The sequence below is a fragment of the Cyclopterus lumpus genome, chromosome 3 (genome assembly GCF_009769545.1).
Source record: "Cyclopterus lumpus isolate fCycLum1 chromosome 3, fCycLum1.pri, whole genome shotgun sequence".
Taxonomy (NCBI): domain Eukaryota; kingdom Metazoa; phylum Chordata; class Actinopteri; order Perciformes; family Cyclopteridae; genus Cyclopterus; species Cyclopterus lumpus.
The window spans coordinates 25,476,331-25,548,419 of record NC_046968.1 but is presented as its reverse complement, the minus strand read 5'-3'; the positions used below and the strand labels follow the sequence as shown (position 1 = coordinate 25,548,419).

The 72,089-nt window shown below is 43.1% G+C and overlaps 3 protein-coding genes across 4 annotated transcripts; 2 read left to right on the top strand and 1 right to left on the bottom strand.

Annotated features, from left to right (window-relative positions):
- The first annotated feature begins 31,756 nt into the window (after nucleotides 1–31,756).
- e2f8 (E2F transcription factor 8) lies at nucleotides 31,757–39,716 on the top strand. Its single transcript, XM_034527443.1, has 13 exons — nucleotides 31,757–32,098; nucleotides 33,192–33,432; nucleotides 33,531–33,684; nucleotides 34,176–34,490; nucleotides 34,606–34,767; nucleotides 35,142–35,279; nucleotides 35,385–35,591; nucleotides 35,693–35,774; nucleotides 35,990–36,497; nucleotides 36,657–36,896; nucleotides 36,984–37,122; nucleotides 37,846–38,174; nucleotides 38,655–39,716. Exons 2-13 carry the CDS (start codon nucleotides 33,262–33,264, stop codon nucleotides 38,823–38,825), a joined length of 2,616 nt encoding a protein of 871 aa, XP_034383334.1. The 5' UTR covers nucleotides 31,757–32,098; nucleotides 33,192–33,261; the 3' UTR covers nucleotides 38,826–39,716.
- A 2,699-nt stretch (nucleotides 39,717–42,415) lies between these two features.
- csrp3 (cysteine and glycine-rich protein 3 (cardiac LIM protein)) lies at nucleotides 42,416–47,121 on the top strand. The gene is made up of 5 exons (XM_034561077.1): nucleotides 42,416–42,527; nucleotides 44,380–44,548; nucleotides 45,244–45,373; nucleotides 46,608–46,701; nucleotides 46,907–47,121. The coding sequence occupies exons 1-5, from the start codon at nucleotides 42,416–42,418 to the stop codon at nucleotides 46,969–46,971; spliced, it is 570 nt and encodes a 189-aa protein (XP_034416968.1). The 3' UTR covers nucleotides 46,972–47,121.
- Nucleotides 47,122–47,176: 55 nt separating this feature from the next.
- On the bottom strand, nucleotides 47,177–58,696 carry zdhhc13 (zinc finger DHHC-type palmitoyltransferase 13). Of its 2 annotated transcripts, none has more exons than XM_034561053.1 (17): nucleotides 58,617–58,696; nucleotides 57,168–57,343; nucleotides 55,242–55,364; nucleotides 54,605–54,682; nucleotides 53,914–54,058; nucleotides 53,734–53,798; nucleotides 53,209–53,371; nucleotides 52,229–52,354; nucleotides 51,993–52,126; nucleotides 51,806–51,906; nucleotides 51,379–51,503; nucleotides 51,224–51,286; nucleotides 51,041–51,134; nucleotides 50,463–50,546; nucleotides 50,227–50,384; nucleotides 49,615–49,712; nucleotides 47,177–48,712 (listed from the first exon to the last, which is right to left on the bottom strand). In XM_034561053.1, the coding sequence occupies exons 1-17, from the start codon at nucleotides 58,638–58,640 to the stop codon at nucleotides 48,574–48,576; spliced, it is 1,896 nt and encodes a 631-aa protein (XP_034416944.1). In that variant the 5' UTR covers nucleotides 58,641–58,696; the 3' UTR covers nucleotides 47,177–48,573. The 2 variants fall into 2 exon arrangements, with proteins under 2 accessions (XP_034416944.1, XP_034416954.1); XM_034561063.1 differs by lacking the exon at nucleotides 58,617–58,696 and adding an exon at nucleotides 58,361–58,610.
- Nucleotides 58,697–72,089: the final 13,393 nt, after the last annotated feature.

Sequence of the window (72,089 nt, the reverse complement as noted above, 5' to 3'; positions counted from 1 at the left end):
TCGTGAAACAAGCAGTTCTTAATACACTCAGAGGCCTCAGTGACTTCCACTGAGTTTGAGGGTTTTCCAAAAAGGTTTCTCTTCTTGTTTTGTTCATTGTGTTTTTCCACCGGGGTGAACAGTCAGGAAACCACCATCTTATACTAATTTCTCCGGTTGCAGAAAGAAGTCCTTGATTTATTCCCTCAATAAACAGAGTAAACATGAGTTTATGGTCTCAATCTCTTTAAATACAACATGTTAATTTAGTAATCATGGTCCCATTTAGAGTGAAAAATGAGGATGATAAAGGGGGGTGTGCTTTAGGGCGTGGCTACGACTAAAAAAAACCTTTCACGGTGCGTTCTTCGTTCGTGAAACTAAAGTAAAGCTGCAAATGCCTCGCTCAGCTTTTTATTGTGATTAGCTCCACCCCGTCGCGCCTCTTCTGGTGGCGACTTCCACAAACCAATGAGTGGCGTCACGGTGACGACGTCCACTTTAATAAACAGTCTGCGAGCAATATGAACCTTGCAAACAACATTTTGTGACGGTATTGATCATCAGGCGTGACATTATAATAGCAGTAGTATTCAGTTTTGTTGATACAGAGCTAAGATTTGCACAATATGTTGCATTTGCAAAAATACAAAAGACTCAAATGTGACCATTTACTTCTTACTCCCTTGGCTTTGACTGATGTTTAATTTGAGTATCTCTTAAGGAGGATAATATACTTCATAACCTGTGAATCCAAAGTGTCAATTAGAAGTAGCAGGAGGTGTTTTTCCCCTCACTCAGTAAGACAAGCCACCCAAAGCCAGTTAAGACACTCGGCTGCTTATTATTATGCATGTTGACGTGGAAACAAGGCAACAGTTGAAGGTGAAGAGCACACCTGCATTTTTTTATCAACTCATTACAATGATTCTAGAGAAGCTGTAAAACTGCACAGGGAAGAGCGCCGAAAGGAAACCGATATTCTGAATTGATCGATCTGTATGAATAAAAGGATTTATACAGTCTGGACAGAAACTGCGCAAGCAGCGGGGAAACTGCCACGTGCCTTACAGACAACAATAGAATGCAAAAATAAAAGATAAGGAATACAATTTCATTTCATTTGGAGATACGGTGGTCGAAATGCGGCGCGCGTAGAGTCTACGTGCGCTCATTCTTTTCTCCGACCGTCGCTATCGACATCTCGATCTTTCCTTCAGCCCCGCATTCTTCTTTTTTTTCCCCCCTCGCACCGCTCTCTTGAGAATGCGAGTGAGATGACATTAAGAGCGTGTTGATATTCTGCAGAGGTTGCATTGTCTGGGTCGCCACAATTACCCAGGAGGGGGCTACATAAAGAGATGAGGAGTAAAGAAAAGGTGCGGAGGAGAGGAGGGTTAGAAACGTGCGGCCGGGAGTTTACACAGCGAGTCCATTGTGTATTCAGGACCGTTTCATTCTCTGAGCTCTCTGGTGGATTTTTCGGACTCGGAACAAAGACGAGCTGCAGACCGGAGACGCAGGTCCTTCTAGTTCATCTAGTCAGTGATGGCTGAGGATGATTGAAGACCAAAGTTTAGGGGTTTGCGTGTTGCAGCGTCACTAAATACAGACAACAAATATATAAAAAGAAGTCTTCATTGCTGAGGGTAGAGATCAAACTGTGTTTATGGATTACTGTACAAAAGACTGTTCTGGACTACATGTTATGTGCAGCCCCTGATCAGCATTCATGTAATACTTCCTATTGTTGTCCAATTGACTCATACAAGAAAAACTTGCCAACTAGACACCAGTCAGTTCCTTCAAAGCTCCTTAAGCCAAGTTCACACTATAGTGTTTTGTATAAACTTGCCGTCTTGTAATCGGGAGTCTTCAAAGTTTCGGTGTTTTTTATTCTACGTTGACTCACTACACGAGCAGAAAGTCACGGCTTACGTTGTGTGGCATTAACGAGGCGTTAGTCTGCAGATCTGGAAGGTTCACGTAGTCTGAATGACGCTTGGTTTTAAATTAGGAGTCGTTATTTTAGTCTTTATGCTGTGAAGATAATGAATGTGCATTCGGACATATGGATGGATAAGAGGCCGGCTACGTCTTGCTAATTGGTAGCGGTCGAGCATATTCCTGCTGAGCTTGAGCTTGTTTATTTATTCACTACTGATTGGCGAGTTGTTGTTGCATTATCCGATTAAAAATCACACCAGGGCATCTCCATGAATGTTAACTTTTTCTCCACCGTAGTGCCACTTTGCACCTTGACCGCTGATGCTAAGAGCGTCCTTGTTTTTTTCCATTTAAAGTGACAAATATCCAGCTGCTTCTTTTCTATTTGTAGCTGCTTGTGTGAAAACACCTCAAATGTAACGGAGTACATGTAATCCTCTGAAATGTCCCCACAAACCTAGTAAAAAAAATAAAAAAAAAAAACAGGGGATCCGGAGCATGTTCATAACGGTGTTAATACCTCAGCCAGGTGTCCAGCTCCTCTCCTGCCAGCACGCTGCGAGGAGTCTGCACATGAGGCAAAATAGCTGGGAGGGCTGTGCGTGTGTGTGTGTGGGAGGGTGTGTGTGTGGAGTTGGGTGTGGGGGGGGGGTCTCAAAAACATTATGCTATTACAGCCAGAGTAAATCAGTGCGGTGGGGTGAGGGGCCTGGAGTGTCTCGCTCACAGCGAGGGGCTCGCAGGAAATCAATGGGAGAGGGAAACCCCTTCAGCAATCTGATTGGCCGCCGGCGAAAAGAGAGCCGACAGGGCGACAACAGCGGAGGGGAGGGGGTCGAGGGGTGAAGAGGAGAAATAAGCTAAATAAGGGAAGAGACTGGGAAGATGGTGGAGGAAGGTTAAGGGAGTTATCTTTCCCACAGGGAAGACAGTAGTGACATGATGGATGGGCTTGGATGAAGTAAGAAGTAACCATATGAATACACGCACGCACGCACACACACATAACATGAGCCAAAACCCTGCAGCTTGACCACGCCAGTGACCCAGATGATTTGTTTCCAGGTAAATTGCGTAAAGAATGCAAACATAAAGACAAGTAATCTCACAACTCCGTGGAAACACAGCTATGCTGCTACAACACTTTTAAAAGAGCAGTGAAAAGTTCAATAAACAGGACTTTTTTTGCCACTGTTTTGGCAAAAAAAACAACTAGTAACAACCTTCCTGATCTGCATTTTGAACACGGAGGATGCCCTTTTCCCCCCTCCAGTAGGTGTCAGCGTTATTACACTAGCTTAACTGTACTCTACTGTGAACACTAGCCATCCAGGTATCCGTTTCCTGACACTCATTTGGGTCTCGGTGGCGGCCGGCAAAGCAAAGCAGGCCTGACATGCTTCTCCCCAGCCACATCGTTGAGCTCCTCTTAAGGGATCCAGAGGTGTTCTCAGACCAGATGTGTGCTCCGGGTTTGCCCCGGGGTCTCCTCCCAGTTGGAAGTATGCAAACGAGGGAAGGGCCTCTGCAGATATCTGAGCCGCTCGTAAGTAATGCTCTTCATCAATGGGGAGATGAAACAAAAGTAGAGCGCCTGAGGCCGATAGAAGATGTGCATGTGTAAACAGGCTTCACGTCAAAGTGTACACACACACACGTAGACACTGATCAACAGTCCATGTTTGAGAGAAACTTAATCAGAGTCAGACATTATAATAATATATATAATTGAAAACACCTGTTCTGTGCCGCTTTATTAACAGCCATCACACACACACACTTCCATTCATTAGCATGCATTCACTCTGTCTCACAGCGAACAGCCAGAGAAGAAAAAGAAGAGAGAGACGGGGGGCGAGAGGAGAAAGCTAGAGACATCAATAGCACACACACCTCGTCAGTCGGCTGCACGGTGCTCTACCTCAACAACACCCGCTGCTGGATGCCACTTCTTTGCAACACACACACACACACACACACACACACACACACACACACACACACACACACACACACACACACACACACACACACACACACACACACACACACACACACACACACACACACACACACACACACACACACACACACACACACACACACACACACACACACACACACACACACACACACACACACACACACACACACACACACACACACACACACACACACACACACACACACACACACACACACACACACACACACACACACACACACACACACACACACACACACACACACACACACCCCTTAACCCCCAATTGTGGGAAGGCAACACAGTAAGCGGTCCGCCGTAACACGCCCACCTGCCCACAGTGGGGACGCACGGGAATGAAAGAAATGAGAGGATGAGGAAAAAACAAACGGATGTGACGATAGAAGAAGCTCGAGTGTCGAGTTTCTGTTAAACAAACGTTCATTTGATTCCGCGGCCGTGAAATATATACACACCCCTTGAGAAATATAAACGTTTTTCTTCCTCTTGCAACGTGATACTTCTGACAATATTATCTACCGGTGTGGATTACTGATAACCACCAACATTTAATCTGGTGTTCTTTGAGCCCGGATGTTTTGCCGTGAAGGTTTTTTTAGATATCTTGCCGAGTAGTTCATTAACAGGGATTCAAACAGCTCCTTCTCAGCAAAAGGTGGGGAAACCTCTCCCATTTATGGATATTTATTCACGTAATATCTTCCTCTTCAGCTTTTTCTCCCCTTGTACTAACTTACCAACATCTTTCCTCACTGGGAGGAAACCAGCGCCTCGTGTCTCTCTTCCTAAAAATAAATCGCAAGACAAGAAAAAAAGCTTTGTGGCGCACATCTGCATCAAGTATGCAAAAATGTCGAGACAATATCAGCGCCACACGAAACCTCCTGTGCATCTGGGATCGGTTGCGAGTTATGATTCTTTATCGATTTCATCTGCTGAGGTTTCTTCAATCATGAAACGAGATGGAAAATCAAAAGAGGGGATAGATGGATTTAGGAGATGGGACAAAAAGGGGTCGACGAATAATGGGAAATGGAGCTGGAGATGCCACGTAGAAAAAAGGTATCCCACAGTTAGCGGGGAGCGCAATGAAATACCACTCACCGACATTCTTTCATTCATCACCTACTCCACCAGAATAAAACTATTCTAGATTAAAAACGCACCGGTTGCCTTCAATGTTCAACACCCGACTGGCTTTTCAGCGATGCATTCAAAGTGATGCAAAGAAGGCAAAATTGATTGCTTGAAGGATGACACAATGGCTACAAACTGTGCAGATCATGTTGCCACAAGCGACACACAGCTGTTCAGCCGTATACGTGAAGAAAGAATTTTGAAATATGCCTCACAAATTATACAGGCCATTTCTTTTACAGTGCTGCAGGAGATGCATCGTCACGTTCGACTTCCTCCCAGAATGGAGACGCTTTGGGGGAATTAATAAACATTTTTACATATCGCTACCGTCTTTGGTGAAGCTCATCGCCGCAGTCCAGAAAGAAACAACAATAAGGAGGTATGAACTTTGCTTTCAGGAATTAATAAGCAGAATAGACCATGTGCTTTAATCTGTAATGTGCTCTTTCCTAGAGACCATTTTCCAGGACATTCTGCGTGATGATCGGGCCGTTATTAGAGGCGATACATTTGTACTATATATTCCTCTCTGTGGAAGTCTGATTTAAAAAAAGCTGAATGTTTGAATGTCACTATGATCCTGAACACTTTCAGAGAGCAAAGGAAAGCTCTGATAGGAAGCCTATAGCGGCTCATTCTCAGCAAAAAGGTCAAATAGGTGAATGTTTAAGTAATTTTCCAGCACAACACAAGATTTGAGGACATTTTACTTTTTATTTTCCATGTGTTTTCCAATGACTGGAAAATTCTTCAACTGATTTCGAGGTTTTCCAAAAGGAGTGAGAACCCGGTTTTGTAACCAAATTACAAAATGTTGCCTATAAAAGGTTTCCCATAATTTATAAATAACTGGTTCCCAGTGACCAACCTTAAATCACAAGACCTGGGCTTTCATGAAGACAGGATGCTGACGTGTGTATATGCACCAACCACACACACACACACACACACACACACACACACACACACACACACACACACACACACACACACACACACACACACACACACACACACACACACACACACACACACACACACACACACACACACACACACACACACACACACACACACACACACACACACACACACACACACACACACACACACACACACACACACACACACACACACACACACACACACACACACACACACACACACACACACACACACACACACACACACACACACACACACACACACACACACACACACACACACACACACACACACACACACACACACACACACACACACACACACACACACACACACACACACACACACACACACACACACACACACACACACACACACACACACACACACACACCTCTATGGGTTTATAAGGTATTCCCCGAGCTGGGTAAATGAGTTAAAGCAGGAAGCGGAAATCAATTTGGAACATGCACTATTCATGCCTCTTTCTTCCCGGACTCTGTTTACCTCACCTCCACTTATTTACATATCCATTTATTAATTTATCTTGGCGAGGGCTTGCAGGCGGCTGCAGTGGATATATGGAATGTCAAAATCTCCATTAATATTCAGAGATGCCGGTTTTACATGGTCAGATTTAGATGAAAGAAAAAAAAAAAAAAAGAATTACGATTACGGACCATGGATAAATAAAACTAATCTTTACACATATAAACACAATATTCCCATATAGAAGATATTGTGTTCGTATACGAGCTAAATTACTGCAGAAAGCCTCCCTGTGTATCCGGCTCTGGGAGACTAATTATATGGCAGAGAGGGCTGAGAGGTTTCCACTGCAGCCACAATCTATACCGGCTTGTTTCCCTGATTAGCTCCTTAAGGTGAAATCATCAGACTCTCAGTCCTCCAGCCCCGATACATCTCCACCCCGAGAACCTCGGAGCAATACAGAGGTTTGAATAGTCTGCAGGTTGGTTGTAGCCACGCCATGAACAGTAAGCTAGGCAGAAACAATATTTATTCATCTCATTGCAATGATGTTGGACCTTAAAATACATAAGATAGCTGGCAGTGTGACACAATAAAAAGGAGAGCAAGTTTAGCTAGATTTGCACACAAAAAAACAAAACGGTATGCAAACTGTAATAAAGGAGTGTATGTTGAAGCACGTGGGTTTTATTGTTTTTTTTTGTATGAAATTAAGTTACGAAAATGTTGGTTTAATGACAATCCCTGCACTAAAGCGTCAAAAGAAAATGCCGGTGACACAACAAACTGCAGGAGTACTCGTCTGCATGCAAGGAGAGCCGCTACTAGAAGTATTATGACCTCACGTCACTGCTCATAAAGCTCTTGTATGATCCATTTCCAGAGACACTCAAGAGAGAAGTCTCCTTTAAATGCAGTCCAGGCGTTTTTTGAAGTATTTAAATGCTGCAATTTCGTTTAATTTTTCTTATTAATTATGGACATTTATATAAAAAGGCCTTCTATAACTTAATTCGATGGAGGGCACAGTCAGTCAGAGTTGGAATCTGACAACACTTGCATTTCAAGGCCCATTTCACACATTTTTAACGCTTTACTTGTAATCTACTTCACATAGATTAACGTTACACTTGACAAAACTCTGTCTGCCTTTACCCTAACCCTACGTCTACAGTTTAAAAACAATTCTAACTTTTTCTTTACTGGTTTCAAAGTCTCACCGTGTTGTTTGACTGAGAGTAGGGCTCAAGGTCTTGGGGGTTGAAATGAGGTCTTCTTGCTCCTGCTCGGCCTGTGATTGCATCACCAAGTGGTTCAGGGGGTGAGCAAAGCCGCCCCGACGGCTATGATTACCACGATTAGTGACCGAGTTTAATTGGGCACGCTGCAGGCTTGTCGTGCTCAGAAAGATAAAAGGATATGCAGTTAAATATTGGTGAAGTAGACCTTTAAGGGGAGCGGAGGACCAACTGGTTTGTAGCCCAACACCTTTACGACATGCAAAAGAAAGACATTTTTATAAAATTAAATGAAAAGACATTTTGAATACCTTTTGAACCCGAGTTTAACGCTTTTTAAAGATCTGAAGATTTATGGGGAACCACATTCAAACGGGCCGATGTAAGATGTTAATGCTAATTAGCATAAACACACTCGCAATATCTTGATTGCGGTGAATTTACCATTATCGGGATAATAGTGAATATCGTCATGAGCAGCCAAGGTATGCCTGTCATGGTAAATAAGTAAAAAAATAGAGCCTGAGATTAAACAAACACAGGAATTATCATGTAAGAAAAAACTGAACTCATACAATACTGCTATTTAAAAAAAAAAATTGTAATACTGTATGAATGCAGGAAGACCTTCAATTTATGATTCACTTAAATATGTGTGTCCCATCGGTGAAAAATGTTTTGATTATAGGGATAATATCATGAATCACACATTTTTCTAGCCGACTGACACGACATCATCTTCGTCTAACTCTGTTTGTAACCTCGGGAATCTGTGATTTCGAGCTGGGTTCCTATTTACTGAAAAAGGGAACTTACAGTGGGCCAGTAGTCCCTGAACTCCTGATCAGGGAGGATGAAAGGAAAAAGAAGAGGATCAATAAACATCCAGAAAGAGAGCACATAGTGAAACATGTCAGAGGAGCCACTGTGATGTGTAGAGGAAGTGCATGGGGGTGGAGGGGCGAGTGATGGATCTCCACTTTGGGGGGGGGAGGAAGAGAGAGAGAGAGAGAGAGAGAGAGAGAGAGAGAGAGAGAGAGAGAGTTATCTTCCCACTCGTTGATGAACCCTTCTCCTCGCCTCATACATCATCAGCAGACGACAGCGCCTCTCCAGTCGATGTCGTCTGAGTTCCATGGCCGTTTTTCTCCCTTCAAGTATCTCTTGCATTCGAACCCAGTGAAATGTAACACAGGAAAACAACAACAACAATTTGTCTCTGATGCAAACCAACAGCAAACTCCGAGGTGACGGGATCAGACTCAGACTGCGGGGCAACAATATAGCAAATGAATACACAAGTAGCATCTTAGTTCACCGGCTTCTTTCCTATTACACAAATTACTACGGAGCATAAAACTAGCAAAAAATACAACAAATGGCCCAGAGAGAGATTGGACATCCATTTGTAACACCTGAAAAGCTCTTGTCGTGAAAGCTCTTGTAAAACGAGGCCAGGTTTCTGGGTGGAAACAGTTTACGACACACACACACACACATTTACTACGAGTCAACACACCGAAGTCCTTGAGAAGTTACTTCTGCGACCACCTTTTACGCAGCATCTCGGCAGGTTGATAAGATTAGGAGACGCGACGGCCTAATAATCCTCGGTCAAAGCCCACAAACCAAAACCGGTCGTTAATCGTGTCGAGGCACGCCTGAAAAGAAAACGCTCTAATGTGAAGGCGAGTCAAAACAAGTCGAGCACCGGTCATCGTAATTTAAGAAAAAGGTGGATTTATTTTTATTTTATTACGCTTTTAAGAGCGCGACGAACTCCTGGCTATCGGCTGTGGAGATCATCCTCCCCGTGCACGTGCATCTTTGTATTTTTTTTATGTTGTTCCAAGTCAAGTCTATCTGATGGGCTTCACTATCTGTGATGATAGGGTCCATCATTGGACCATAGAAGGGAAGAAAAAAAAAAAAACATAACAAAACTGGGAGAAATACGAGCCTCTTTTTGGTTGCATTTGAGACCTTTATTGAATGATATGAAAAAAAAAAAAAAAAAATAAATATATATATATATATATATATATCCTGCCAATCTTCCCACTGATCTGAAGATTGGCAGTTTGATCCCCAGCTCTTACTCCACATATTGAACTGTCCGTGGGACAGCGTCATGAAAGGCTTAAAGCTGTCACCCTGTGGTGAAGGAGGACTTGAAACTGGCGATTGAGACCATGAACTCATGTTTCCTGAGGAAATAAATTTTAAAATGGTGACACGGTGCATTGACTTCCATACAATCAGACTTCTTTTTGTAGATAATATTAGTAGAGAGTGCAAGTATAACGTACTTCCATACCAACCAAGAAGGACAAAGTACCGACAACACAAAGAAACCAAGACCAAATAGACATTACATTACACCACCAGCGTTTCCTCTAACTGGTCTCCGACGCAGCTTGTAAACTGCATCAAGGCTCCACTGGAGGAAGACTCAGTTAAACAGTCGCCGTGCCCTCAGAGTGAACTACGGCGCTAAACCGTAATCTGTATTCTGCTCACAGCCGCCGCCGCACTCCGCCTCCACAGCCATCATTTAACAAATCGTCTCGGCAGCTCACTCTTTGTCCAGTTAGAGAACAGCGGGGACTCCAAAAGGGGTAATATTGCAGATCAGTTGTATTCACACATCATCCCATTTCCTCTGGGAGGCGCTTTATTTCACGCCGCGTTTCAATGGGTCTATTTTCCACCCTCCACCGTTCGACTGTTATCGCCCATCGGTGAGATACGGTTCAGGCTTTATTGCATTTCCATGGAGCTGAGTGTTCCTCGGCTCCGGCGTGGTGTTGTTATCTCAGGCAGGCTTATGGTGATCCTTCACTGGGACTTACTCCTCTCATCAATTCTGCCCGTCGCTGCGCCCGAACGTCGCGTGTTTTGATTGGCTGGCTGTCGGGGGGGGGGGGGGGGGGGGGGACGAAACGCTCCGATTGGCTCGCCCGTGTTCTTCATTAGAGAAGACTTGGACAGCGGGCTGACCCCTGGAAGGTTCTCGAGCGCGTTGTGATAAATTAGCTTTTTCCTTTTCTTCTCCGTCACACCGCGCGTTCATGACACACATGCATGCACACAAACAAACACACACACACACACACACACAGGGGGAGCACACACTCCCACTGCGCTCTGCTGTGAATACTGCGTCATCCCAAAGCCGCCTGCAGGCTTGTCTTCCAAAATCGAAAGTTTGCCTTCAGTCAAAAGTGCTTACTGTAGTCTAAATTACGAGATGCGAACACCCAAGCAGCTTTATTTGCATTCTGGATGAGGCAGAGCCGTTCCATTTTTTTTGGCAGGTGCTGTGGAGCCCGAGCTGACCTTGATGAAGCGATCCAAAATGCACAGAAACTGAGTGGCTGCACCACGAACCTCTGCAGCATATAGATCCATCCAGTGTGCAGCTGGAAACAAATGAATGTCCCATATTGTGTTGGAACACCGCACACACGCTGTGTGGAAAATATACTGCGATGGATGATGAGAAATTGTGTTTTCCAGGCGGTGGCGATAGAAGATCACCCCCCCACCCCCCTCACTGAGAAAGTTATGTAACACAATAAAACCACATTGTCTGGGTTTGTAGCGTACTGAAACATAACTAATAAAAAGTACAATTACAGCACAATTTGTCATTTCTATAAAATAGAGCAAGACTTGTTTTGGTGTTGTTGTTGTTTTTCTTTTAGGGGGAAGGGGAGGGGGAAAGGGGGTGACACAATGACAAATGTAAGAATTCAAGAATATAGTTTGCAGTTACCAACACGGTTGAAAAAATACATATCACATTACTGTCTACCAAATATCTCAGTAACCATATTGCGACGATATCGTATGGTTGACCCTTAGCGCTTGTGCAAAATATTAACACAACAAGTGGGTAACGGCAAATAATACAACGGCTTCCTGGTGGTCGTACGATGGCCAAAATCTATGAGACAATATCTAGTCTCATAGCACGTTATTGATATATTGGCCATCAGAAAACAACCGACGAACCTCACTGTGATGGTTGAAACCCTCCACTTCAAACTGAGAGATTTCCACAGGGAGAGAGAGAGAGATTGGGAGAGAGAGAGAGAGAGAGAGAGATATTAGGAGAGAGAGAGGAGAGATTGGGGGTTTACAGGAGTTACCAGCAGCTCTGCAGTTAAAACCTCTGAGGCAAGGAGGACAATGCAGAGAAAAGAGCCGATAAAAGGAAGGCAGAAGAGTAAAGAGAGGCGTGTGTCAGACTGAATACTGAAACAGAAAGGAATCGTTCATCAACAACAACAACAACAACAACAACGGACCACAAAGAGACACACAAATTAATACAAAAAGCGTATTTTACCCGGTAGAGAAGAAACGGCCTCGGAACATCTCTAATAATCCAACATTGGCTGATCAAAAGATTTTATGAACAAGGTTTCTCAAAAGGTGGTTATTATTTGGTTAGGTAGAGGTAAACAACGAGGTCCTTTCCAAGATGACATGTGGCAGTAAACAAAAGAGCACATGTTGATACATGGAGTTCAGTAATGCTACAAAATGACACAATTTAAAACTTATAATAAAAATGAGAAAACGTCAACTTAATCAAATAATAGTCAAATATATACAAAAAAAGACAGCCTATAAAACATGTATGCATGCATGCATTTCCATATCGATATACCTTCTACGAGCCAACATCATTTAATACCAGCTCAGCAATTAACAGTTAAACTTATGCTCTAATGTATTTTTAATAGCAGCTTCATTACGATCGAGGCAACTCATTCGCTTTCCAGTAAGACAGATAAAGAAGAAGATAAAGAGGAACATTTGATTTTAAGTGGAGCTGTTGCACTTTGCTTTGTCTGTTCAATGCAACGCGGTCACAGCCAGCAGGTTTGAACACACACACACACACACACACACACACACAATAAACCGCCAGTCACGTTTGTACACAATCCAAGTCTGCATGTTCTGCACTTCATGTACACACACACAGCTTTTTTGTGTCAGTCTTATCAGCTGCTCAACACTGCATCAAGGTATTCGGCTCCTCTGCCTCCGAGTAACACACTATCATTCTGTTATCACTGCAGCTACAGGGAGGAGAGGTGGGGGGGGGGGGGGGGGGGGGGGGGTCTCTTTAGCGAAAGAAAAATAAATAACTCACTTTCTCGCCGCTTCAGCCAACTGGCACCACCTCTCGCTCTCCTGCAGCACCTCCTCCCCTCGCCGATCGCTTTCGCCAGCTCCACGGTTCAGCGAGCCGGGGAGGGCTGATGTAAGAGTGTCGAGAGCTGCCTGTCAAGAGCCGAAAAACAGCTGGAGGCAGAAGCTCGACGGGGGGTGTTTAACCACCTGAACTTGACGACTCAAACAGCATTAAGATCTGCTGGAAGAGTGGGCAGAACCCTCCTCCACCCCCCTACTGATAAGCTTTAACGTAAAATCAGGATAACTCGCCCAACATTCCCATCCGCAGATTTTGGAGAAATCCTTTTTTCCCCTTGCGAGGAAGACGAAAGAGAGAGGAAAAAAAAAAAAAAGGCTCCCAACAGCCAATAAATTAACATGTTTTTACACACGGTAATCATGTGTGTTTTGGATTGATCTTGTTTGAAGAGGAGCTGCTAACGTGTTTGTCTCCGCCTGACAAAGCAGCAACAAGGCAGTGAAGCTTTTACACGGGGAAATGTCGTCCGCCGCATCAAAGCCACGTTTTGTCCAGATGTCTGGTCGTCATAATGAAGAGATTATGAAGAGGAGGTTTGCTTATCACAAAAGGCAGCACAAAAGTTAATGCACGTAAGGTGAAACGATGACAACCACCAGAAAGTTTGCCACTTTAATATATAATATAATAAGTCAAAGAACGGAACGGCTTTACAGAACTATTGAATTTGCAGGATTCAATGAGGTAGGGTTTGTGAGATTAACTGAATTTCATTCAACACATTTTGCTCATATACCTCTCGTGTTGTCCACCTTTGCAGAAAGCTTTTAGCCCATCTGTTTCTGAGATTTTGTGAGATGCGGTTTGTGGTGGTCAAAGCTTAAGAAAACATTTCTTTCCAGAAACAATGCTCCTGTTATTCTGGAAAATCCACAAATATGAATATGAACTGGTGCTGCAAACAAAAAAGTCACCAAATACCATTTTATATTAAATGTCGTCCTGGCCTGCACGTCATATTCTGCAGTTCCACAAAAATCACATCTTTTATATGTAAATATAATATATTAATGATGTCGCAATTACAGTCAAAAATCGTTTAGCCCTCGTATGAACAGTTTCCCTTCAACAGCTTTTTATTTTTTTAGGAAATATAATAAATCCAATTGCACGTTTAAGTCAAAAAGGTGGAGAAAGAGTCTTAAAGAAGAAGAGAACGGAGAGAAAGAGACAGACGGCGGATCTCCTTCCAGGATTATTGGTCGCCTGCTGCGGTTTGGCCGGCGATCCAGGAACCGCCTCCTCAAAAGATGAACCGTTTCCAACTTGTGACCCAAAGACACAGCGCTGCCGCGCCTCAACACGACGACGCTCTCCGATCAAGATACGAGAGCGTCTCCGTGTCATCGGGCACTAAAGGTCGACTCCCGTTACAAAAGACAGAGAGGCCAGACGTGTGCAGACAGACCCGGACGAGAACACCAGAGACAGGCGGACAGACGGGGAGTCTATTCTCCTCTCCTCTCTTCCTGGATAAATATTTGATCAGCGGAACTCTGATGGGTATTGATTAGAGCCCTTATCCGCACTTCATCGATCCCTACTGACTGTGATCACTGTTTAGATGAACACACACACACACACACACACACACACACACACACACACACACACGTAACCTCAAGTCAGACACAAAGGTTAAAGGTTTCAGTCATTAGGCTTCACTTGAGTGTTTTCTAATGGGATGATGGTAAGGTTGTTTTAAGAACAGCACTGTAAACCACTGACAGCACAGATAAAGGAAAAGATGCGTTTCAGTGTGAGTGTGAGAGTGTGTGTGTGTGTGTGTGTGTGTGTGTGTGTGTGCCCTGTGGTGTTAATACGTAGCCACTATCAGGTTACAATGCTATCCCACTCTGAGGCCATCACACTCCCCCCTCGGAGTCCTATCAACAGCTAAGATTACTGCGACGTCCTTGAGCCCAATGTTGGGTGACCCCTTCGATTGTACTTCTGCCTTCGTTGAAGATGGGAACTACAACACAGACGTGTGTGTGTGTGTGTGTGTGTGTGTGTGTGTGTGTGTGTGTGTGTGTGTGTGTCTTAGAATGTAGAAGAGGGAGTGTTGTTTGCCACTTTAATCTCTTCATAGCACCATAATTACACTAATGTGAGGGATACTCTTGAGAATAAGGACATAAAATAGTTCAGCACAAAAAAAAGAAAGAAAAAGAAAACCCATGTGCCTTACACTCGTATTCTTGTTAATGGCCAGCAGGGGGAGACTCCTCTGGTTGTATAGAAGTGTATGAGAAAATTACCCAATTTATGACTCTACTTCTTTGTAAACATGAGTTAATTGTCTCAATAGAAAACCAGCATGTGACTGGTTTGCTGGGAGTTGTTACCATTGTATCCTTGATTGTACGCGGTACCCTTTCACTAAGGAATAATCTTTAATCTTAGGAAACTAATTGCCCATGAACTTGTTCTTTTTCCTCACGATTCATTTAAGACAGAAAGTGATAGTGAGAGAAGAAAGCCGGGGAACTAAAGGAGCAAAGTGCTGATGTAGATTGAACTCTGGTCTCGAAGGTTAAACGGTGTGGATGGGATGCCAGTGATGCATCTTTTCCCTGCAACACCTCAAACGTCTCTTTACAGCGTGAATCCAGTCACCATTAATCCCCACCCAAAAAAAAAACCCCAACAAGACCAAATCATTTCCGCTAATCCTGCCGTCATGTCTGATCTGTCAGACACACAAGGCTCCCTCAGTTCCTCATCAACTCCTCGGAGCAAACGAATGTCAATAACACACCTCAAATAGTTAAGAGTTTACAGCTCTTGCAGGTTATTGCACATATTTGATTATACTGATTGGCTCTGACAGAAGGTAATGTGTCCATGTGGGGAAGGTAAAATGAAAAGGTAATTGAATTCCCAGGATGCAGTAACGGTGCCTTCGGATGCTCCAGGCAACGTGCACTCCAACCACCGAGCTACACAAGAACCTTCCGGCAACCATCAGTCACAGAGTGAAAAGTCCTCCCGGCTACAGTTTGATTTCTTTAGACCCAACATGCATTTTCTATGCTCTCCTCGTGGGAGAATAACAGACCTGTGTTGAAATCGGCAAAAGGAGAGCTAGTTAACTTTAGCTGTTAGCATAACGGCGCTATCGTCTAACGTTAACGGTAAGCTGCAGTGCGTTGAGTTACATTACGGCGCTTTCAAGCTCTTTTCGGTAAAGATTAGTGTTGGGCGAAAGTAAATTATAACGTTATTTTGATGTGTACAAATATAATCTTGTTAAATTTAGTTTTTGGTGAGAAACTTGAGTAAATACAGTTGTTTGACAATGTTGTTTACAGCAAAAAAGCAGTTGATACATAATTAAAACTACTGATGCCAAGATATATATATATATATATATATATATATATATATATATATATTTTTTTTTTTTTAAATCAAAGATGCAATCTTATATTTTCTAATCATTTGAATTGTGTGTTTTATGCAAACAACCATTGTAGATGGCAATAACAAGGTAAAAGGATAAAAATTTGAAATTGTGACAGTGGTGAAAGAACTAACATTATTGAAATTTAAACTATGAATTAACCAATGTTTTGATCGCGTCAGATAAAGTAATGTTACAGTCTGCCTCTCATCAATGCAACAGGTAAATATAATAATAAATTGCCGTAAGTTGGCAATAAATCGTATATAATGCAACAAAAATAAAAGCGTGTGTGGCCTTTACGACACTTATCACCCATTTAAAACTAAAATCTTAAGTGGTTTATGCTCACCTGAAGAGTAGAAATTGAATCACTGCAAAAAATCAACACAACTCACACCTGAAATGTTGCATCACGCCTGATTCACAACAGCACACGGCCTCATAACTGCGTAACTGGCCGTCCTCTCTGCGTTTCCACTATCGAGCAAGAGAACCGCCGGCACGTAAACCAACCTTAACGTTTCGATAGCCAATCAAAAGGCCTTTGCAGTTATAATTCAAGAGCACACTTCACTGTATCGTCATTGACCTGCAACAAACAGATTTCACTGATTGAATGTCCTCGTAGAAATCAAAAAGCTTTTGATGTCTGTACCCTCCCTTGATGTCGACGTGCGCCACACATCTCGTAGATGGCTCGGGAGAACCAGGTGCGGCCGATCAAGTGTCCTATTCTAGGCCACAGTCTGGGCTCGGCAGCAGAGTATACACCACACCTGGATCAATAACAGCAGAGAGCCTGTATTGATTATGTGTGTAAGTGATACTAGAATGGGGGTTGTTTTTGGAAGAGGGCGGGGGAGGTGGGAAGGTTGGTAGCTTGCATCGGGGGGGAAAAAGCCTCGTAGTGACCCCTGGCGAGTTGGTGCGCAGAAGTCGTATTATTCAAGGGAGTTTGACCCCCTGAGTTCACCTCAAACAAAAGACCTTCGACTAATTAGCAACAACAGCTACGCTTTCAAAATCGAGACGGTTTTGACATTCTGGATTATCTGGAGTGAGTCTAGAGAGTTTTTATTGATCGTGAACTCAGCTGCATCCATCAAAATGAAGAAGTGTCCTGGTCCTCCAAGCTGTTGATCAATGCCAAGAGGATCTATGAATAGTCCGCGTCAAGCATCATCTGACAGAATATTAACCTCTGCGTTCACAATCTATGAACAATGTTTTGACTACTGTATCTCAACCAGCTCCCATCTCTTAACACTGGAAAAATATGTTCCAGAAAGGCAATTTTATAGCTTTTGAAAATTACCAACCTCCTAATAAATTCTTTGCTATGCGTTTATTATTGCATTTGTGTGACATACAATTCAAAAAATACAAGCTGCGAACTGGGAAACAGTTTTATTTTTAGCTTCTAAGGGTTCATTATTAGTTGGATCTGGGGATTTTAGGGTAGTGTTTGAGTGTGCAAAGAATGCAATAAACTGGTATTAAAACCCCATTTGCAGTACAATAAATTCTACCAAAAAAGCAACCTGATGAAAAAACCTTTTCACTTAGAAAACATTGGATAATATAACTCTAATATACTGATGTTAGTTTCTGTTTCAGTATTGAGGAGTGTATGAAAACTGTACGTTTACTAAGAGATGCTTTTGGTCATCTGCTGCGGAGAAATGCTGATCTGACAAAATTCTCCATTTCTTTGCTGTAGTTGATACATCTATAATAATGTCCATCATTCATCATTGTTTACCATCCATACTTACAATGTTATAAGCAATATGGGGGTTCATTCACAAATAGTCTGCTCGATGATGTCCTAAAGTTGCACGTGATATAAATAAAAGCCATTGAAATCTTATTTTTGTAGAATGAACATTTGACCACGGTGGACATAAAAAAATATTTTTGTACCATAGACGTCACATATTAAACTACAGAGCCTCCCCTTCGTCTTGAACTGGAAACCTTGACCCGCCTGTCATCCCAGCTGCCCTTTATTTACATTGATTGTGTCTCCGCTATAGTCACATGAAAAACATCTGTTCTAACGGCAAAACGAGTGCTCTCCGAGGAATTGGGTGGCTCAATTACAGCAGAGCTGCTTGTCTGCAGCGCTGCCCTACAAAATAGTGCTGAGGCAGCATCCGCCGGCAAATCAGGGAGGACCCCCCCCAGACGGTCTCCTGAGGACGGAAACTCCACGTCCTGAAAACGTCCTGGCCCACTGCGATAGAAATATTAAATATCTCACCGATATCCACACAACTGAAACCAAAAAAAAAATGCCCTAAAAGCAAAACCTGGGGTTGTTCGAAAGAAGTCAGCAGTTGCAGTTAGTTAGTCCAATAGATTTATACATTTAATTAACCGCATCCAACCCATCTTTGGAGAGAAAAAGTTGAGCGAGGACTTCAGGAATTAGTTTTAGTCATCCGTTACTGTCGACCATGTATCATGACAAGCGTTTGCACGTTGTGCAAATAATCGAGATGACAGCAACAGCCAGAAACAGCTGATCAGTCATGTGAGTAAAGTGTTCGCTATGGCAGAATCTATTCTGCGAGTGCTTTTCCATAATCCATATAGCGCATTTAAACTTTTTTGGGACAAAAAAGGTAAAAACCAACACAAAGCAAGCGTAGAAAACTTATTTTTACCCTCCAAATGAGGACATTTTACTAAATATGCTGTTTCCATACAACATTATGAGTGGTGCATACGAGTTTCTCTGCCCAACAGGCAAAAAAAACTAAACAAACAGCAGCAAGCGTCACTCCTCCAGTGGAGAGACGAGCGGCCATAATTAGCTACTTCCCACCTCTGCACGCTGCAGAAGTTATTTATCCTTCAGATCCCTCTGACTCCCTCGCAGCACATTGACTCGAGAGTGCGTTACGATGCAGAGGAAAGCAACGCGGGTGTCTGAGAAGGTGGAGAGCGGCTGGGGGGAGGATACCAGGACACGGGAAATCATTGTCTGATTCATCACTTGCAGAGATGAACGCTGGTGGAAAAAAATCTGTTCCGTGAGCAAAAACAGGATTTTTTAACTTTTTTAAAATTTATTCAGAGCGATAAAGAAACGTCAAGGTGTAATCCTTCCGTATAGTAACGCAAATAAATCATCTCATGGGACGCTTCATGGCAACACAGGAGCTACGATGGACGGGCTCGGATTTCATAAAGACGTGAACGTACACATCGTCTTACATATCTGTTATTTGACATATCTCTGTATATGTGTTGCGTAAGTCTGGGTTTATGTGTTGGGCTTCAGTCTTGATGTATTATGAAGACAAATACATTTGTTTTGCAAAAGCTCGAAGAGGAAAAATAAATACAATTCTCCTTCTGATAAAAAAAAAAAAAGAAAAATAGGCCCCATGTTCCTTTAGTGCTATTGTTCACCGTCACAGTCTCCTCCAGCCCCGCAGGCAAACAACGTCCAGCAATATTTCACTGAACAACACATGGCAGAAATCTCTATTTTCGCGTAACAAAAGGAGGCTGATATATAGAGAGAGAGCTTGTTGCAGCATCCCTCTCCTTTCCTTTTGTCCACAGACTCTTACTGCAATTCCTCTCCAAAATGTGTTGGGTTCAGACTCCGGGTTCCATGATGGAGGTGTGGGCCGAGGTTAAAAGGCTGTGGATTGTGTGTGTGTGTGTCTGTGTGGATTGGGGACGGGGACGGGGGGGTGGGGGATTGGCTGGAGAACCTCCCGCTCCACAGATAAAAAAAAAGAAACAGCACTATTTTTTTTTTTACCCCTCATCCCTCCTTATCACTCTGAAAATTCCTGGCGTGTAAAATTGAATTGCGACGGTATTTCCCAGGATGAAGATGAGAGGGCAGGGATTGAAGAAAACATAATGTGTCAGGAGCTGGGACAGCCGCTCTTCACTGCGCTCTCCCTCTCACACTCTCTCACACACACACACACACACACATACACACATACACACACACACACACACTGCAGACACAAGATAACGGTGTCTTCCTAGTGGACTTCCATTAAGCCAATGAGGCATAGGAAGAGCCCACTTCCAGTATCAAACGTGCCGATCTGGTGGAGTAGCTGTTCACACCCCAGCGTTAACAAACGAATACAACAACCTTACCTCCCTGTTTTATTCCAGTCACATACAACCTGAGCCTGGAGCTACTCTATGTGCCAACAGGTGCTGCACACAGATTTTATATTTTTTATGAGCTTGAAGAAAAAAAAGAAAAAAAAAGGCATATCTAATAATATGAAATACATCCACTGGCAAGAATCCATGAGAATAAATGCTCTTAGAGGAAACATAATTAAACAATGAAAGGAGGTAGCTGCATGCATGTCTGATAGGCAGTGGACAGCTGTAAAATAAGCTCTCCCCAGATAAAACACTGGTGCTCAGCATTAATTATAACTTCCTTATTCAATTAGATTAAACCAAAGACAAAAGAGTACTTAATTTACAAAGAACCTTCTTGATGCACAGCCACCCGCTGAATTGATTGACAATAAAAAAAAAAAAAAATGTAAAAGAAATAAAAAAGATATGGATACAATGGGCCAAAGCACAGAGGAAATCCTATCGCCACAGGAGCGAGCTGAAGCACCTGTTTGTCAGCCGAGGCACCTCCCCTGATCCGGACTGAACCAGATTCTGCCCACTGACCCCCAGACGGGGATTACAATGTTGTGCGAGTCAGGACAGCCGGATCATCACGCACCCTGCTGAGTGTGTCACCGACAACACCATTTATCCGGCCTCGCAGACTCGAGCTGTCACACACACACACACACACACACACACACACACACACACACACACACACACACACACACACACACACACACACACACACACACACACACACACACACACACACACACACACACACACACACACACACACACACACACACACACACACACACACACACACACACACACACACACACACACACACACACACACACACACACACACACACACACACACACACACACACACACACACACACACACACACACACACACACACACACACACACACACACACACACACACACACACACACACACACGCAGCACACGCAGCACACGCAGCACACGCAGCACAAAGAAATAGCTCTACTTAAAATGTGGACATTTTTTTGGTTGGTATAGTTTGAATTCGGCTGCATATTGAGCTGTTGCCAATACTGCCACGAGGAAACAGAGCGCGTTTATCTTTGACAGCCCGGTGGAAAATTAATGGAGGCTTTGGGCAAAAAAAGCTGTCCGTGCAATTAAAATGGAGGGTGGAAATACGCAGCTTGCATGTCAAAATGGGTTTTAGTTTGTTACATGAAATTAGCTGAGATGATGCTTAAGTTATCTTTTATTTTGTGATCTAACTTAGAGACGGTTGGGCTATTTTTGCTCGAGAAAAAAAAAAAACTGTAAATGTGGCCGGATTAGCAAAATGTGGCGTCTTCATCAAACTGTTTCACTTTCTATAATTTACTCTATTTATAATTTATATCATTCTAAATATGTTTGGTACCAATTTGGTGTACTACAAGTATGAATAACACATCCCGTGTTTGGTCTAAAAAAAAAACGTACAGATTGAAGGCAAAGGATTTCGTTCCAGGGTCATGAAGGAGGTCCTTCCTGACACCAAGCTGAGCAGGCATTTGGTATGCGAGGGGTCCAGGTCTTATGGGGGGGGGGCCCAGCTAGCCAATCGCATGGCCCCGTAGTTGAAGTCCAGGCCATCCCACCAGCCCCTGCCACCTGTCCTTCACCCTCCCTCAGGGTGCGGGGAAGAGGGTGACGGGCCAGATGGCTCTTGAGGGCCAAGCAGCATCCTGAGTGCAGCATCCATCCCCCACCCCCAACCTCAGAGCACGCCTGGTCCCACCTCCACCCTCTGACCCCTCCCCTACCCCCCTTCCCCAATCCAAACCCCTGAGCCCCGGCGCTCGTCAGTGCTGCATGACTGGGCAAACACAGTCCTTCACTGAGGTAAATCCCTCTTCTCTCCTCTACAGCTGCCTGGTTTGTCAGTAAAGCTTAGCCGGTGCCTAAAAGAGCCCTCATCTCTACCCGGCTAGAGAGCATTCATGACATTTAGATTTCCACTATCACAAAATGCCAGAACCTGCTTCCACATGCTGACTCCTTTTTTTTTTTGGCAAAGTGGAACTCTTTAAAAGAAAATGGGCCACGTCCGCTTCAGGCACAGAGCTGAATCAGATAATGAGCAGATCACCAAAGATGGTAATCACTTATTAGTATGACTTAGTGATCCGGGGGGGGGGGCTGGAGAGGAGCAACTGTTAAAAGAGGGGGATAACGACGACAAAAAGGTCCTAAATAACGACACATGGCTGATCATTTGTCATCTCGCCGTCCTATCTCTCTGATATTACATCCAATTAGTTTCAGATAGCAGCGCCGCAGGGGCGGCTGGCACACGCCATCAATCAAACTCTGTCAATGACAAATTATCACCCTTCTAGTCTCCCTCCTTATCAAGGCGACGGGGACGATTCGGGGGAGGCGATCACCAAGTCTAATGATTTTCTCGACCCGGGGGTCGGAATCCATCCGACGCATCCCTTCTCTCTCGCTGAGAGCGAAGGGATGCGTCGTTATTCAAATCTGTATTGCGACCAAATGACAACGGCAACCGGTCGAAGACGCACAGCGGACGGAGATATGCCCTTCGCCGTTTTGTGAGCTTGTTTAAGAGGTCGGTGCAAGGGGGCAATCTGAGCGCTGCTCGGCACAGATGTTGTCGTCCTAATGAACAGGTTGGCGGCTCGGGGAGGCTACGGACACGTTGACCTCGCCCATATGTCCGGCTAAACATCCACTTTTGGAGGAAACACTGTAGAGAGAGAAAGCAGCAAATGCAATTTGTCCTTTGCCGTGATTTTATCTTTGGGAGGAAGCTAGTAATTTGATTTATACATTAACACCTTAACTGTTTCAACGTAAAGAAGGATCGGCGAGATCTTTTGCTCCTTCAGCTGCAAAATGTCCTCAGTTTTGCTCAAAGAACGCCTGTTAAAAGTCACCAGATGCACGAACCTGGATGTAGAAAAAATGCCTCAGTTGCAGTAGCATGCCAAACATTATGCAGGTTATTAAAAAAATCCATATAAAGCGGGTAATTAAAGCAACTAGATAACTTTAAACTAATAAACGGTTCTACTACTGATCTCATACCTCGAGTGGATACAAACAACTAGCTTCCTCTTCACCCCGGGTCAGATCAAGAACCTGCAGCTCGAGGGTTTACATATCCATCATGCCATGGGGGTCATCCTGCCAATCCTAGGGAGGAGCTCGAGGAAGTAGCCGGGGGAAAACGTTGACTGGGCTCAGGCTTCAGTCCGTCATATGCCTTTTCTTTACCATTTCTTTTCGCTGACCTTGTTGACCTCGTTGCTCAGAGAATGCCACTGCACTTACACTATGCAACAGTAAGGAATGCTGTTGAACGCTCAGTCAAAAAAGTAGTCCCCACTGATTGCAACCAAAAGGTCAATAATTGGTTTCCAATTTCTCAAAATGGTTTCCGACGGCAACCTTTACTATTGGGCCCCGATTTCACTGCAACCGTAGCCTGCGGTCAACGGACAATGGATGGATGGATCGAGGTGTTGCTGGTGAGCGTGTCAGCGTACAGTACTTGACACGGAACTCATACCATTCTTTAAATTTGACAGCTTACTGTCTTAAGGTCGTTTTAAAACTCTAATTTTAAATCACAGCGTTGTTGACCGTGATAACGATGATTGTGTTTGTGTCAGCGCTCTTCGTCACCTTGTGAATGCCCTTCGTCGTCTCTAGTGGAAGAGGTTGAGATACCTTGTCAAACTCTTTTTTAAAACATACACTTCATGAACTGAAATCTGGCGCAATTTTGCTGTCGGTGTTCTCCTAATTGCCAGTTTGAGTCACTTTCTCAGCAGAACAAAGTCTGTTTTGTGTTACAAAACTGTGGATAATAATAAAGATATCGTGAGCGCGGCTTCCTCCCCAAACATGCCGTTAGCTTTAAAGCATGACTGAAGAAGCGTGCGGTTACGTGGCTCAACGAGAACGCTGTAAATCTGTACCGTATCCACGACAACTCGGTGTGAGGTCAGGACATAAATCACACGGCAGTTTAATAACACCAAGAGTTCAATGCGTTTCATTAGCGCGCGTTCAGGAACCAGGCCGGGTTATGCCAACGGTTCAGACATTGTTAAATCGAAGATCAGCTCACGGTTCCCCCTTTTTTTTAAACTGCGCTCCAATAAATCAAACATGTCAGTCTAGACCTGGAGTCCAGAGGCATTGAAAGCGTTACAACCTCATTTCACGTGGGAGACGCAATGCATGAATCAAAAATTATGAGTATAATGGGGTATATTGTGCTTTTGTCAGATGAAATACAACTTTTTAGCAACTAAAAAAGGCAAAATTCTCCCTCGAGATTATCCAATTACCTGACGATGATGTTGACAGGAGTTAAGGTCCCGCCCCTTTCTACTTCTTTGAGAAGTTCTTAAAACATTACGGATTTGGCTGAAAGCTGCTGTCGAGGTTTTGAATCTGATCAAATTCATAATAATAAATTGATTTTAGAGTGAATCCATGCGTGTGCTGATCAATGTGGGAACCCGTCGGCTATCGAGATCTGAGACTTCTTCTTGGGAACATCAAACGTTAAAGACAAAAACATTTTTGAATGAGGGGATACTATTGTCTTGTTTTAGCTGGATTTTAAAGTTGTATATTATTAGTGCTGTTAAATTGCGATGCTGATACTCCTCACAATGAATTGATTTTTTTAACTATCCATTCTGAACTGTCACTCAGTGTGATGTCGAAAGAGTAAAAAGGTCATTTTCCGATCAGTCTAACTTTTTCAGGAACCAAATAACTTCTGATGCCGTTGCGTCACAGATACACCGTAGACAACACAGCCCCGCTCCCCATTGCCACCATGAATAACGACAGGAGTGTTGGTGGAGGTTTTCAAAAGCAGCTCCACACAATACAACCTTAATCCTTTCACGTCTCCAGCCGGACAATTCATGACACTAAAGATCCAAATCACAAGGAAGCCTCGTTCAATGAATGCCAGATGACTACAAATGTGCAGGTTTCAAAATCAGAGCGAAGTCTGTAGATTTGCTCAATCAAACACTGAACCAGCATGCACAATACGTCCCTGATTCTCCTCAAACGCTCTCTGCTTTCCCAAGAAGGTCTTTGATTGCTGCTCAATGCACATTAATAAATATATATAGAGCAGGGGGGTAAGAGAGTGAATCTAGTTTCTAGAAAAGGGAACAAAATCCAATTATCTCCTACATGCGGCGACTATCACCTATAGGATCTCGAACTCACGCAGCCCCGGTAACTGTCGGGGGGACGCTGAACCTTTGCTGCATGCCCGGGGTAATTCTCCAACAATGGGAGCACGCGTGTTACTACCTCAGTGCTTTCAATTTATTGAAGTCGTCTGATGTCCGTTAAGAGGGAAGGTGAGTATTGGCTCAGTCTGGCACAAGCTCCTCTTCCCCGGAGGGCGCCGAGCGTCTGGCCTCGTCTGCTCTCCGGTTGACGATGCGGCTGCAACCGAGGCTTCTAATAAAAATCTAGACGTTGTCGCTGCTGATAACTCATTGAGCACGCAAAGGAAAAACTCACTTTATGAATGGCACCGGGGTCGGTTACCGTAGCAACGTGCAAGACAATGCAGACCAAAAAGATATACATTGAATCCACTAGACACATTTAAAAACACGACAATAAAAAGCTTCAACTCCCTTCGCTGCTGCTTGTGTGTCACTTAGCATCCAGAGAGAAGGCGGGGAAACTGGAAAAACAGCAGCTGGGAATTTTGGTCACATCAATTAATATTCATGTTCTACATAATCCCAAGCGACTAATTTAACACACCTGATCAAATCAATAATTTACAGGAGGAGGACATAAAATAAACCAGAAAGAATCTGATCCCTGGCTCACCTGCAGTGTAGCAGAGGGAGTAAAGTCCACTTTGTAAGTACACTGTAAACAGAGCACTAAATGTATGGACGCTATAATCAGGAATTGGCAACCATTTCTTTGACCCTTTAGTTAACATCTGTGGCAACTACCTTTTTTTTTTTTTTTTTTAAATAACAAAATATGGACAGCGACAGCAACCCTAATGGGCTAATGGACGTCAGGACAAAGAAGGGATGCACGGATAAGACTGTTTCAGTCGCCATGGCGATCCTGAGTATCGTTCCAATATGAGTGATTAATCAAAAAGAGGTATGCCTTACTGTGTAGAAGTGACAAGGATCAATAATTCATCTTTAAGCCAATATCAGGCTTGACTTACACATTGCTTTCTTAACATTTTAAACCAAAATACAAATAAATACATAGATATAAATGTACTGAATTGTTATTTACTAAAATAAAGTTTTATACCAAATTGGCCCATTGTCGACCATATTGGATCCAGATATTTGAGTGATATTCGATAACAATATCGGTATCATGCATCTGACGCACAAGGGATATGTAAAGAACAACAACAACAGCTGCACTCTTATTTTGTTTACCAGGAATTGAGTGTGGATGATTCCAAGATTCAAATTCTGCACTTTATCAGACAAACACACGCACAATTTACGTCACATTTTCATTATAAAAAAGGTGACATAATTACATAGTAAGGAGCAACAAAAAATGACTACCAGTTTTCCACCTTCGGCAACCTAAAGATGACCTTTTAAATGTTAGTGTTGCGTCTCGTAGCGGTCAGTTTAAACAGGGTTCAGTGCAGGCGGGGAGAAGAAATTCAGTCCGACTCCGACATTAAGAAGAAGACTGAATCAGCACAGACATCTATTTACACGGTTGTCGCCTGGTGCCTCCGGCCCGGTGCATCACAACTGCACATCCTCAAGATATGTGCAAACCTTGTATCTCCCAAATGTCAACTCAACCAGAACTTCATCAAGAAAAGAAGCGTTTCTAAATGTATCTGATACGAAGTTGAGAGGGTTTGTACACCAAAGTAAGTTGTTTTTTTTTTTTAACTGACTAACCACGTAATCCTTCTGCTGAAGTCAAACAAAACACCCCCCCCCCCCTCCCCCAAAAAAAAAAGAAAAAATCGGGGGAAACTAGAGCTCTGAGTTTCGCATACGACAAAAGCACTACATCAACCTCGTGTGGAAAATGCAGAGCGAAGCTGAAATAGGTAAAATGAGTCACGGTATCAAGTACCCCATCAATCTTAACGCAGACCGCTGGAGTAATTCTACACAACCACAATGCTTCAAAGAAGACTTCACAGATGCCTCGGTGCTTTTCACCGAGCCTTTGGCTTTCGAATCAATCCGACGATGCGTCCTTTGACACCTGAGCGGGCACTCCTGATGAAGGTCGGGCTCGGTCACAATGCAGCGGCACCAAGTAAAAAGGTGTTCTTGTTTTTTGCAATGTGACAAAACTGTTTCGGACCTTTTCTTGTTGACGATTCAGAATCTAAAAATGTACAATATCAGAGACTTTTGGAGGTATTTAGAATATTTTTTTATCAAGTTGGGTACCAACAGTTTTGTTATGCTTATTGACCCTCCGATGCATCAACCTCTCCAGAAGCCACTGTCAACATTGAATCTCTACATTCAAAGATCGTCTGTAGATTTAAGGGGGATCAACTGTTAAAACTCACCTTTTTCTGGTCCTCCAAACCGTGCTGCACATGTTTCCTCCTGGTGTGCTGTTGTGGACTCGCCTCTGCTCCTGCCTCCATCTTTCCATAAGTGAGTGAGTACTCAGGCTCTCAACTCAGCTAGAATATCCAGCCTCTCAGGGAATGAAGGGAAACACCCGCTCAAAGTATTTAAGTCCCCTTCCCACTTGGTTCCCAGTGAGAAATGATGGGATAAAACAGTCTGTCCATCAACTATGCGTCTTCGAAAAGGTGAAACCCGATCTCTGGGAGGATCCGACCTCGGCCACGCGCTTCCTCTCAGTCATGTCGTCTCCTTGTGGTTTCTCTCTCTTGGTCCCGAGGGGCTAACCTGAAAGCAAAAAGCATCAGGGCGGAGAACGGGAACCGGAGATAACCAGGATGGTCCTCTCTCCCGAAAACCTCATCATCGCTGCCATGGAGATGTCACACCTGCGAGTGAGGAAGCGATCCTCATGATCCTCTCTCAACTGCCCGAGATTACATCTAAAAAAAAAAAAAAGGTTTCACTTTCTATGTAGCAAAAAGGAGTTGAGAAGGAGCATTCCACCAATGTAAGAAACAATAAATAAAAAAAGAATGTAAATAAATGTCCAGAGAAAAGCAGGTGTGTGTGTAAAGGCTCGTGTCACTCACAGTTCAGAGGTCACGTGTGGTATCCTATTGTGTCTAGAAAGAAAAACAGAGTTAAAGCATATTCAGTGTCATACAGACACCATAAATGAGCCATGTTCACACTAGATAAACCGCATCTGGTGAGAGAGAGAGATATTTAATTATTCCACAGTTCCTCCTTACTTGCAAAGTCTTCATGTTATGAGGTAAGCATATCTATTTGCATCTAGGAAATAGTTCATTCGTGGGACTGAATGACGAAAACAGGAGTTTACCTTTCGGGATGAAAAAAAACTCCAGTAATTAGCTGCAGGTGTGAGCTTTTAACGCCGAGAAAAAGGAAGGGGAAAAAAAACACTTATTCAAACAGAACTAGCTAACTTTGTTCATTTTTTTGGTGCTGCACAAACTTGCTAATAGAACCACGCGGTTCTTTGTAAGTTGGAGCAAACACTTCCGACACTTGAGGACCGAAACCAGCATTAAGTTAAGAGTTAGTAACCGAGGGTTTGAGCTGCTGCTGCTGCTGCTGCAGCAGCACTACAGCAGCATCGCGCGAGCCCCTCACAGACCGGCTTGCTGCGTTTTCGGAGCTTACTAAAATAAAAAAATTAAAATGTTTGCATTGAATTTAAGAGCAATGAATAAACCACGAGGACCCAAAACGGACGTTAAAGAGCAGGTATCTGTGGTCAGGAATGAGGCTCGGCCGGCACTTCTCTGTGTCTTACCTTTCCGGTGGAGATGGTCCCCGCCTCGTGCGTTATCGCCGCCCGTTCCTCTCTGCCTGCGAGCGGAGCAGCCAGGGTGCTGCGTTCACGCGCTGTCGGAAATATTGGCCTGTCACTTGTCATTTTGCGTTTTTTATTTTTTTATTTTTTTTCGGAAGCGAAATGGGTTTCCCTTCTTCTTTTTTTAAATCTTCTTTAAAAAAAAACTTTTTATTTTTACGAATGTGCTTTTAAGTGACTTCGAGTTAACGTGGCTTTAGGTTTGTATATTTTATTTGTGTGATGCTGTTACAGTGCTTTGGACTGTGTGACCTTGTTTTGCAACGTGCTTCATAAACAAAGTTTGTTGTTCTTATTATTTTAGAAACAAGGAGGTGGGGGGATTTCTCACTGTTGTTTGACAGTTTTCAGAGATGGGCCTAGCAGTAACACATCTCTTGAGCACAAGTTGTATGTAACCAACATAGATATTCCTTAGCTCAAAGTAAATGTCTCTACCATAGTTTTTTTTTTCAGCAAACTGGGTCCATTTATTTTTAGCAGATCCCTTTGACTCGCTGCACCTATACCCAATTGGAGCGGGTGGTCTCATTTACGAGGAGACACTGAAGGCAGCATCAGGGTCCCACTCGCTCGCTCTCTCTCTCTCACGACCGTAACATTACGTCACTGGATGCTTCGAGCTCCGCTGTTCTCTCTCAGCATCCTTGGAGTCGCCCGTCGGTTTCCATGGCGACTCCCATTAAGGAGGGCTCTACTGCCACCTAGCGGCGCAACGGGAGACGTGTCAGCCGTGTTCTGATCTGGAGTCAGGCACTATAACGAATCAATTAAATTAATCTGTCAGATAAGGCCTTAGTGCTGACTACCGTGAGATCATGATTATCCAGTTGACAATGTGGATCACATTAAGATTTAATATGCCCTGATTGTTTTTTTAGTTCAATTATTTAATTATTCAGTTAATTAGAATTTTTTTTTCTTTCTTCGCACTGTAGAAGGAATGGTCTGATTTAATGTTGTGTTTAATAGGAAGCAGTCTTTCCGAGGTGGTAAATTAAAATGAAGCATACTTAAATTAGAGCTGAAGTAATTAGTCGACATAGACAGAAAATAATAATCTTAAAACGTGTCAAATCATTTTTAAAGCATTAGATTCCTTTTTATGGGCGGGTTCCAGCGTCTCCAATCTGAGGTTGTTTTTTTTTCTTGTCTTATCTTCATTATAATAAACTAACTATAACTATATTTGGGTTTTGGATTGTTGATCAGATAAAACCAGACATTTGAAAAATGCCACCTATAGTGCTCTGGGATTATTCTACAAAATAATCAGCTGATCAGCAGAGCAAACATTCACTGAGTTGGCCCCCCCACCCCCAGGCCTCCAACACCTACCCCCTACCCTGCATTGTGTATTTGGCCTCCTGTCACTTCCATGTGTGCACACAGAAGATTTGTGGCAGCGTCATTCTTTGCACTGAGACTCTTAAACCAAACAAAAACTCCTTTGCTGGAATAACCTGTCAGCAGCAGCAGACCCTAACCCCCAGCAAGATCTCGGGGACCTGAATTACTTGATATTGTACTTTGGTGGAGAGAAATTCCCTCCAAAATTCCCCAAACTAAAAAACTACCAAAACATTGACATGCAGTATACACCGACATTTGTGGACCCTGTGGTTCTGGGTTGGTTGCTCATGTGGTGGGCAATGCTCCCCAGAGAATGAAGTGTCGGGTTGTGAACGGTGGCCTTGTTGGTTCCCTCTCATTTTCCCCCCAAAGGCCTCGCCACACTCGCATTTTCCAGCTCTTATTTTATGGAAATGTCCCAGAAACAAATCATGTAAGCACAACTTTATTAACGCAAACCGTGCACAGTTGCATTCGTGCATACTAACATGACGCACAATTACCAAACGGAGGAGCTAAAATGACACGTTTCGCCCCATCCAAGAGATACAGTACATGGGTTTAGAAAAACCTTACTGCCTTTTATCATGTACCCTAAAAACAGGAACAAATAAATAAAAATTTAAAAAAAAAAAATATATATATATATATATATATATATATATATATATATAGATACGTTTTCCTTTCAAACTGTGCTTATTGTTGTTATCATTGTCGTTTCACATTTAAAAAATAACTCATCGTAGAAATGTAAATCCCACTGGAGACGTAAAGGCGACGTGCATCCTGCCCCCCCCCCCACACCGGAAGGAAGTATACGTCGGGAGCGCGCTCGCTTGACGGGAGCGCGCATGCTCATACTGGGCGGGACCATATGCTGGCGGTCACGATGGTCACCCAAACTTTTCACATCTGTAGTAAAGTTGAACAGGAGGCCACTCCTCATTAGGAAAGGAGAGGAAGAAGAAACAAAACACAAGAACAGTTAGTTACAATTTAACTTTTTAGGTTTATTTTGTATTTTTGTTGCCTTGGATTCTATTCTCATATTAATAATCTATTTTTTTTTTTGTATCGCTCGGGTTTTATCTCTTTTTTTTTTTTTTGTGGGAAATATCTTAACGTTAGCTATATCCACAACATACCGTGAAGATGGGACGTTTCATCTGAGACGTGTTTCGCGGATTAGGGTAAGTTTGTGTTTTGTGTTTAGTTTGTCATTTAAATCCTAAAAAAAAGGATCATTTTTAAGTGAAGCTTTTCGTGTCGCTGTGTTGCCCGCCTTCTCTTTTCATAAACTGTTTCACTTGCCGACCACGTAACGTACGTTAACGCCTCCGGTGTCTTTATTTTATTTTTTCACAAAGCCGTGTATTAACATTTCTGGATGAACCGGTTTTTTTAAAACTGTTTGTTAACGTTAACGTTAGACGGCGGGGCGCCTGCTGCTGGCTACGTGACACAGACGCTATCTTTTAGTCGGGGAGGACAGAACAAATCACCGTATAAATGAAAAGCTTTCATTGTAGTAAAGACTCAGACTTTGGCCTGAAGCTTATCTCGGGTTTATTTTTATTTTTTTTGAGCGAGCTTTCGCTGTTACCGAACACACGTTCCGCGCCAAGGATTTCAAAAAACTGTTTACCCTGCGCGGGACGGGCTCTTTCCACTTCCTGTCTCCGCTGCCTCGCGCGGCGCTCCCATTGGCTGCTTCCGACGAAAAAAGGGCGGCACCGCCGGGTCCGTTGGGCGCCGGCGATTCGATGGAATGCACGTCAGTTACCGCCAATATAAATCTGGTTGTTTTGAATTAGATTTATATAACAAGTAATGGCGGGGGGGGGGGGGTAATCTAGCTAAACCAGCGGTACGTGCACAGTTTAGTTTATTGTTGTCTCAGTTTTTATTTTTATATATTTTTTTATTTCACTGAAGAAGCGGCAAAGGACGTTTCTCCGAAAATATGTAAGGAAAATAATGATCAACGTGTATTAACTTTAGTTAGGTTATCTTAAAAGAAATATGAATTCATGCTAATTAAAACAGAGGATAAACTAGTTAGTAGTAGTAGTAGTAGTAGTAGTAGAAAAGAAGGTTGAGTAACTAAGTTAATTGCTGCTTTTTTTCCTCTCAGAAATATCTTTTACTATTATGTCCTACCATCACATCTAAATCCATCACTATTAATGGATTTTCCGTAGGAAATTCCCATGCTAAGGTGGAAAGTGTACAGTGGCCGATCATGCATATCCTAATCATTGTCTCTTTTTTTTTTCTGACTAGGATGGTGGCTTTGTTGCAGCCCAGGTTTTGGTAAATAATCCAAGGAAGTCATCTGCAGAACCAGCTCACCATGGGTCCCCTCACCACACCTAAAAAAGGAAGGGAAGCGGGTTCCGTCGACCCCTGGACGCCGACCTCCAACCTTAAAATGCTCATCAGTGCCGCTAGTCCTGACATCAGGAACCGAGAGAAGGAGCTGTGCATGGACAACGACGACCGGGACGGTCTCGACGCTTCACAGGTACAGAAGAAAAAGAAACTCATGAACATGCGGTGGACGCTTGCTTATAAGCCGAGGTGTTCAAAGGGATACGTTTCTTCTCTTTTCTCTTCCCGTAGGACACTGAAAATGGAGAAGAGTTGGAGAAAATGATCAGCAGGAAGGAGAAGAGTCTGGGTTTGCTCTGTCATAAGTTCCTCGCCCGCTACCCTGATTACCCAAACCCTGCCCTGAACAACGACATCTGCCTGGACGATGTGGCCACTGAGCTCAGTAGGTTTTGTTTGTCACCTATTTGTTGGAGAGGATTAAGAGATAAGATCACAAACAATGCCAGATATTAGGACGGCAGCTAATAGTTACTTCAATTACTCTATAATCTCTGTAAATTGGGGTTTTTTTGGTACATATTGGCCATCAGAAGTTACCGCAGCCTAAACATTTATGAATAACTGTCGTAAATATGTAATAAAAGGTTTCAACGTACATTTAGTTTAATGATTAATCTTCACAATAACTGCAGTACTGATATTATAATTAGTAGGTGTTTCAAGATATATCAGTAACTTCAACCAGACCATCAAAATGAAAATGCACCAACAAATCAGATTTTCAAAAATGTTTCGCATTGATCGTGAATTTAAAGTCTAGTTTATTCTCGTATACGCAAATACGTATATTATTTAAATTCACACTGTGTGTATTTCCGTACCGTTTGTCATACCAGCTCAGTTATTAACCTGATTTCTTTTCTGTCCGCACAGGCGTAGAGCGCCGGCGCATCTACGACATCATGAACGTGCTGGAGAGTCTGCATATGGTGAGCCGCTCGGCCAAGAACCGCTACACGTGGCACGGCCGGACCAAACTGGCCCAGACACTGGCCATTTTGAAGCAGGTGGGCGAGGATCAGCGGTACGGCCAGCAGATGCTGCACATCCGGCAGCGTCTCCTGGACAAGGAGTTTGACCTCGACGGGGAGGAGAAGGAGAACGAGGAGGCGGCGAAGCTGGAGAGCGGGGAGCAGGGACAGAAGGAGCTCTTCTTCGTGGAGCTGCCGGGAGTCGAGTTCAAAGCGGGTGAGAAACTGTCGATATATTTAAAATTATTTATATTTCTAAAATAGTCCACAACATTTATGTCCATGCTTTGTGACGCAGTAATCTGATATATATTTTCCTTTCTGTTTTCAAGCCTCCGTTAACAGTCGGAAGGACAAATCGCTGAGGGTGATGAGCCAGAAGTTTGTCATGCTCTTCCTGGTGTCGGATCCTCGCGTGGTCAGTCTGGACGTGGCCGCCAAGATCCTGATCGGAGAGGACCAGGGCGCAGATCAAGACAAGAACAAGTTCAAGAGTGAGTGCAGAGCCTGCTCCATACGGAGGGTTTATTTAATTAGTTCTCAGGGTCGTAGTAAAAAGATGCTGGTGTTGGTTTTTAGAACTTTTTACGTTAGACGAGTTCTTTCAGTGCCGGCAGGTTCAAATAGTCTCTACGGTGTATCGGTGTTGGATCCCACACGTCATTTGAATGTGTGGAAGATGCAGATGCAGTTACAAAGTTACCACATTAAAGTCAGTATTATTAATATCGCACAATTACTGCACTCCCTACATTCCAAATGTAGCCATACCCACACGGCATATTCATGCATTTTTCCAGATTTATATCCCGTCTCTCTGTATCTGCAGGTGATAATCTTGTTGTGTTTCGTTTCCCGTGTTTTGCAGCCAAAGTGCGGCGGCTGTACGATATTGCGAATGTGCTGCGCAGCCTGAAACTCATCGAGAAAGTCCACGTGACAGAAATGAGGGGCAGGAAACCGGCCTTTGAATGGGTCGGCCCCGACGAATTCCCACAAGTCAAAGGTATCGCAGATCTCTTCTCTCCCATCCCCATTTACTTATTATTCACATTTTAATTTGTAATAAGTTGAAATATATATTATTATCTCCTATTACCTCTTGTTTCAGACCTGGAGAGCTCCACTTCCGAGTGCGCAACCGCGAAGAAAAGTGTTCTGGAGTCCCGAGCGTCTGTCGACAACTGCGCCAAGAAGCTATTTTCCTCGCCCGGGGCCAAACGCGGCTTCACCCGGCACCCCTCGCTCATAAAGCTGGCCAAGAGCATTCAGGACGACCGGCGGAAGATCAATTCTGCCCCCAGCAGTCCTGCCAGGAGTGAGTAAAGAAGAAGTCTCTCCGGGGCGATGGCTACTTGTCTGGTGTACGTTTGTGACTAGTGTGATGACCGTCAACTCTTTTCTTTTTTTTGTCGCCAGGCGATTCATCAACCGCGTCCTCCCGAAACAAAATGGCCCAACTCGCTGCTATTTGTAAGCTCGAGCTCGACCAGAAGTCACGGTGAGTTTGGATCCGTTTGTACTGTTTTGAACTAAACTGGTTGTCCATTAATGATGGAGTGTTTTTAAAAGGCTTTGTAATTTTGCTGTGGCTACCACAAACCGATTGGTTGAATTTGTCGATTGGGCGTCTAGAACCTTTTTTTCCGTTTGTGAGAACCAAACTACAGGTTCAGATCTCTAGATCGTTAAATGAGAGTCCGGCTTCTGTTTCAGGATCAGAGTTGAGGCTTCAAAGCCCGCTGCTGCCGCTGAGGCCGACACTGCTGCTACGAGACGAGAGACGCCCTCCGTTTCGATGGAGCCGCCTCAGGCACTGTTACTAACTCCAACCCCGGAGACGATCGTCCACCTCACGCCCAACACGCCGCTGGCGGCCCTGCCCCCGGGCTCCGTCGCCTACATCCCCACCCAGTGTTCGCCCCTGATCCCCGTCCTGCTGCAACAGCAGCAGCACCGGGGTGGCATGCCCTACGCCGTGTACTTGCAGTCTTCTTCCCCGCGGCCGACCTCTCTGGTCAGGCCGCAGCCGACCAGCCTCGCCGTGCGCTCTATGACCTTTGAGGACAAGGCCGGGCAGAGCCCCACGGGCCAGTGTGCAGCCATGAGCCTGCCGGCCTTCAGGGCGTCGGACGTCAGCCCGCTGGTGCTCAAACGGTTGCTTTTAGATTCGGCTTTAGAGAGCAGCCCCTCGAAGGCCAAGAGGGCCGACCCCAGCTGTAAGGTAAACCACAAACCTACATTCATCTTACCCATCTGATTTGATTAAAGGGATGTTGCTAAATAAAAACATCAATGTACAGACGATGATGGAAAATCTCTTTTTTTTTTAAAATAATGTTTGTTAAGCAGTTATTTATTTACCCCCTCTTCCCTCCTGTAGGAAACGTCTCCAAAGCTGTGTGAGATCCTGCAGGCCCGCCTGAAGGCTCGCCAGCTCTCGAGCCGGCCCTCGCCCCGGGCCCTCCACCTGGACCCGGAGTTTGTCAACACCCCCGCCGGCGCCGTAGCCCATCAGACACTAGCGCAGACCCTGGAGACCTTCCTGGACAGAGAGGACAGCGAGAACGGATTAACGGCCGTCAGAGTCGTTCCGCTCACGCCGGGACACCTCCACGCCGAGGTAAACGCACGAAAAAGACGCAGCGCCGGCTCGGTGAGCGGCTCGGCGGTTCAGTTTATGTGACGTTTGTTTTTCTGCCCCGTCCAGACTTTAGTACCGGCCGGGTACCTGATCCCAATCTCTCAGCAGTCGCTCATCAGCTACAATTCAGCAATTCAAGATTCAGGGAGAGAAAGCAACAAGGCCTCAACTCCCACTTACAACATCTACCAAACGCCAACTGCAGGTAAACGCATCATGAAATGTGCACCTAGATTTAGTCTTGTAATCACACCATTGTGGGACATTTATTTGATTACTCCTTTAGTCATCATTTCAATCAATTTGTCTGACCAAAGTACAATAATAAAAATAAATGCGCAAATCCTCACAATTGATCACTTAAAACCATATACAATTAATATATTAAAACAATTGATTAATCATCAAATTTGTTGTTTTGATAAATGTTCTATGGTTAAACTAATCGTCTATAAATGGACAAATGTGTGTTTTTCTTTTTCTGCCTAGTTTAGTGAGTTGCTTTTAGGTCTTTTGATTTTCATAAGTCTTAGTAGTTGTTTTTGTTATTAATTAATTAATATATATAAAATAAAATTAAAAGTCTGCACGAGACATTTTTCTTAAGACAATGGGGGAGAAATTTAATATTTTCTATAACATGAATGCAAGTTACTGTATAGATCCTTTACTGTATTGTAAGGGATTCAGGAAGTAACCCGGCCTTATGAGCGACTATTGAATTGCCTCGTCTGAAAATCAATTTTTCCTTTCTTTTTTTAAATGTGGAAAATTGCAGCAAAATCGGTGTAAAAGTATCCCTTTTTATAGTTGTGTGTTTTCAATAGCGCAAAATAAACTTGCTAATAACTAGATGTATAGGTAAATTAGAGTGTCTGTCTATACAATTATTATTATTTTTTTACCGGTTTTATTTTGTCATGCACAGGCTCCAGACCCGCCCTCGCCCAGGAGATCACGCCCATCAGCCTTCGTTTTCACAAACCCGCCGCGGCCACCTCGCCGCACGCCATCCAGCAGGGCCACCGCCTCCACAGCCCCAGTCCCGCCATCCTAAACTTCACCCTGCAGAACCTGGGCCTGATCTCCAGCCCGGGAAACGCTTTCGCCGCCCTCCCGACTCCAGAGTGCGTCAACACCCTGCCCAGCCCGCTGGCTCTGCAGCAGAGAGGCATGGTGTTCATCAAACCGGTGTCCCCCGTGCCGGTCCAGCAGCCGGTTTCAGGGCAACCGATGGCCCTGTTCAGTGTACAGCAGGTAAAAAAAAAAAAAAACAACAATAACGCCACTGCTTTTGATTATAAAATGACCAACAAAAACAGCCGAGTGGTGGCCGATCAATCTGTGAATCTACCTTCGACCTGTAAAATGAAAGCAGCTGTGTAATGTCTTCTGAGAAGAGTTTTGGAAACACTCGGTAAAGTAACTATTTGGTGATTTTTGGATCGTCAACAACCCCGTAGATACACATCTTAGGCATTTATAGTCTACAAGACGTCAGGAGCTTTTCCACATTTAGCTTTTGAACCAATATAATGTTTTTAAAGGCTCAGTTCACACAAACATTAGTGAACTGGGGCCAGTTCGACAGTTTGGTTTTGAGTTATCTGCATCGGGCAAACCTCAAACCTCTCTTTTTTTTAGTTTTCACGAGGACTCTCGGCTTTTAGATCTGGTTGAACTCGTCCTTTTTACGATTTAGAAGACTAACCAAAAGATTGTCTGTCTCTCTTCCAGCCTCTGATGACCACCCCCAAAGGCACGGGGCTCCCCCAGCAAAGCTTCTTCCACACGCCGGTCCCCGGCTCCCCGCTGGCTGCCATGGTAACCACCACCGGCGGACACCTGGCCCCCAAAACTGTTTACATCCCTCAGAGGAAGCTGGACGTCGCCACTGAGGACTCCTGAGGGGAAACCCATGTGATGACTGTGTACATTATGGATTTTGTGGGTGGGTGACTGTCTTTCAAAAAAACAAAAAAAAACATTTCTGTTTTGAGCCTTTCAAGTATTCATTACCTCCTGAATATTTCACCGCCTTCGTTCTGGACCCAGCCAGCTCTAAAAGTAGCTGCCATGCAGACCGTGGTTGTGGCCGCGTGGACAGATATCCAATAAAGCTCTCCGGGCACTCGTGAACACTGTCGTCATGCCGACCGTGATGCTGGTAGAAAAGAACCACGTCGCCATGACCTAATGGAGGAGAATTTATTTTCTTGTTGATTCTTTTGTGATTTCTGTTAATGTGGGTGATTGCAAACGCCAATTTTCCTTTTTTTTTAATTTTCAAATTACCAAGAGAACAAAAATCAGTGCTGTAAAGACCGAAAGACGGTTTTGATTGGGCACATTGTCGATTGATCATTGACTTTTGCACAAAATATACATGTTAACTGTTACCCCTGTTTAAAAAAAAAAAATGAATTTAAGAATGTGTGTGTGTGATTCTAAGATTAATGAAATGAGTTTAATTTATATGGAAATCACCTTTTGTTTTCTGATGTCTTGCTAAATGTAAAATGCTAATTCAATTTTAATACATTTTTTTTTCTATGAACACGGTGTGATGTTGGTCTGTTATTCGTGCAGTGGTTCTCAACCTTTTTCCAGTGATGTATGAAATATTTTCTCCTAACCAGCGCAAAGTATTGGTTTAAAAAAAAAAAAAAAAAAGTCGTAATGCACAGTGCTGTGCCATAAGTGTCTGATTTAATATACAATATATATACACAATTGAGTTTATGAACGTACACTTATATTTTATTGAATATTTATTAAATAAATAAATTTTTGAATGGATGCTAATTTTAAATATCTTTTGCAAATCTTGTATGAAAATAGGTAAAACATTTCCTATTGTTTCAAATTGCTTGTTTTGACCAACAGTTGCTCAACCAATCGATGAATAGTTTCAGCCCAAAGCGATGATCCTGAATAATGTTGTGTGTTCACAACTCGTCAACAAAAAAAAAAAAGATCACTTATTGTCGGTGTGATGGTGCCCTGAAGCGTTTTCTTGTAAACAAACTAAAGTTCACTTTTGTGTTGCTCACTGAAACGCATCATGTGTAACTTTGAGCTTTAACAAAGTCTTTTGAACATTAAAGTGTGTAAACGTGTTCTAGTAGAACCCCCCAAATATCAGTGATGTCATGCTCTATTGGGTGGTTGTGATTGTCTCTCTGGGACTCGGCAGCTGACGGGAGACAATGACTCGAGCTTCTCTTTAAGCCGTGAAGCTGAACTCTCCGGTTTCACCGGCGGTCGTGTTACTCGAGAGGCCGATAACCGTCAGGCGGTTCCCATATCTTCCACTTGTAATTAAAACAAAGACGCAGGTTTTACTCGCCTGATAGATCAAACTGATTTTACATTTTGTTTCATTTCATGGAATCCCTGAAATAATCTGAGATTTTCGCGGAACCAGCTGGTTTCCTCATCTGGCCGCCTACGTGATTTGAATGTGGCATGAAATATCTTAAAATGGCCACCATGAAGAAGTTTCTCAAACTTTCTTGTTTTTCTGGGGACCCACCTTTTAAATATGCATTACGGTAGAGTTAACAGTCTTTTTTTCCTTATCGGTAAAACAAAAGGAAACCTCAGATTGGATTTGATGTCATAAGGAGGCTTCAAGCCGAAGTGTCTCAAAACTTGCATTCTCTCCACTGACCAGCAGGGGGCAAGTCCTATCGTATAGAAGCCTATGAGAAAATGATTTATTCCCTCAGTAAACATTGTGAACATGAGTTCATGGACTCAATCTCTAGTTTCAAGTCTTCTTCAATACAGCACGTATTGAAGAATGCTTTAGAGCGGGCTTACTGTGATTGACAGATCGCGGCCGCTAGCTAAGCCGTATACGGCGTCTCTTCGTCACTCCTCATTCCAAATATGAAAACTCTCCTTCATTAGTTGCGAAAACAACATGTCGAGGGCCGTGAAATCGACGAAACTCGAGGCTTCACGAACGATACGAACATTGAGGCTCCCTCGTGTGGCTCAAAGGTGTACTGCGGATGTAAAAGAAAAACAGGATGAGGGGACCTTAATAAAACCTCCCGTGTTACCGCCTAAGTAACAACATGGCCTCTCCTCTCGGGGTCAACCTGCAGGCCGAACTTTAACATTCGCCCGATGAGCATTACAGAGTCCCAAATGGCTTCACATTCAGATGTGCATCGTCAGTCACATGCTTTGAGCTCCCATCGTTTACCCCATAATCCTCCAACATACCATGCGGACGGCTCAGCCTGCGATGTCCGGGAACAAATGTGGCGGTGGCTAATGCTCGGGCCTCTTTCGGCCTGTGATGAAGGGTCAGAGGGCTCTGCTCTGTCACAAGTTATTTTTAGGGGGGGGGGGGGGATATTTTCATCGAGGCGTCACCGGTGCACTGCGGGGGATGGAGAGATGGACGGTATTTAAGCCGCCCGGGGGGGAGAGTTCAGGACCAGAGCACACACACGCACACACACACACACACACACACACACACACACGCTTGGATTCAAGGTAAGGACTCATTTCTGTTGGTTGTGAAGCTTCCTGTTTGTAGTTTAGTGGTTTATTACATCACATGACTCATTTTTGTTGAATTACGATGGTCCCTTTTTCTTTTTTTTACACTAACCCTAAACGTCAGATGTGAGATTTATGATTTGTCTCACAAGGGAAATAAATCAGACATTTCCAGTAGTGTTTTTTCGGCTTTTGGTCTGTTTTCTCAGTAAAGCCTCGGCTCCGAGAATATCACATACCAGACCTGTGAGGTGATATGGGGCAGGAATTGGAATGTCACACAGCAGGCCGGGCGGCGCAGAGAACCATGATTTGAGGGGTTTGATTGATCCCGGTAACGTCTAACGTTTCAACTCTCGAGTCCTGTGTTGCCCACGGTTACGTTATTCAGTCTAGTGTCACGTCTGATAAGTAAACATGGAGCTTAATCCCGGATCAAATGGACGTTGGAGGGTGTTGAATATTTTGTGTGAAAGGAATTGTAATGGTGTGTTAAATGTATGTTATTTGTCTTGTTTTTTTGTGTCTTTGTTGATGTTTCAAGCTGCTGGGATGCGAGAAACATTCTGACTTGATCTGATATAATGTATCATCATCATCATCATCATCATTTGGGATTTATTTTTGCTGTACTACTTTCGGGGGTCTCTGCACTGGATGTCATCTGCTGACCACGAACCTCCTGGTGCAGATTTATTATTTCCAATACTCAAAACAACTTGTGGACCACTCAATGAAAACAAAATAAGATAATTAAAAAAATTAAAAAATTTAAAAAAAGGGAATTGGATTTATAATTTTTTATCAATTGTAAATATCAAAACCCATAACATGCAGGAAGGTCCTGGCTCATCCTCATTGCAACCTCTTACGAACGAATATTTAGACTATTTTAAGATGTTAAGACTAGAGCTTAAACGTTCAGTCGATTAATGAAAAAAAAGTCATTTGTTGGAATCTTTTTGTTTTTCCGTAAGATGCCAAACTGGGGAGGAGGCACCAAGTGTGCGGCCTGTGAGAAGACGGTGTACCACGCAGAGGAGATCCAGTGCAACGGGAGGAGCTTCCACAAGACCTGCTTCCTCTGCAGTGAGCACCTGGTTTCTGTCTTCTGTCATGGTGGTGCAGCACAGAGGGAGTGTCATGGTGGTGCAGCACAGAGGGAGTGTCATGGTGGTGCAGCACAGAGGAGTGTCATGGTGGTGCAGCATAGAGGAGTGTCATGGTGGTGCAGCACAGAGGGAGTGTCATGGTGGTGCAGCACAGAGGAGTGTCATGGTGGTGCAGCATAGAGGAGTGTCATGGTGGTGCAGCACAGAGGGAGTGTCATGGTGGTGCAGCACAGAGGAGTGTCATGGTGGTGCAGCACAGAGGAGTGTCATGGTGGTGCAGCACAGAGGGAGTGTCATGGTGGTGCAGCACAGAGGGAGTGTCATGGTGGTGCAGCATAGAGGAGTGTCATGGTGGTGCAGCACAGAGGGAGTGTCATGGTGGTGCAGCACAGAGGAGTGTCATGGTGGTGCAGCACAGAGGAGTGTCATGGTGGTGCAGCACAGAGGGAGTGTCATGGTGGTGCAGCACAGAGGAGTGTCATGGTGGTGCAGCATAGAGGAGTGTCATGGTGGTGCAGCACAGAGGAGTGTCATGGTGGTGCAGCACAGAGGAGTGTCATGGTGGTGCAGCACAGAGGGAGTGTCATGGTGGTGCAGCACAGAGGAGTGTCATGGTGGTGCAGCATAGAGGAGTGTCATGGTGGTGCTGCACAGAGGGGGAGTGTCATGGTGGTGCAGCACAGAGGGGGAGTGTCATGGTGGTGCAGCACAGAGGGGGAGTGTCATGGTGGTGCAGCACGGCGGAGTGTCATGGTGGATCAGTAGAAGGTGGTTTCACAAAGTCCCTGAGAGTCTCATTTGCTTTTTGTTGACACTTTTTCGGACCGGGAAGTCTATCTGTATTCGTTTGTAGTAAAGAGTCCAGTTTTTGTGGGTTTATTTTCTTTGTTTTACTTTTGTTATTTATTCCTTTGCTTTAATTTTCATCTCTTCTGCTCAATGTTGGGTTTTTTTTTTTCCTGGCCTATTATTTTTCCTTTCTTTTCTTTTTTGCTCCATTTGATCTTTTATCCTTTTCTTTCTTCATCTCTTTGCCCTGTGTTTGTCAAATAGCCTCCTTCCTTCGTTTCCTCCTTGCTTTTGTTCTTGGCTTACTTCCTTCGTCCATTCTTTACGTTCTTTCTTGCTTCCTATTTCCTGTATCGATTCCTCCTTCCTACGTTTCATCCTTGCTTTTGTTCTTCGCTACCTCCTTCCTTCATTCTTTACGAGTTTTCTTGCTCCCTGTGCCCTCTAGCGATTGCTTCTTTTTGCTTTTAACACCTCTGTTTGTTTCTTCTTGCCACATTTCATCTTTCTTTCCACTCTATGCACATCCTCTACTCTTCCTCCTCCACCTATTCTTCCTGCTGCTGCTGCTGCTCTTTAATGTTTACAGGTGGTCAACAAGCACTGGCCACACACTCTACAGCAATTTCTCATATTTTCTCTTAAATTTTTTTTTAAAAAAGCCCTTTTTTCCCCTCTTCACGTAACAATGTGTTGTGGTAGTTGAATCGACGGCCCTGAGAGGAGCTCCTCCCTCTCCTCCTGTTTGACCCTCTCCAGCTGGTTGGGGGTGGGGTGGGGGTGGCCCCAAAAGGCCTCCGCGATGAGCTAAACCATCACGCTAAGTGTTCGTCTTTTCTCGAACATTCACCTCGCACTCTCCCCTCTTCCCGCAAATAGAAACACAAGACATCCGACTGTTGACTGATACAAGCGGCTACGTGGGAGCTTTATTTAACCACCACGACACTCCCCGGTCTGGGCAAACTGAATCCATTCCACTCGGCCGACAGCTGGTCGAAAAAAAATGTGTCAAAAACATTTGTGTTTCTTTCACACAGTGGGCTGCAGAAAAGGGCTGGACAGCACCACGGTCGCGGCGCACGAGTCTGAGATTTACTGCAAGTCCTGCTACGGCAAGAACTACGGGCCGAAAGGCTACGGATACGGGCAAGGAGCCGGGGCTCTGAACTCGGACCCCCCTCGACGCGGGGTCCTGAAGGCTCAAGAGTAGGTGCTCACGCCGCTGCTAGAGACACAAGTCTGCCCAGTTACCTCTGTAGCGGTCTGGAGCCGCGGAGGTAGTTTTATGTGCGGAGGATTTAATATACACCCCCAACCTTTAATTACTGTCTTTCAAACTAATTAATTCTGCCGTCCTCCAGCATGATGACGGTTCCTCTCTTAACACGTGTTTGTGGTTCTACAATAAAAACATTGTCAGGGTGTAAATATAGCCAAAGTGTCCCATGATGTGTTTACTGCCCTTATAGAGAGGTTTCCACTCTGGCACGAGGGAGATTCTGGGGCGGGGGGGGGGAAACTAAATTGTGATTATTTAAAAATAATAAATACATAAAAGCATATTGGCTGGTACAAACGTTTGGTGACGCTGCTTTTAGCTTCTGCTAAAGTTATAATTCTTTCGCATTATTAAATATGAATTTATAGTGTTACATATTTTTACGCTATGCTTTTATTATTTATAGTAATTTTACATGTAATTTATTTAGTGAGTATTTTTCTTTACTTCATCTGGCTTGCATGAGTCTCTTTATCTTTTCTCCATTTTCGTCTCCGTGGTGACCAGCGAAGCACTTTGAATTGCATTTGATTGATTGATTGGTTTTCATGAAAGGTGCTCTATAAATAAAGCTTTGATTCATTGATGTCAACGAACACTTTTTTTTTTTCTTCTTTTCTAGGCCTAAACCACGACCAGGTTCCTCAAACTCTAATGAAAACACATCTTCCCCGAAGTTCGGATGTTCAGACCGCTGCCCTCGCTGCTCCAAGGCCGTCTTCGCAGCGGAGAAGGTGATGGGAGCCGGGAAGGTAAGGAGGGGGGGGGGGGGTAATTTAGATTTTAATTCGTCTATTTTACCTGTTATCAAACCTATCCTCTCTAAATCATCCGTTTTGTTCCCCCCCCCCGTCTTCAACAATGTGCTCTTAGAGCCCCAAAAAAGTAGTGTAACAATAGAATGAGGTCCCAAGGGCAAAGCTTTCCCACAAATATAGAGACACACTAAACTCTGTGGCGAAGTCTCTCTCGTCGAACCGAGTCGGGAGGAGAGAGAGTCCTCTTGTGGGACCACAGGAGTCCTCTTGTGGGACCACACGAGTCCTCTTGTGGGACCACAGGAGTCCTCTTGTGGGACCACACGAGGCCTCATGTGATCCCACAGGCCGACGAGCCGAGTGAGGAGCCGGGCGAGTGCTGAAGACAAGCCAGAGAGAGGAGGGCAGGGATTAACAACAGCTGTGTGCCATCAGAGGCTATATTCACATGGTAACCATAACAAAAGAAGTCTGGCACCCGAAACTGTTCAGAGACGAACATTAAAATACCAACAACAACGACAACACAAAAACCTGCCTGACAGACAGTCAAGGGCCCGAGAACATAAATCCTTGTGACTTGAATGACCTTGTGACCTTTCCCGTGGTCACGTGACATCTCACTCCCGTCTCCTTCAATTGAAGCTCAGACGATGGAAAAAGATTCTCCGGTTCTCCGGTTCTGATCTCCAGGCCTCAACGTTTAGTTCCCTTCATTAAATTTGATATGGACGTCACAGTGGATTCAGAACGATCACATATATATATTTATGCACACGGACCAGATGCACCGAGTTTAGTGTTTGCAGTGAAACAACCGATTTACAACAGCTATGAGATATAAATCACAAATACACACAATAACACATATTCATCCACAAAGTACAGGTGTGCCTTCGGGGTTTTAGCCATGATTGAATACCACGATTAAAAACACATAACTTGTGTTTTGCTCCTAACAGAGAAGACAGATCGTCCAGATGAGTTATTATTATTCTTGCTTCTCTCCGCATCGTCACGCAGCTGGGCCACAAACTGAAGCGTCGCCCCCATACACCGTTAATCATTTGTGATTGCTCATGTTTTTTCTTCTTCTTCTGGGCCCCTCGTTCGGATTGAATGTTAGATTTAGCTTCATTTGTCTTCATTAATGTTATTATTCATATCTTAATAATTGTGTGTGTGTGTGTGTGTGTGTGTGTGTGCGTGTGTGTGTGTGTGTGTGTAGCCCTGGCATAGAACCTGTTTCCGCTGCGCCCTGTGTGGGAAAAGCCTGGAGTCGACAACAGTGACGGACAAGGAGGGAGAGCTGTACTGTAAAGGTACACACACACACACACACACACACACACACACATGCACACGCACACGTTCAGGTCACTGCATTGAACTTGGAAAGAAAATGTTGGTCATAAACATGGAAAAGCAGCAGCAACACACACAGAGATCATATCAGAAAACAAAATCAAAAGTTTATTTTATTTTTACCTCAGCGTTGTTGTTGTTGTTTTTTTACTTTCTTTGCAGTTTGCTACGCCAAACACTTCGGGCCAAAGGGATTTGGGCTGGGGAACGCCGCCATGTTGGATTAATGACAGGAAACTCTTCTGGTTTTAAACTCTTCGCTGTGTTTACACGGCAGCTTTTTACCCCGTTCCCTTTGACCCTGGAGGACGTTTTTGTAATAGATGACGGACGTCATAACAATAACATATTGGGCATCACAATCATGGGCACATGGGTAAAAGATTATGGTTCATTGTGAGTTCAAAATAAAACTATTTTGGTACCTTAAAATGTATCTTGAATGACTTTTATTCATGAAAAGAAAATGACATTGTGTTCATACATTAAAGGAAAGAGGAAACAGAGCTTTCACACACATGCAGAACATATTTTTGCAATCATTTTGTTCGTATTACTAATTATAGTTTATGATGATAACAACTCTGCCCAACCCTTGCTTATAAGTCTTGTTACCTCCTGCCGTGAGAAGACAATTAGCGGTGCCTCATCGTGTTTCAGGTTAAATTATTAATAGAATCTTATTTGCATTCATAAATAATTATGTGCAACAATTAATTAGAGCAATCAAGGCAACGAGTGGTTAACAAACGAAATGAGTTCACAATTGCGTGTGTAGTTAGACGGAACTGTCAAACTAAACCCATTAAATCAGAAGAGATGACTTCATACAGGAAACTATTATTGTGCCTCTTAAGGCCCTCTTAGTAGAGTGGATGTTTTTTCTTTTATTGCTTTTTTTTTTTCTCTCCGAGCACGAGATCTCCGGCGAACACACGAGATGCAAAGTGGTGCTTTTGTTTAATTCTTTGTAGAGAAATCCCAGTTGTACAGATCTGTCGATCAAAATCTTCGGATCAATTAGCGCTTCAGATTTCTTTGGCTTCTTTAAACCCGGATCACAACGGCTGCCTTAACAGATTCCCTTTGAACTGAAAACCCCAAAAGTGATTCGTCTCATTGTTTGTATAAAAATATCGGTTAACAAGAGCGCTGAAAATAAAGAATGTGATGGGCGCGACACGTAATGCGTCGAAAAAGTAACAATGTGTCGAAAACAACACGTTCGTTTCACAAGACTTCAAAACGAGTCGAACCACCGGCACAATAATCAGGACGCGTCAGGGTTTCCGTACGCAGAGTCCAGACGGAGCCGGTTAAAAGAACAGGCACGACATTGAGTTAATGAAGTACTATAGTGGCCATTCATTGTTAAACACATGCAACTCTTACAAAAAGTCATAAAAACAACCGTTATAACACGTACAAAGATCCTTTTCCCCCCCAGAACGGATGATAAAAAATAGGCTTGATGCGTTCATAAAAAACATCTCAAAACTTCAATTACAATTTAGGCCTTCAGAGGCTCGGTAGCCTCGGCCCAAAGTAAAACATTAGTGATTTCCATTCCACTTACATTGGTCAAGTATAAGGCAGCGGCAGTCTGTACAAAGAGCAACAGAATCAAACGATATATCTACACAATGCTGTGTGTGTGTGTGTGTGTGTGTGTGTGTGTGTGTGTCGAAGTATCGTGGTCTCTCTTCACGAGGAGCAAAAAAAAAGGTAAAAAAAATAAAATAAATAAACTTTGTGCTTTTGGTCCAGAACCGCTATGAGAGTCTGACCTTTTGACCCTGAGCGAGAAGGGCGGGCGGGCGGGCGCCAGGTCAGACCATGTCAGTGTTTCCGAACACGTGCTGGTCGCGGCCGGGCGGGAACTGCTGCGTCCAGTCGATGACGGCCGGTTTGAAGAGGCCGCAGCAACGCAGGTGGAAAAAGGACGCCAGGTTCCTCACGACGCCCAAACTACCGAGAGAGGCGAGACAGGAAGGGGGGACCGTCAGCATAAGAAGACCTTCCAGGTGTTGGAAATGGTTGACCGGGTGCCATTCGTTTGATGTTTTCAAGAGTGGGAATTCATTGTTGGTGTGTTTGCTTGCCTCAAACAGGTGAATTTCTCTATATTTTTTTAATATGAGCTTAAAAATGTGGATTCCAGTTGATGAGGAAATAGGGGAAAAAACTATTATTGTGCTCTTATTGAGACAAAAGGTAATGTAAGTTAAGTTAAGGGCACAAAAGAAATTAGTAATAATAATAATAATAACTGCAGAACAGGGGTTGCCATGTGTATAATTGTTCTTTTAACCAAATGGATAATTTAATGCAGAATGAAATAGGAAAATGTCTGAAAAGTAGCTCATGTTTCATGTTACTGAAGTCCTGATTCAATTTTGATTTGTTGTTGTTGAGAAAAGTGGTAATACGGAACATTAAAAATGTTCAGCATGCATTTACACATCTTGTTGCACAGTCGACGTTAGCAAACCTCAGCGTACACGCGTTCAATTTGATTTAGCTCCCGATTCTATTTCCAGAGACTTAATATCACGTTCGGCTCACCGGCATCAATAATAAATCGGGATTAAATGTACAAACAGATGTCCATTACTGCACAAGACCTTGACTGAGAAGCACGCATCATAATTACAACACGGCCATTAACTGAAGACATTAATCCACCAACGTCAAATACTGATTGATCTAAAATTGTTTAGCAACTGAAATAAAAGCACATGGCATTGTAAAGCTGCACTTAAATGTGTCGACAACGTTCGCATTAAAAGATTGCGATGTGCATAGGAGAGGTCAAAAACAATAAAAATAGGAAATTAGTGCACTCAACGGCCTCACTAATATCAACTCACTTGTATGGATTCTGCCTGAGGGAGACGGATTGTCGGAGTTTCCTCTGGTGAAGCGTCAGGTTCATCCGCTCTACTGTGGTCAGTCCCAGGAAGGCAATCTGCTCCGGCACAAAGGACAAAGTCCCCACATGGGCCGAGAAGACAGTTATTGGGTGTGTAAACGCAGCAGGTCGGTGGACCGTACACACACAATGAGATGTAACGCAAAAAAGTGGAATATATATATATATATATATATATATATATATATATATATATATATATATATATATATATATATATATATACACATAAATGTATATTTATATATTATATATATATATATATATATTTATATTGTATTTATTTATGTGTATACATATATTTTCTATATATATATATACACATATATAAATGTATATATTTATATATGAATGTATATATTTTTATTTTATTTATATATATTTATATTATATATATATATATGTATAATTATTATGGCTGTTTCATACTTTTAATTAAAGAATTTGTAAAAATGATGAAAGACATTTATTAGACTACATCAAAACAAAAGTTTTTAAGACGAAGAACACAGTTCATAGGACGTTCAAAGACTCGGCGCAGCCCACTCACCTGGTAGAGCTGCAGCAGCAGGACCAAGCCGGACCAGCAGGTGTGATAGAAAGCCAGCAGGAAGACGCTGAGCAGCCAGGGAGAGCAGCCGACCAGGGCGGAGACCACGCCCCACACGCCCTGCTCCTCGTAATGCAGCGCGCAGTGAGTCGACCAGTCTGGAGAAAAGCAGATACACACACGAATGTAATAACCGCGTCGGGTATCGGCGCTACACCGGAGATCGAGTCACTCACATGTGAGGCAGCCGTAGAACATCCAGGCTCCCATCAGCACGAGGGAGAGCAGAAAGAGGATGAAGAAGTGATGGTTCCTCGCACCTGGAAGACAAGAACGTAGTTCCACTCACAAAGGCCCAAAGGTGTGTGCACTTCTGAGGGAGCCGTCAAAACGCACATGTAAGATGTGCAATATATATATATATATATATATATATATATATATATATATATATATATATATATATATATATATTTAAATATATATATATATATTTAAATATGTATATTTAAATATATATATATATGTAAATAAATAAATATAAATATATAAATAGTCTTAGTTAACTTAGCAGAATTTCTATTTATTTATTACGGATTTTTTAAATTGTGAAAGAGGGCAATTTATTTCCTTCAAAAGCTACTTAATTGAAATGAAGATAATCTGACCCACACCGCTGGCCCAGTCTCACAATTCTGTGCATTTTGATGAAACCTCTCAGTCCTAAAAATAACTAATTTTGAGGATTGTTCATGGATGTGCTCTCAAACAAAAAAAAACACATGTCATCGTATATCCCGGTTCCCTGTTGTACCGATGCAGCCGTTGGTCCAGACAGAGTGGTGGTCCTGCTTCGCCACGCAGGCGTCGCACTGGAAGCAGTGGTTCGTTCTCATCGGTTTCTTTATCTGCGTGTGAGGCGATGTAAAAACAGGTCATCACTGTTCGTGTTCATGGAACGGCGTCTTAGAAGAAGTTCTGTGCTCGGGGAACTCACCATGCAGGAAGTGCAGAATATCCTGGGGTCCAGACAGCCGGCTTCAGCCAACACCAACACATTCTGACAACACGGACAAAGCAAAAAACTCAGTTCCTCCGTCACAAAACATTGACATGTTAAGATATACATCAGACTTTTCTTGGCCCTCCCACCATTTTCTTTTCTTCTTCGGTTGCCTTGACGAAGCCGGGGTCGGTCCTGCAGGTGCGGAGGTAATAGTAGAGCAGAGCAGTGGCATTCAGGGTGAACAGGACCTGAGCTGTGGCGCTGGGCTCATGTGGGAGGGGGGTCAAAAGTTAAGAAACGTTTCATTCATCAGCTTCTAGCAAACGGATACGCTTAACTAAACTTTTTCTAAAAACCTTCATGCCAATGAAGCCACATTGAATTGAACTGTATTGAAATAGATTGAATTGATTTGATTTTAATTGAGATGCTTAAAATCCAACATCTCTTCGTTTACTTCCTGTTCTCACTCCTAATGCAATGAAAAACAACTGATATGCAGGAAACATCACACATTTCTGTTTTTGTAACCGTTTCAGGTTTCGTTTGTCTTCATTCAAAGAAAAAGGATATCTGGCAAGAACCAGAGGAACCAGGTGACGAGCATCCAGAACACTGAAGCCATGAGAGCTGAAGCTGGGAGGAGAGTCTGGAAGGCCGCGCTCGGGAAGTTTCTGTGGAGACGCAAAATATTTATGTGCAACATCTTTCTTTTAAATTTAACTCAAGAGAACAAAGCTCGGTGGACGCGTTTCCTCACCTGGAGGCCAGATTGACCACACCGATCACACAGGCCAGCAGGATCCCTTTGAGCAACCACGACTCCGACTTCAGCTCAACTATGGCGCCCACACTTCCAAACGTGGCAGTGCAGAGCAGAAACTGCAGAAAGACCTAGAAAACACAAAAAGGAGGGTTGTTTTTTTAAATATTAATGCTATTTGAGGGGGCACCGTGTGTGTGTGTGTGTGTGTGTGGTCTTCAGTCCACCCGTACCCTGTATCTGTTGAAGATCCGCAGGCAGCGCGAGTTGGAGCGAATCCTCTCCTGTTTGATGTGGTTGAGCATGTGGACGAGCAGCGGGCTGTGCACCTGGTGGGCCAAGTCGATGGCCGTGTGACCCTGAGGAGGAAGCGTGAGAAACACCGTGAAGACATGCTGACTCCATTCAAAGTCAGCTGCTTTTAAATAGGCCGTGCCACGCTGCGAGTCACTAAACTGCTGCACACAAGATGTCTCCCGTCTAACTGCAAAAGCCCCTTTTCAGTGGTTCAAGTTTCCACGTCGCTCTTATTTTTAGGTTGCATTCAGACCCAAGATCAGCTCCAAGCTAGAAGTTTTGGTCACCCATCGGTTTGCAACCAGTGAACGGAAGCGACCATGTTTGGACTGCGGGCGAGGTAGGCGTAGAGATGCCGTATGTGCTTAAGGTACGGTTGTGACCTGTCAATCACAAGGTAGCCACGCCCTAAAGCATACCCTGCTCCAAATGGGACCATAATGCTCTGAATAGACATCACAGCTCAACGGCTGTATTGAAGAAGACCATAAACTCACAATGTTTACTGAGGGGTAATAAATCAAGTGAGAAGTAGGGTCATATATTGAATAGACTTTGATATGATCAGGCTTCTTTTTTTTTTTGCAACCGGAGGAGTTGCCTCCTGCTGGCCAGTACAGAAAAATGCAAGTTTCAGGCACTTGAGAGAGAGAGTGACACGTGTTAAACTCAAAATTTAAGAGACTTTGGCAGATTGGAGTGAAAACAGTTCCTCTATATTTTGTGTGTCTTAAATCAATTGTCAGAAAGAAAAAAACAAATGCTTTTGAGATAATTATTCCAGTATTTAAAAAGAATCCTCACACGTCTTCAACATTTCCCTCTCTCAACAAAGTGTGGATGCCAGATGGTCACACAAGCGCCGAGAGAAATAAGTTTCTGACTCCGACCGAAAACCTGCACTGTGATGACTCACGTTGATGTTTTCTGCGTCCACGCTGGCGCCGGCCTCCAGCAGGATGTGGGCGGCGTCTACGTTTCCTGCCAGAACGGCGAAGTGCAGCGGGGTGTTCCTGTTCACTTTGTCCACCGCATTCACAGAAGCGTTATTCTTTATTAAGAAATTTGTGGGTTCGGGCCTGAGACAGAAGAAGAACAACGTGTGATGTTTATTTATTTTATTTTTTTAAATAGACAAAACATTAAAGAAATCACGCGTTTCAGCTTTTCTCACACATTATGCACATCTTTTTCAATTTTAATATTTTTTGGGCCTAAATTTAGATTAGTCCCCCCTCCCAAAAAAAAAAAATGAATACACTATGATTTGATGTAAACATGTTGGCAGACAACTTGTGCAGGATATATATATATTATATATATATATTCAGACGTGCAGTACTGCAAATGCAAAGATTATCCCAGACCTGACCTCCATTCACTGTGCCACTCCTCACATATTGACTTGAAACCAGTGGCCTCTGGAACAGATTAGGCTTACCCAATAATCTTCTGGGCCGCTAACATCAGCGGCGTCTGACCGTTGCAGTCGGGTCCATCGACTTCCTGCAGGCAAATGAGAGGATTATCAAAAAAAGGAACAGAAAAATTTCCTTTCAGCGAGTGATAAAACAGTTTAAACAAATAAAAAGGTGTTACTGAGTGTGCTTGGGAGTCAGACCTGTTCCTTAGCCATGAGATAAGCCGCTATGGCCATGTGCTGGAAGAGGATGGCGAGATGCAGAGCGCGGTAACCTTCTCCGTCCGCGACGGCGGGATCTGCTCCGCATCTCATCAGCTGGATCACCGTGGAGAGGTGGCCCTGCCTCATCATCGACGAAACAAAAACAGATTTTTTTATAGAGGAAGCACTGAACTAACAACGTTTCAAAACAAGTCAACATGTCACCCTGAAGGACGCACAGTTATGTGGTCCTTTGGACGACACACCAGTGCAGTCAAAATGTGACCTGTGGTGTCTGATGAATAAATGGAGGGAGTGCATCTGCAAACCAAAGCCAAGCAGCCCAGACGTGCATGCACCTACTGGGGCCAATGGATACGTTTGAGTTTCAAAACCAGAAAAGCAAATTAAAATTCATGAGAACTGTGAATGCCGGGACTAAAGCAAAGTAGTGATCTGTTCAACGTACATGCGTTTATATTTATTTGTCTTTAATTTACATTCTAACCAAGCACAATTACAAAATAACGTCTCATTTATGAGAATGTTTTCTAAAGCCCGAAGCTAATGAAGATATTTTTAATTAGAAGATTTCCTTTGACAGATAAATGACGTGTAAATAATTGAACCAGGTTTTGATCAAATCTGGGATGGAAAAGCACAAATCCCTTAATAATCACCAAGTCACCTTATGGCCCAGTGAAGAGGAGTCGAGTTCAGGTCTCCTCCAAGCTGGTCCACTGTCGACCCTTTGGAAATATAATACCTGTCAGGGAAGATACAGAAAGAAAATGCAATATCAAAACAAATATCCGTGTCAGCCGTTCAGAACATTGTGTGTTGGGAGCTTGTTGTATTTTAGTTCGGAAGTCTCTTATTGCTTTTCCGGTACGCGTCTCATTGCTCAAAAGCTCTGTGCTTCATGTCAGACGCTTCTGACAAGGAGAAATAAAATAGGTGACGTCCCTGAGGAACGACTGGCCGACGGCCCCGAAGCTGTCGGCTTTCGATATGATGTTCAACAACAACACCAATGCATTTACTTTACTTTGGGGATAAAGACTTTCTGAATGAAATGTGTGTTATGTTATTTAGATTGTGACACTAAATACATAATTTCAATGCATGGCTTAACAAACAGCATCTTATTTAACTGAGTACATGTATAGAGGACCAATGTTTTTCCAGAGATTCACTCAAACTAAACCGGCTACTACGACTCAGATCAGACCGCCGGTGTGTTTGAAGAACTATGCAGAGCAGCCTGCAGTGGAAGGCTTCCATGTGTTTAAATAATTAGTTTAAATGTTATCTGCAGGTCTTACTTGACCAGCTCCGAGCGGTTGTTGATGGCCGCCCAGTGCAGCAGAGTGACGTTCTCTTTGTCCGGCTGCCTGACGTCGTATCCGGCTTCCACCAGCTCCTTACAGCGCTCAAGGATACCAAACCTGAGAGGATTACAGAGAGAAAAAACCCTTGATAAACACAAGGAAGTTACTACAAGGAGTTGTTTAAACGTCTATGAAACAGTCTCAAGTTATTACTGATATCTCTATATGACCCACATAAGCAAACAAGACGATGAGCAGAGTTATTCTTAATGCATGTTCCCGGGTCCGACTCCAAAACACGCGGACCAGAAGAGCTAACGTTTACGTTTTCACAGGCAAAGTTCAGCAGTGAGGAAGTAGGATGCTCGCCAGTTAAAACAAAGCACGGAGAGATTTTTCTTTAAAGATATGAAGGTATTTTTTAAGATATATTTTGTGGATATGGCTAATACTGGGGCAGGATCAGCAAAGAGAATAAGAAAATAATGGAGCGTAGACCAAAAATAAGACAAAAGGGACAGACAGACAGAGAGAAGGACAGACAGACAGACAGACAGACAGACAGACAGACAGAGAGACAGACAGACAGTGAGCGTATACAAGAGTAAACGTTGGTCGTGGGTCATTCAACAGATCTTGAATTGTCTTTCTTCCTCAACACTGCTCTGCAATTAGTGTATTATGTCTAATTGTATTTATGAAATGCATTGCAAGTTATGGTGTTGCATCAATATATGATTTTACGCTACGCTTAAAAAAGTATAAAAAATAACTGCAACGGCAGCCAGGTGGAGATCTTTACGCCACAAGCAGACGGTGCTAATGAAACACTACAGCTTTTGTCCACAGGGGCCGCCAAAATCAACACAAAATAAAAGTTAATTGTAGTTGCTTTAAAAATAATAATAACTACCAGACTAATGCTTAATAAAATACAAAACCCCAAAATAAATGAACAAAACTTCTGCTAAAGGAGTGCTTAATAACCGATTTCCAACTGAAAGCCACTTGATAAGACAGTTGACTGCCAACTGTGGGTAGAAAATTAACTTAATTTAAATCGGTTTCAGACTGTGTGAGAAGAACCTGTGGCATAACCTGACAGACGGGGAGGGGAAGAGTTAGACAGGAGTGGCTTTGCATATTCCTGACCTTCGTTCTGCTGCGGCCCAACTCCCTTATCAGTTAGCGAAAGCAGCGAGAACTTCAGGTTCCTCCTGCCGAGTGCTAATGTTCACACTGAAAGCTTTGTGCTGCCTTGACTTCAAAGTGCTTGACAACTGGAATCATCATCTGACTGCTAATTAAACACGGAGAGAGACGATGAGCGTTCCTTGAGTTTTGTTGTGTAACTCTTGTGCAAATACATCGATCAAATATTTGCCAGTGCCGGAAATTCACAGTGAAGAAAACTAGGTGTGTGTGGTCCAGAGTTTTAATATATTTTAATCTCTTTCTAAAGAATAATCCGAATTGTGTGTGTGTGTGTGTGTGTGTGTGTGTGTGTGTGTTTGTGTGTGTTCACTGTTGTGAAACACCGTATCGAAATAAAAACAGAAACTACCATTTGAAAATCTGGATTTGGGTTCAAATCTAAATGATATCTTGTGCTTTGAGTAATAATATAAAAACTAAATGTTTACGGCCAAATGAACAATTTGATCCTGAACGCTGACACAAAGCATTACCTCACAACCTTTGAGAAAGAGGAAGTGTGTAATTGATGCAACAACTGTCAAGTCATTGGTTGAACAAATATAAATACAAAAGGGATATCAGAAAAAAAGGCAATAATTTTCATGAAAATCTCTAAAAAGAAGTCCCGATAAATAAAGAAACACGAGAATGACTTGTTTAAAAATCTGTGCATGAAATTTTGAAGTTGACGTTAAACTGTCCAGTATTGTTCCCGCCACTCACTGCGTTGCCTTGACGATGTCCCAACTGCCGCTTTCATCCGCGTGCGACCGCCTCTTCGGCTGCTGACTGATGTCCATCGCCTGATCCGTCGCGAAGGACGGCGCCGCTCTCGGCCCGTGACTGTGGGAGTGACCAGGGTGTCCGTGTTGACAGCCGTCGTGCTTGTGGCCGTGACCCTGCGACACGTGCACGAGGAGAAAAACACGGATTTAGTCAAAAGTGGTTTTAAAAACAAGGAAATGGCTGATCCCCGAGGCCTCGAAAAGGGATGAAAGCTGGCTTGACCGCCCTCAGGTTAAAGATGGAGTCCGTGTAAAATTGGTTGTAGAGAGTTAAATATTGAACATCTACAGACTAAACGTGATTAATTAAATCATAAATATAACGTTTGTTACAGTCTGTAGATAACTTAATATACTGCGATAGACTATGTCATCTATTTTGCTCGCTCCCAAAGAGCTGATCGGAAATAAAAATGTTATATTATTTTGAGTGATTCAAATAGAAGCAGGAGACTAACACGGGGACTATAATGGGTAGGTTGCTCTGTTTGGTGGTTCTACAAAATTCCAGTGGACTTGTCCTGGATGCTTTAATGGTTTAAATTAGTTGTGTGGGTTGGACTTCTCCTTCACCGCAGCCAGCCGCCTGGCTGATGATCTCCATCAAGGCTCGATTTTATCTTTTTATCTTTATTGCACTACAAGCGGAAATTTGATCTGCAGCCAGGGTTCACATTAAAAGAAAGAAAAATTACAAAAAAAACGTTATCAAAATTAACAATTGCTACATTCATAGCAGGAGGATGGTTATTCATACCAAACACACATTAGGTACAAGAGTGAAAATGTGCAACGTTTGCAAGGTGCATCCGGAAGTTTCGTCAGCCCGAATACGCTCATCTTCATATTGTGACAGATGCTCTACTTCACATATGGCAGACACCACTCACCACTCAGTGAACATGTGGGAACCAGCCCACGTGGGTTTAAATTAAGACTACCACACAAACAGCCCAGAGCTGAGAGAGAGGATTCCACTTTCGTGATGATAAGATAAGCAACCGTCGCAAAGAAATTTGGGGAAAAACAACCGCGTCGTGTCACCCAGACGTCTCCTCCTCCTCACGTGGACGTCTGTGCATTATTAAAACGGAATAAAATGAAGTAAATCCGGGTCGAGGAGTGATTTACCAGCTAGCCGCTGCTCGTCGTCAGCTAACTGACAGCGTCGGTGAGCGCGGACAGGTTACTCCGCGTCACGGCAACTTACCGACAATAAAAAATAAAAAAAAAAGCTAACGTCTCGCGGTTGAACGGAAAGCTAGCTAGAGACCTGCGGAGACACCGGCGACGTGATTTGATAAACCGCTCGAGCCGGGTCTCCGCCAGGTGAGAGGGGGAGAGGGGGTTAATGATAACGCAGGTGACGTTACGTGAAGCGACTCACATCGTCGTCTTCGTTCCAGTCCATCTTGTGAAGAAGGAACGAAGCGAAAGTTCCTGGCGCCGCCGGACGGAACGGAATCAACGTACAACTTCCGGAGGTTTTTGTTTTTTCTTCAAAATAAAAGTCGCGAGGATACGGATACATAATGGCCATATATTTTGCCCAAATTGTATTGCGATGCCTTGATACTAAACCATGCTGTACAACATTCAATATTCTATATATACATTCTATTATATATTGTCTCTCTCTCTCTCTCTCTCTCTCTATATATATATATATATATTTATATATATATATATATATATACATATATATATACTACAATATACTCTACTGTATGTTTTGCATATTATATTATGTTATATTATACAGTGTATTATATGTTATATTATATTCTATGTATATATTAATACAGACTAGCACTACCACTATACTTAATCATATTATATAGTTGTCTGGTGTACGCTGTTGACATACACTACCCATTATTACATTATACCACGGTCACACTTGCCTTGAATTTTGCGTTCAACCCCCGAAGTCGTTATTAATGTTCAATTAAACCGCAATCCAGTTCACACAAAGTAAACAATGAGTTCTAATTGGGAAAGTACTTGACATTTTATTGTGAAGGCAAGGTTGTTAAACAGGAACTTTTGTTTCTGGTCATTTTTATTTACTTGATGCATTTTTCTTCACTCTCACATTCTTCCTGGAAATGCAACAGTCATTTTTATTGGGCTATTGTTGTACTCGCCCCTACAGGCTTTTCCGGCTTCTGTCTGCATTATTCAAAAAATATTATTATTTAATGCTTTGGTGTCCCAATTGGAGTGGAAAGGAAAAATCAAAGTTTGCCTTTTATTGGAAGAAACAAAACATGCATGTATTCAATAAGGAAAAGCATCTTATTATAAAATCACCAGAGACATCTTGGAAAAACCAGTAGATGAATAAATGCTTTCTCGAAATATATTTTATCTGGGAAAATATTAATATAAGTGAAAATCAATTTTTGTTTCTGTTAAGAAAATCACAAAGTCCCTTATTGTTTTCATGCAATAATATGTCCTCTCACACTTACAACCACTAGCTCAATCTGCTGTGTTGAACTTAAAACATTTGGGTTGTCACTCAATATTCCCAAAAAACGTCATGTGTATTTATTGTGTGAAACAGACCCTGCAGCTGAGAGCCATACTCACACTCAAGTGGCAAAGGGAACATTATAGCCACATATTGCCTTGTGTTATGTGATGTATATGAACCTTTGAGTATATTGTGACATGGCATTTGTGTTCCTCTGCTTCCACGAGGTGTAATGACAGCATGTGGTACGACTCATTAATGGAGAGGAGGTTTTTTTGTTCCCCCTCTTCTCCAGAAGTGCGGTGAAGGTAAACATGCAGCAGCTGATGTGACTGTCACCATGGAGATGTTATTGCGGAGGCTGTGACCTGTGGACCAACTCTAACATTAACATGGAAACATGAAGTAAAAAACGAGATAAGACAACCTAACAGTTGATACTCGACTCATAAATTGTCACACTGGTACGTTTTGTTTCTTTATTGTATTGTTTCTCAAATTGGTCAAGTAGCATTACAAATGCTTTTAAGAGACCCATAATGACCTGTTTATTTATTAAAAATGCCCTCTTCTTGGAAAATGTAATACGGCAAGTGAGGAGACGAAATCACACCCTCAATTTTTATATTGTTAACAAAGAAATCAACCGTATTTTAACATTTTAAAAGGCCCACATTGCAACAAATTACAGCCCACCTAAATTAACTATTGCATCATATATACCAAATACTCTCTTGTATGTGTATGTGCATGCGTGTGTGTGTGTGATACACAGTTTACTTCCCAAATAACCAAACTAATAACACTATAAATCAGGTCTTGCACTTCCAGATGGTCACCAGCAGATGGCGCCGTCGTCCAATCCACGATCAGTAAGGGGCACTTCATAACTTCATAATGTTCTGGCGTCAATGCACAGAATGCTCTTTGGACTGTCTTCTGCACAGACGTGATCCAGAGAGATCGTGATCGGTGCTCGTTGCTTGATAACGTCCATTTTGGCTTTTTTGAAAGGGCTGTTTGTCTCTACAGCGGTTTGATGAGGTTGTGATTGATTGTAAGATGAATAAAACTCTCTTTATTAAGTCTCCTGAGTGCTGCTCTTGATGAAATGTCGACTTTTTTTTTAATTACAGTGATGGGCTTTTAATGGGCAAAGAAATCTAATTTTGACACTTTTAAAAATGATTTTCCTGTCAATCTGTGCCACTCTGATTAGATTTTTCATCCGCCCCAAAATGTGAGTAATTGAAATGATTTTCAACAATAACACACAAAGCCCATACGAGTCACAAGCTTGGGTGCACGTGCCGAGCAGTGTGTAATTGAGCTGTCAAGAAGGAAGTTGCAACAGGGAAGAGGACTGAGGGTCAACATAACTATCCCTTTGCACGAGGCTGTGAGAGGAGATGCGAAAAAAAGAAAGAAATCGCAGTATTTCAATGAAAGGAAAATGAAGAACTGTAGCTCGTCATCAACACGTAGACCTTCGTCTCTGGTGGGAGTCCATGTACTCCACAACAAGCAGCCGCTGTGGTCGTTAAACACGGAGCGATTAAGGAAGCCGGGCCGTCCAATGAAAACATGTTTTCATTGTAGAGGATGTGTGTTTCAGAGCTGATGCAGCTGTACGAGTGGACTTTGCTCCCATTAAAGCCTTTGTGGAATCTAACAATGCTTTGGTATTTGGCCTGTTTTTGGGGCTCTGAAACTCTTTTCTGAAACAGTTTCCAACTGGTACCGACAACGCTTCACAATGAGCAGACATGTCTGCGGTACGACGAAAACGTGGCCATCACAAGTCAGTGTAGAAGACTGTAAAAGACTCGTCACCGTGTTAGAAAAATGTTCCACCGGTTGTTAAAGACCTGGACCTTTTAATGTGAAAATCCCAAAAAGCTCAAGGTTTAAAGGGCCCTCGTGTAACCGTTATTATAATGCAGCATTATTATATGTTTCTTCGTTAGATTTGAATGAAGCCCTTCTCATCTGCAGAGGGAGCAGGTCCTCTCTTCATGTTTCTACAGTAGCCTAGAATGGACAAACCAAACACATGAGAGAGAGAGAGAGAGAGAGAGAGAGAACCTTTCATATTTCGAGGGTACCTGAAGGGCCACCGTATCGTTTACCGTCAGCCGCAGTGTGACTTCCGTGACCCCTAAAGCTGTGTTATTGTGGTAAAGATGACATTACCACAGTCTCAGGAAGGGGGCCGAGAGGTATGCAGACAATCTGCAACCTCAGATGCCACAAAATCCCACGCTCTGGCCCTTGAAGGGAGCGTCCTCCTGGATTACCACCTCTACTCCATCCATACCAACAACGCTGAGTTTGGTCATTTCCACTCTCCTTTTAGCTCCGGGGTTCGCTCTCAAAGACATACCGTGACAGGATAAGTGCGGTGAAATAGAAAAACAAAGAGATAAAAAGAGGCTGAAAAGAGGGTTCCCCCCCACCCCCTCAAGACAAAAATTGAAGCCGTTTGTAATTTTTAAAGAAGGATCCGCGTTGCTCGAGAACACGTCTCCTCCCAAACCTGACGCCAACCAGTTTTAAAGTAATGAGAACAAATAAAGCATTAATATGCCGAGCAACCTGCAGCGTGTTCACGCCGAGCGGCGCTCAGACTCTCCAGAGATGCGAGCAGGATATGAAAGTGAGAAGACCCCGGCCGATGGAAGTTAATTATAGTGCAGCGTGCGGCGGCCGGTGGGACCGAACAATGGACTCTCGAGCTGGTCGCTTCATAAAACAATAGGAGGAGAGAAAAACAATGAGAGACATTATTTTAGTCGTCGGAGAATATGAGATGATGGAATGATTGAATGTCAGCGAATCTGGACCGGAATGATTCGCTGAAGTTTATTATCCCGTCTTATCTTAAAGGGGGACGAAAAAAAAGAAGACATCTATTAGTTGTAAATGAAATAAAGAGAAATAGAAGAAGTTAAGACGGAAAACAAATTGGATTTTCATTTTATAGGAAGGATTTTCCTTTAATCGTCAGCCACTGAGAGGAAGACTGGTCGTACTGAGGAAGTCTGCACACACACACACACACGCTACAAAATACACACGCAAAAATATTTTACACATCTTCCAACTAACACACAGAATTAAGACACAATTATGACCATTGCGTCCATCAACATCTCCCAAATAATCAGACTAATATGGCCTAACCAGATCGAGTCTGCCTCAATAGAAGCAGTAGGTACTGTAGTGTTTGTCCCCCCCTCCCCCTCGCTGCCTGCCACTCCCCCCTCTGCGAGTTCAACGGCTGCATTTGAGGTCACGGTCTGCATTTGAACCCGAGACGACCAGTGGTATTCAGGGTCAAAGGTCGGCCCCGATCACTGCCGCCAATAAGAGACGAGGGGTCGCGAACCGAATCCCGGGCTTGACCTCTGGAGCACCCTGCCCGGCGACGCCGACGGAGGGCTTGAAATGAGTCTGTCTCAGAACGCAGGAGTAAATCAGCGTGAACGTGGGAGACAGTTATGTCTTGTGCGGAGGGGAATATATACAAGGCCTGCAGTCAATAGAAAAACGGGATACTTAAGGGTGACACCGGGTGAAAGACACTCGGGGGGTCGGTCAGAGTTCAGGGCACGCGAGAGCTTTTGTTTTTCGCCCGGCTCGCTCCCCGAGTTCAGGGACGGAGTCAAGCGGGGGACATCACACAAAGGGCACGAGGAGACAAGGGGGCGTTCAAGAGAGGCCGACCATTCAAAACAAAGAATGTTGCACTTACCTCGGGTACCATGCAGAGGTTAATATGACCCAATGTGTTGGACAGAGGTTTGAACCTTGCGAGTGATTTAGAACGACACCTCGGAGCTACGGCCGGGCTTCAAAGAAAACTGTACAATAAAACGCTTGCTATAAATGCTCTCGAATAGACAACCAGCTCTCTGCTTGGTCCGTACTACTACTACTACTCTACTCTACTCTACTCTACTACTACTCTACTACTCCTCTACTCTACTACTACTCTACTCTACTCTACTCTACTACTACTCTACTACTACTACTACTCCTCTCCTCTCCTCTCCTCTCCTCTCCTCTCCTCTCCTCTCCTCTCCTCTCCTCTCCTCTCCTCTCCTCTCCTCTACTCTACTACTCCTCTACTCTACTCTACTCTACTACTACTCTACTCTACTCTACTACTTCTCTACTACTTCTCTACTACTACTCTACTCTACTCTACTCTACTCTACTCTACTCTACTCTACTCTACTCTACTCTACTCTACTCTACTACTACTCTACTCTACTCTACTCTACTACTACTCTACTCTACTCTACTACTACTCTACTCTACTCTACCACTAGTCTACTATCCTCTACTCTACTCTACTCTACTACTCTACTACTACTCTACTCTACTCTACTCTACTACTCTACTACTCTACTCTACTCTACTCTACTCTACTACTACTCTACTCTACTCTACTCTACTCTACTCTACTACTCTACTACTACTCTGCTACTACTCTACTCTACTCTACTACTACTCTACTCTACTACTACTCTACTACTACTCTACTCTACTCTACTCTACTACTACTCTACTACTACTCTACTCTACTCTACTACTACTCTACTCTACTCTACTCTACTACTACTCTACTCTACTCTACTACTACTCTACTATTACTCTACTCTACTCTACTCTACTCTACTATACTCTACTATTACTCTACTCTACTACTCTACTCTACTACTCCTCTCCTCTACTCCTACTATACCACTCTACTCTACTCTACTCTACTCCTACTATACTACTCTCCTCTACTCCTACTATACTACTCTACTCTACTCCTACTATACTACTCTACTCTACTCCTACTATACGACTCTACTCTCCTCTACTCTACTACTCTACTCTACTCCTACTATACTACTCTCCTCTACTCCTACTATATTACTCTACTCTACTCCTACTATACTACTCACCTCTACTCCTACTATATTACTCTACTCTACTCCTACTATACTACTCACCTCTACTCCTACTATATTACTCTACTCTACTCCTACTATACTACTCTCCTCTACTCCTACTATATTACTCTACTCTACTCCTACTATACTACTCTCCTCTCCTCTCCTCTACTCCTACTATACTACTCTACTCTCCTCTCCTCTACTTCTACTATATTACTCTACTCTACTCCTACTATATTACTCTCCTCTACTCCTACTATATTACTCTACTCTCCTCTACTCTACTCCTACTATACTACTCTCCTCTACTCCTACTATACTACTCTACTCTACTCCTACTATACTACTCTCCTCTACTCCTACTATACTACTCTACTCTACTCCTACTATACTACTCTCCTCTACTCCTACTATACTACTCTACTCTACTCCTACTATACTACTCTACTATACTCCTACTATATTACTCTACTCTACTCCTACTATACTACTCTCCTCTACTCCTACTATACTACTCTACTCTACTCCTACTATACTACTCTCCTCTACTCCTACTATATTACTCTACTCTCCTCTACTCTACTCCTACTATACTACTCTCCTCTACTCCTACTATACTACTCTCCTCTACTCCTACTATATTACTCTACTCTACTCCTACTATATTACTCTACTCTACTCCTACTATATTACTCTACTCTACTCCTACTATATTACTCTCCTCTACTCCTACTATATTACTCTACTCTACTCCTACTATATTACTCTCCTCTACTCCTACTATATTACTCTACTCTACTCCTACTATATTACTCTCCTCTACTCCTACTATACTACTCTACTCTACTCCTACTATACTACTCTCCTCTACTCCTACTATATTACTCTACTCTCCTCTACTCTACTCCTACTATACTACTCTCCTCTACTCCTACTCTACTACTCTACTCTACTCCTACTATACTACTCTCCTCTACTCCTACTATATTACTCTACTCTCCTCTACTCTACTCCTACTATACTACTCTCCTCTACTCCTACTATATTACTCTACTCTACTCCTACTATATTACTCTCCTCTACTCCTACTATATTACTCTACTCTCCTCTACTCTACTCCTACTATACTACTCTACTCTACTCCTACTATACTACTCTCCTCTACTCCTACTATACTACTCTCCTCTACTCCTACTATATTACTCTACTCTACTCCTACTATATTACTCTACTCTACTCCTACTATATTACTCTACTCTACTCCTACTATACTACTCTCCTCTACTCCTACTATATTACTCTACTCTACTCCTACTATATTACTCTACTCTACTCCTACTATATTACTCTACTCTACTCCTACTATACTACTCTACTCTCCTCTACTCTACTCCTACTATACTACTCTCCTCTACTCCTACTATACTACTCTACTCTACTCCTACTATACTACTCTACTCTACTCCTACTATACTACTCTACTCTACTCCTACTATATTACTCTACTCTACTCCTACTATATTACTCTACTCTACTCCTACTATATTACTCTACTCTACTCCTACTATACTACTCTACTCTCCTCTACTCTACTCCTACTATACTACTCTCCTCTACTCCTACTATATTACTCTACTCTACTCCTACTATATTACTCTACTCTCCTCTACTCTACTCCTACTATACTACTCTACTCTACTCTACTCCTACTATACTACTCTACTCTACTCCTACTATATTACTCTACTCCTACTATACTACTCTCCTCTACTCCTACTATACTACTCTCCTCTACTCCTACTATATTACTCTACTCTACTCCTACTATATTACTCTACTCTACTCCTACTATATTACTCTACTCTACTCCTACTATATTACTCTACTCTACTCCTACTATACTACTCTCCTCTACTCCTACTATATTACTCTACTCTACTCCTACTATATTACTCTACTCTACTCCTACTATATTACTCTACTCTACTCCTACTATACTACTCTACTCTACTCCTACTATACTACTCTACTCTACTCCTACTATACTACTCTCCTCTACTCCTACTATACTACTCTACTCTACTCCTACTATACTACTCTACTCTACTCCTACTATACTACTCTACTCTACTCCTACTATATTACTCTACTCTACTCCTACTATATTACTCTACTCTACTCCTACTATACTACTCTACTCTACTCCTACTATATTACTCTACTCTACTCCTACTATACTACTCTCCTCTACTCCTACTATACTACTCTCCTCTACTCCTACTATATTACTCTACTCTACTCCTACTATATTACTCTACTCTACTCCTACTATATTACTCTACTCTACTCCTACTATATTACTCTACTCTACTCCTACTATATTACTCTACTCTACTCCTACTATACTACTCTCCTCTACTCCTACTATACTACTCTACTCTACTCCTACTATACTACTCTCCTCTACTCCTACTATATTACTCTACTCTCCTCTACTCTACTCCTACTATACTACTCTCCTCTACTCCTACTATACTACTCTACTCTACTCCTACTATACTACTCTCCTCTACTCCTACTATACTACTCTACTCTACTCCTACTATACTACTCTCCTCTACTCCTACTATACTACTCTACTCTACTCCTACTATACTACTCTACTCTACTCCTACTATATTACTCTACTCTACTCCTACTATACTACTCTCCTCTACTCCTACTATACTACTCTACTCTACTCCTACTATACTACTCTCCTCTACTCCTACTATACTACTCTCCTCTACTCCTACTATACTACTCTACTCTACTCCTACTATACTACTCTCCTCTACTCCTACTATATTACTCTACTCTCCTCTACTCCTACTATATTACTCTACTCTACTCCTACTATATTACTCTCCTCTACTCCTACTATATTACTCTACTCTACTCCTACTATATTACTCTCCTCTACTCCTACTATATTACTCTACTCTACTCCTACTATATTACTCTCCTCTACTCCTACTATACTACTCTACTCTACTCCTACTATACTACTCTCCTCTACTCCTACTATATTACTCTACTCTCCTCTACTCTACTCCTACTATACTACTCTCCTCTACTCCTACTATACTACTCTCCTCTACTCCTACTATATTACTCTCCTCTACTCCTACTATATTACTCTACTCTACTCCTACTATATTACTCTACTCTACTCCTACTATACTACTCTACTCTCCTCTACTCTACTCATACTATTCTACTCTCCTCTACTCCTACTATATTACTCTACTCTCCTCTACTCTACTCCTACTATACTTCCTTTACTCTACTCTACTCCTACTATACTACTCTACTCTACTCCTACTATACTACTCTACTCTACTCCTACTATACTACTCTACTCTACTCCTACTATATTACTCTCCTCTACTCCTACTATATTACTCTACTCTACTCCTACTATATTACTCTACTCTCCTCTACTCTACTCCAACTATACTACTCTCCTCTACTCCTACTATACTACTCTACTCTACTCCTACTATACTACTCTCCTCTACTCCTACTATATTACTCTCCTCTACTCCTACTATACTACTCTACTCTACTCCTACTATACTACTCTCCTCTACTCCTACTATATTACTCTACTCTCCTCTACTCTACTCCTACTATACTACTCTCCTCTATTCCTACTATATTACTCTACTCTACTCCTACTATACTACTCTACTACTCGTGTCCCGTGTAAAGCTTAAAGGTAAACACTGACATGTTGTCACTTCCGTCGTTATCACATGAGTTGTTACTCTGTTAGTTCTCATAAAAACTTTACCCTCAACTTGGTGGTTTTGTTGCCTAAAGCGAACTTCCTGGGAAGACAGAGGTTTATTTATTTTTAAATGGCGTCACTGTTACTTCCAAAACAGCACTGAGCAAGCTGCTGTACTTGAGGAATCAGAGTGAGAATGTGTTTATTTTTCGGGAAAGTGACAAGCAATCTATCGCAAAAGCTTATGCTTATTCTACATAAGCTTTAAATTAACAAATACAATTTACTAAATGAATAATGTATTATTAGGCTATTTTTGTGTGTGTTACTTTCTTTGGTATTTTGTCTTATATTCAATGAGGATGGTTGGGTAATATGTATTTTGATGTTGTTCAATGTCAAGTCTCTACCTTTCGCTCTACTTTCCCAATGCAGTTGCCTAAGTAACATTGTTGGTAAATATACATGGTGTGTACATGTGTGTCTGTGTGTGTGTCATATCTATCTTACTTTACCTTATTCAGAGCTTCAAAGTTCTTGAAACAGCAGTTTGGGAAAACCAATTCAAGGTCAATTGCAATCATGTCTCAGATTGAAACATTCTTCATAGAAGGAGATTGATAATTTGTTCAAATGTCCCTTTTTTTCCCACCTTGCCCACATTAGATTCTCCCAACTCCATCTGCTGATGAAGCTCTTGTGATATAATCAGAGCAGCTGCTAAATAGACCCGGTGGTGAGATTATTTTCTGTGTTTAGCCGTTTTTTTCCCAAAAAGAAATATTTGCATTCTGAAATATATTTGGTGATACGTAGTCGTACCATCTGTGATATAAAAAACAACTAAACTAAACAAAAGAAAACATCAAACTCATCGAGGGTTTCTTTACTCTTCCCTCCACTAATGAGGTTATTATTGAACCTCTCTGGCAGCAGGATGCTGCAAACATCGGAAATTTCCAGGAAATCTTCGGCGTGCAGATCGGACTCCCACCAGCAAACAAGTGATTTCATATCGTTTGATTTCTTCCGCGATTATGAAAGTAACATGGCAGAGGCTTGATTGCGACTCCTGGGAGGATGTCTGCAGATTTTGAGCAATTATTTTAATTTTAAAATGAAAGTCAGAGGTTTTGATTTGTGTGTGTGTGTGTGTGTGTGTGTGTGTGTGTGGATGTCACAGGGAGCTGAAGTTTGGGGAGGTTTATCCTCTTCAAGGTATTTCTTTCAATTACAATTGCGATAAATCTTAAAAAAAATCTTGTATTCTCAAACTTCTGACTCGTTGTCAAACAAGTTGTCCCGCGCTGAAAGGTTTTTCACAAAACACTCGCCGGAGAGCTTCAAAAAACTCATCTCTGCCTCGCTTTATGAACATCTCACCTCCGTGATTACATTTTTCGATTTAGTAAGGGGAAATCAATGGCCGTTAACGGCTTTAACCTGGATCCACCTCATCATGTCCATTCATTTAAAGGAGAAAAAGGCCACATTATTGTGTGTGTGTGTGTGTGTGTGTGTGCGTGAGAGTGCGTTTGCACGTGGCTGTGAAAGTGGGCTACTGAGGGGAGGTTTGGTTGATTCCATGCTTGCCAGTGGACGGGCCTCTCTGTAGCAGTGCCAGGGCCGGACGGAGTGGAGGGAGGGGATGGTGGAGGAGGGCAGGAAGGGGTGAGTTGGCGAGGGACGGACATCAAAACAACAAAGGGCAGCGGGGGCGATAATCCCACCTAATGCCCCCTGTCTACACCGTGTCTGCAGTGGCTCTCTGGAGAGTGGCAGACTGAGTGCGCTCATGCGAAAGGTTACTTGGCCGATCAAGTGTCTCAGGGTCGGGGGGGGGGGGGGGGGGGGGGGGGGCAGGACAGGCCGCTCCGGGCCCCCACGTTCACTCAGAGTGTCGCCGATGGTCATGCATTACGCAACAGGCCCCGGCGCTGTCTGTAACCGTTCGCAGACTGGGACGCTCTCTCCGAGACGACACTGTCGGGGGTGAAGCTGGAGTCCAGGTCGCAGAATTATTGACCCTTTTTAGCTTGAGGCGTTCTCTGTCTCCGTGCATGTCTTCATCTACCTGCAGCCGTATTAATCGCACATGAATGCGACGGCATTTCTTTTTTTTCTCCCTTGAACACTCTCACCCTGATGGTCTTTACGGGGTTCCCCGGAGACCTCTTTAAAAGCTGAAGACACATTCTTTGTCACGGGGGTGACTGCGCGGCATCAAGGACCCAAATACAGACAGGAATGTGAAAGTGAGGTACACAAGCTTACTGGCGTGGGTGGAAAAGTCCCGACATTAAAGTAGCAGAGACCGCGAATAAATAGGAATGGAGACAGATTCTGGTTGGGTTCAGGTACAAGTACTGTACAGGTTTCAGGATTTAGAGATAGATGACTCTGAAGCAAAAGCACGAAACAACAGGGCGGAGTTTGTTCACTGTGGCGTGGTCGACCCCGAGACTTAAGAAACTACGTGACCTTCGTTCCTCCAGCGGGCCCAGAAACACGGCCTGGACCTCCAGCAGCGTTCCCACTGCAGGCGGTTGCAAAGTCTTTCTAAGGGGAACACCTGCACAATTTCATCTGATTCGACCCCGTTGGCATCAATAGCAATTAAGAAGAAATAGCCAATCTCCTTGCTAATGGTCTCCTTTACTTATGTGGGCCACACAGAGGCATCGGTGTTACATTGAGACGGTTTCATAACCAAACTTCAAACACGATTCGACAATTCAATTGTGTGAGAAAATGGATACAAAAAGATCATTAAACAACAACAACAACATGGCTCTTTAAAAAGAAAACCACCTGACACACACAACAACAAAAAAAGCATTCATAACAGCCTCAGAATATCTTTAAAGGAAACTTCAGGATTTGCAGCGACGTGACACTCGTCACATTAAACTCGTATGAAGCCCGGAAGACGTGAAACCCGCTCGGCGAAGTGATGATCCCCCATTACCTCGTGATGCAGATGGAGATACGGCGTGTTCCACGTTCCGCCGTTGTCACGCCGTTGTCACGCCGTTGTCACGCCGTTGTCACGCCGGCTGCTTTAATAATAATAAAAAAAGAAGAAGCTTTTTACGGGTATGTAAATTTGTGAGCTCGAGGGCCTTTGAACGCCTTCTGTGAGATAAAGGAGTTTCTAGCTGAGGGATCTGACTGAAGGGGTTGGCGACTGTCTTCACTGGACGCCATTCAAGTTGTGTTTAATCTGCTGGCGTGAACCCCCCCGTGTCCGCGAGCAGATGGCCGCGGACACGGCCATGACAAGTGAATTATTTACAATTCTCCACATCGAGTTATTTCGCGGGAATACGAGCGGGGTTTCCCCCTCGCCGACACAAACGTGGAAGCTTTTTTCTTTTTGGGAGCTGGTAGAAAAGAAACCGGATCCAACACTTTTCATTTAAAATCCCTGAAAATGCAGAGGAAAAAAACAACACGCTGTTATGAACGAGAGCCATAATCTGTTGATTACATGTGTTTGATATCGATTAGAATGAGGCACCTGTTCGGTGGGGGCACTTTAAAGCAGTTTGCAGGTAAAAAAGTGCGGACTTGTAAATACTTTTACAAATGTCATGAGCTTTTCATGCGCTGTATATTCATCAGTTGTATCACATGAGCCTCTAATAGTCCGATTCAATC

Bases quoted from the DNA above. Each gene is read 5' to 3' on its own strand.
- e2f8 (XM_034527443.1), top strand. From the start codon at position 33,262: ATGGGTCCCCTCACCACACCTAAAAAAGGAAGGGAAGCGGGTTCCGTC. The intron at 34,491-34,605 runs GTGAGAAACTGT...TCTGTTTTCAAG, and splicing joins GGGAGTCGAGTTCAAAGCGG to CCTCCGTTAACAGTCGGAAG. The intron at 37,123-37,845 runs GTAAACGCATCA...TGTCATGCACAG, and splicing joins CTACCAAACGCCAACTGCAG to GCTCCAGACCCGCCCTCGCC.
- csrp3 (XM_034561077.1), top strand. From the start codon at position 42,416: ATGCCAAACTGGGGAGGAGGCACCAAGTGTGCGGCCTGTGAGAAGACG. The intron at 45,374-46,607 runs GTAAGGAGGGGG...GTGTGTGTGTAG, and splicing joins AGGTGATGGGAGCCGGGAAG to CCCTGGCATAGAACCTGTTT. The intron at 46,702-46,906 runs GTACACACACAC...CTTTCTTTGCAG, and splicing joins GGGAGAGCTGTACTGTAAAG to TTTGCTACGCCAAACACTTC.
- zdhhc13 (XM_034561053.1), bottom strand. From the start codon at position 58,640: ATGGACTGGAACGAAGACGACGAT. The intron at 57,344-58,616 runs GTGAGTCGCTTC...CACGTGTCGCAG, and splicing joins ACTGGAACGAAGACGACGAT to GGTCACGGCCACAAGCACGA. The intron at 50,385-50,462 runs GTGAGTGACTCG...GCTTTTCTCCAG, and splicing joins GTTCTACGGCTGCCTCACAT to ACTGGTCGACTCACTGCGCG.